Below are 72,089 nucleotides of genomic sequence, written 5' to 3'. Positions count from 1 at the left end.
AGATAAGGTACACCTGGTCTTCCCTTTCAGACCTCATTAAAAAGATGAAGACTTGCAGGTGATTCTATAAATGGCCATAAGGATACTCACATAGAGAAGGTTGGTTCTTTAAAACCTGAAGAATCCAATTTCAAGGATTTCTTCTTCGGTCTTAGGGAAGCAAGTATCAGTAACTTATTCCAGATTATAACTGGAATGCTTTGAGTTTTCTCCACCCACTGTATCATCCTAATACTTGATTGAGTGGGATAGACCTTGGATTTTCTTAGGGTTGATTTCCTACTCCTTGTCTTCTTCATGAAGAAGGTCTAACCCTAAACTCTCCCCTGAACCTGTTGATATTATGCCATCAATCTATAGGTTTACATCAATGCTCTCAGGAAAGGAAACCTCTTTCAGGTCTCTACCCACCATAATGTAGCAGTATGGAGAGTTCAGGTAGTTCTGAAGGATTTCTTTTTAGGTAAAAGCAAACATTTTTATTAGCATCCCTCTATCGATTGCTTTCTTCTACTATATCTCTGATGCCACTTCTGGGATCATGCTGGAAAAAGGACGTCATTGCTATTTGTTCATGTAGCAGGGCCTGAACTCTGAATCCTCCCTCTATATCCAGAATGTTTATTCCTAATGACAGCAATATTGGCTCAAGTGACAAATATCCCAACCTCTTACTCAAATTTCAACAATTAATGAGCTCATACCTGTATGTGGAAGGAGAGACCCAAAGCTAAAGTCTGAAGTCATTTTTTTTTGGGGGGGAACCACCAAGAAGTTATGGCCTAATTACCCCTGAGATAGACTGGACATAGAGCATGGCAGACCTTGGGGACTGCCACATAAGTCCCATTTCCTTTGGGAACTTCACTTTCCTTGCAGATTCTCATCACTACCTGCAAGGAGTAGTGGGAGGAGGTGAGGATTCATCTTTAAAGATGTATTAAAATTTTAACTTTTAATATCCCCTGCTGATCAATATAATAAGTTCATAAGTAGGCAGTATAAAGGAGCAATTGCAGGAAATAAGAATGTAAAGAGAATATTGGAAGTCTCATACAAATCATTCCCCAAATCAAAGGAGCATAGTTTACAACTTGTATCATATAGTAACCAAAATTCACATACTGAATTCATATTCATCACCACATAGTACTAATCAGTGGTAGTCATCCAGGTGCTGCTGTCAGAGTCCTTTAGTTGATGATATGTAAACCTAGACAAACTCTGCAGTAAAGACCAGCAGATGACCAAATGACCCTGATAATTTTGAGATGATATGGAGAAGTTAACTTTAAAGTTTTACTGATATGTGCAAAAATGTTTGTGGCAGCCCTTTTCGTAATGTCAAGAAACTGGACACTGAGTGGATGCCCATCAGAGAATGGCTGAATAAATCATGGTATATGAATGTTATGGAATATTATTGTTCTATAAGAAACGACCAACAGGATGAATACAGAGAGGCTTGGAGAGACTGACATGATCTGATGCTAAGTGAAATGAGCAGAACCAAGAGATCATTGTACACAGCAACAACAAGATGATATGATGATCAATTCTGATGGACATGGTGCTCTTAAACAATGAGATGATTCAAACCAGTTCCAATGATCTAGTGATGAAGAGAGCCATCTACACCCAGAGAAAACTGTGGGAACAGAGTGCAGATCACAACATAGTATTTCACTCTTTTTGTTTTTGTTTGCTTGAATTTTATTTTTTTTCTTATTTTTCTTCCTTTTTGATTAAATTTTTCTTGTGACACAATAATTATATAAATATATATGCCTATGTTTACATATATATTTTACCATGTTTAACATATACTGGATTACTTGCCGTCTAGAGGAGAGAGTGGGGAAAGGGGGGGGAATGGAACACACAATTTTGCAAAGGTCAGTGTTGAAAAATTATCCTTGCATGTGTTTTGAAAATAAAAAGCTTCAATTAAAAAAATGTTTTACTGATAGAAATGATCTGGATATATTCATGAACTAATCCCAAGGTAGAACAGATAAGAATTAGTCTGTTTCCACACACACCCCACCGTACAAAAAATGAGGCCTCAAACTCCTATCCTACTCCTCTACCTCGAGTACTCTTCTATCCAATCTGTGTTGCTTAGTTCTCCCAACTTCAATCCATGGTTACACAGTGATGCTCTCTGCCTTTTCCCCTCTCCATCTTCTTCCCTATAATGCTTACCTTCTTTGAGAGAAGAGAGAAGAGAGAAGAGAGAAAAGAGAAGAGAGAGAGAGAGAGAGAGACAGACAGAGAGACAGAGACAGAGAGACAGATAGACAGAGAGAGAGAGAGACAGAGACAGAGAGAGACAGAGACAGAGAGAGAGAGAGAGAGACAGAGACAGAGAGAGAGAGAGAGACAGAGACAGAGACAGAGACAGAGAGAGAGAGAGACAGATCTTTGGACACTCCTATATCCGCTGGCCAGGGATATTGAGCAGAAGCAGCAGCCATAACAGGCAAAAAAAAGGTTGTAAATTTTGTCAGGGAGCAGTCTGGTGCCCATTAAGATAATTTTTTTCCCAATGAAAGAAATCTCAGATGTAGTAGTAACAGGTGTAGTAACAGGTACCGTCTATTCTGTTGCCCTTTCCTTGGATTCTTTTGCTTTGGAAGCACAAAAAATTTACAAGCCTCCGAATTAAGCTGTAAAAGCAACACAAGGATTAAAAATCAGAAGCTCAAGACAGACACTCCTCTTCCCCCACAGGTCAGCATAACATAAAACTGACAAAGTCAATAAGTAGGCTGGGGGAAAAAAAGCAAACAAAAAAAGAAGCTGACCATAATAGACTACTGTGGTGACAAGGAAGTCTAAGACACAGAATTAGAAGATAATGACTTTTACTTTTTTTTTTTTTTCCCCTGAAGCTGGGGTTAAGTGACTTGCCCAGGGTCACACAGCCAGGAAGTCTTAAGTGTCTGAGACCAAATTTGAACTCGGGTCCTCCTGAATTCAAGACTGGTGATCTATCCTCTGTGCCACCTAGCTGCCCAGATAATGACATTTAAAAAAAAAAAATGCAGATTAGATACATGCCAAACAAGATTCCCTAGAATTATTAAAGAGAGAGAAAGAACCCTTCACAAATGCTTGAGGCCCTAATTAACTGCTCCCTAATCTTCATATGGAAATGTGTCTGATTTTCAATATATAGAAAATTCATACTAATTTTATATTCATCAGAAATCCACCAAATTCAAGGAATTTGGATGTTCATGGGACTTTTCATACCTTTTGTGACCAGGAAGTTGCATAATAGAAGCTACCCAATCTGGTCCCTGAGACATTTGTGTTTACTTTTGGGGAAAATTAATTCCTAAGAATTAGGGAAGAAAGAAGGGCATGGACATTCCCATTTGGCATAATGAAAGGAGTTGTCAGGATAAAAGAAATACTGTAATTAGTCTATCATACCTTGTTAAAGAGAGCCTCAAAATTAGAAGGCTTCATCCCTGTAAACTTCATTAGCAAAGTATCAACCTTGTCAAAGGATTAACATTTCATTAAAGAGACTCAAAAGGTCCCTGTATTTGAGGGGTTAAAATATTTAATAATATCAGTTCAGAATGTTATGTGGGCCATGAGTTTTGCAGGAAAGTGATTTTCTTTCTGCCTGAAGATAATCAGGAGAAGGTTTCTGGAAGGAAGTAGTACCTTAGTTGGATTTTAAAGGATACCTAGTGTTTCAATATGTGGAAGTTTAAGAAAATGAAAGAAACCACGTTAAATATTTTCAAGTCTTTAAAGGATTGCCATATGAAAGAATCATTAGACATAATTCTGCTCACTTTAAAAAAGCAGAATTAGGAGCAATGGATGGAAATTGAAGAGGCAGATCTTAAGTTCTTTAGTGAGGAAAAACCTCCAAGCCTTGGTTTCTTCCAGGAGTGGAATGGTTTGCTTAGAGGCTGGATAGTCATTTGTCAGACAGGTTGTAGAGGGTATCATTATTCACATATTTTTTAAGGGGAAATGCTTATATTTCTGACTAGGAGTTTTGTTTTCACCATTTAGTACTATTTGAAAGAGAAACTATACTGAAAGGCACAGGGCATCAATCAAATATATGAACCTCCCAATTTTTTTTTAAGCTCGGAGGTTCATATATTTGCTTAACATCATATTCCTGAAGCATTTAACCTGCCTGAAATTCAGTTTCTTCATCTGTAAAATGAGAATTATAGTAACAGAGCAATACTTTATAAAAATGCTAGTTTTGTTTTTTGTTTTTTTTTTATAATTGTTTTCATTTTCTTCCCTTGAAGGTTAATAGTGGAAATCATATCAGAATCCTTGAGAGGATAGTCCCTGTGTTTGAAAAGACATTGTAAAATCACCTAGATACATTTTGTTCCAGGTATTGTAGCACTGGCACGCCTTTTGCTCAATAACTATTTGTTGAATCACTGGTGTGGAATGCATATTGACCGGATGCCAATGACATAACCGAGGAAGCAATCTGGTTTGGGTACAACATGGGGCATGTGAGTAGGAGGGGTGTGAGATAGGACATCGGAAGACAGCTGGATCCATATTTCTGGGCTTGAAATTCCAGGGTAAGCAGGCTGTAATTTATCCTAGAGGCAATGGAAACAAAGACTGGGAGGATATTGAGCCAACAAATATAGAGATATAGAGCACTTTAGGGGAGAGGATGTGCTACTCAACAGAATATCCAGGTGGAAATCAGTAGGTAGTTGAAAAATGTTGGTTCCTAGGAGAGTAGAGTCATAGATTTGGACCTTAGAAGCCACTGAGTCCAACTTCATTTTACAAATGAGCAAATTGAGGCACGGAGAGGTTAAATGGCTTGCCCAGTTATAGAATAATTACAGTGCCAGAGCTCAATTTTTTTCTAATTTGCTTTTTTTTTTATTATGAACTTAACAAGCATCAATACAAATATTTTCTATTAAAAAAGAAGAGGATTGCATATGACACCATGAATGTCTATTATAGCAATTTGTCTTTTTTTTAAAAGCATATTTTCATTTTACAAGGTTGTTGTGAACACAGTCTTGCCTGTCGATATTCTCTTCTAAAACTTCCTTCTGGCTCTTTTGTGTGTTTTAAAATATTTCATCTAAATGTGGCCCTTTTCAACAATGAGATGGTTCGGGCCAGTTCCAATGACCTTGTGATGATGAGAGCCATCTACACCCAGAGAGAGGATTATGGGAATCAAGGGTGGATCATAGCGTAGCATTCTTAATTTTTGTTGTTTGCTTGCATTTTATTTTTTCTCATTTTTTTTTCCTTTTTGATCCGATTTTTTTCTTGTGCAGCATGATAATAGTATAAATACTTATGCATATATTGGATTTAACATGCTTAACATATATTGGATTACTTGCTCTATAGGGGAGGGGAATAGGGAAAGGGGGGAACACAAGGTTTTACAAGAGTTAGCGTTGAAAAATTATGTTTTGAAACAAAAAGCTTAATGAAAAACAACAAAAATTAAATATTTAATCGAAAAGGCTTTTCTTTTTGATGTCACAGTCACCATTTCACTTCCTACTTCCAGTCATAAGTTTATCTAGTCCCCCACGGGAAAAAGAAAAAAAAAAAGGTAAAGACCCCTTTCATAACAATGAAATGGAGGGGAGAAAAAGGTCCCATGAGGTGGCCACTAAAAAGATTGTTTAAGAGCACAAAGATTGGATCGCTAGCATGGAGAGGGAATAGGAGGGAGTCAGAGTCGGGGTTTGGAGCTTTCACTGGGGAGAGAGAGGAGCTAAACCGAATAGGGAGAGGGGAAGAAAGAGGGTTTCTCTTCCTCTCGGGCAGCTGGCAGGACCTCTCTTCTCTAGGAAGGAGGGAGGGGCGGAGCACCTGGAAGGGATAAAAAGGTGGTGGGGGGGGGGGGGAGTCCTGGGCTGAAGCTCTGCCACCTGGGCTGAGAGAGCTCCGACTGGCGCACCTGGGCTTGGTCACGTGGGGAACCTGCAGGTCTTTTATGCCTGAGATGTATCCCCTTTCTGGATTGTACAATCTTTAGCTTCCCGGAAGGCTTCTTAGGAGAAGCTTTCTGGTCTCCCCGTCTTGGCAATTTGAGGCGTTCTGAGTCACTCCATAAAATATTTTATGCTTGTTTATCTCTGTAAATATTGCAATTCTCGTAAGCTCGTAAACTCCGTGGAAGCAGATCCTGTTACTCAGCTTTGTCTTTGTATCGTCAGTGCCCAGAACAAGATCTGGCACATCTTGTGCACCTAATAAATCTTTATTAAACTTGAAATGAAGAAATCACTCGGGAAGGAAATAGGGAAGATTCGAGGGAGGATGGAGTGAGACTGAAGAGTGGAGGTCAGAGATGCGGAGGAATTAACTTTGACAAAAATGTTCATAACCGGGATCTCCAGGATCTTGAATTCTCAGATTCCTCCCGCTAGTCATCAGCTCTCAAATTTCGGTGTTTGTTTTGTTTTGTTTTGTTTTGGCTCTCTTGCACTCTCACTCTTCAAACTATTCTTCATTTTAGCTCCTTCACTTCCCGGCAGTCAGTACCCATGTCATCTGTTTTAAACCTTTCCCAGTCTAGCCACAATCTCAAACTCACTCAGGCCTCTCTGCCCCTAGTCACATTACCTCACTTCCATTTTTTTCTGAAAGTCACCTGTAGCAGTTTAATTTTAGGTTGTAATTTCCCCAAAGACCTGGTCTGATCTCATTTCAGCTTTGTAACCCCAATGCAAAGCAGAAGGTTTTTTTTTTTTTTTTTTAATATATAATAAGGGTTTAAGAAAGATTTTTTTATTGTTGGAGCACTGGACTTGAATTTAGAAGATTTGGCTCCAAAACACAAATCAGGTGCTACCTCTTGCTAAAAGCTTTTGTAATCTAACCTCTTTTTAAAGTGCATTTCCCATACTTTGAAATATGAAATAGTACATATCCTATATATACTTATCTTTATATTTGTCCTCCCCCATCCCACCATAAAAAAAAAAAAAAAAAAAAAAGTTGTGAAATATTTGAGGTCTGGGGTTATTTAGTTTTTCTCTTTCAATTCCCAACAGCTAGTATACTGCCAGACAGAAATACTGAGATATCTGTAAATGTCCAGAAGTCCCCTCTGAAAGAATTCAGGTTCAGTCTCACAATTCCAAAAATGAGATTTCTGCACTCAGTGGGCAGGCCAAGCTCCAGGAAGGAGTCAGCAGTCCAGCAAAGCAAAACAAGGGCTTTTGTAGAATAAATGGTGCTGATTATATCACCAAGATATGTACATTTTGAGGTTAAATGAGGAGTTGCTAATTTGGAGAAGTCCTAGAGCTTCAGTGGAACTGTGCATATGGTTACCCAGAATGCTCACAGAAAAACCCACTTAAAGGGACATTAATGTTTGGTAATGATATTATAACTAGCATAGGTTCACATAAGAATGAAAAAAAAAGGGGAATTGTGCAGACTCCATGCTGCAGGGAAAATTTATTGAGGTTTGCAGTCCAATGTCCTGTTCTGCGTCCTGTTGGTGCTACTTTCTTATCGGCTGATGTGTTGTGTTTTGTGGTAACCTGGTGATGTGGCTACAGAATATGCTTGGCCTGCTCATTCATTGCTCTAGTGAGACTCATGATTAATGATTTCTGTGGGGTTCTGAGCTGGGGGCAGGTTGGGGCTGAGTTGGGCTGGGCTGGGGGCAACAAACAGAAACCCATCAGAATGTAATCAAATAAGGAACCAAGGATAGAATTTATATAGAGTTTTAAGGTTTGCAAAGCATTTTACATGTTTTGTCTTTCGATTTTCACAACAACCTTATGAAATAGGTAATATTATTTTTTTACATTTTGCAGATGAAGAGATGTCACATATTTAGATACATGCTAAGTGTCTAAGGAAGGACTTTTCCCAATTAAAAGTGAATGAGTGAGAGGTTAATTTTCTAGCCCATGGCAATACAATGTGATGCTATATATAAGTTTGTCCTATTGATTGCAAAGAATGACCACACAAGTCCTGGATGTCTCCTCCCATGCCTACTAGCAACATTCTTTCCCCCAAGGACGAAAGGGCATGTACACATCCAGTGGAGTTATCCCTTCCACATCATGGGGGCTAAGCAAGTGCCCACTCATCCATGATTTGGAGAATTTACATAAAAGTTTTTGGCTGTCCCTTTGTACCACAGAAGAAGTCTGAATTGTTATGGTATTAAGAGACACATACAGAATAGGAAACAGATCCATAATACACAGAGAACTAATAAAACAAGCAAAATTATAATAGGCTGAATAAATAAATCCAATATAGTTGTAGCTTTAGGGATATCAAATCTTTCAGCAGAATCCATGATCTTCAGTAATCTGGCAAGCACCTTTTTCCTATGCATCTTTCAAAAGTCTGTGCATGAATTAGAGCAGGTTTGAGGAGGTATTTCCGTGAACTTCTCCAGGTTCGTTACTTGTGGAGATTTTCTAGATAATGTTGCTAAAGTAATAAGCAGTATAATTTAGAACAATGAGACAAAATTTAATCAGATTGGCTTTACAGTAATTAGTTCAGTGGTAAATTTCCTTTCAGAACTTATAGATCCAATCCTATTAACAACAGAATTATATGAAGAACATTGAGTTATGAACCCACAATTCATCTGAAAGTTCTCTTTTGAGGATATATTCTATCCTCATATGAGCCTGAGAGAATGATGTATTTCACTGACCTAATCTTACACAATCTATCCTCCAAAATTTATTTTAAAAAATAAGAGAGGGAAAAATAGGAGAAAGTGGTTATAGAAAGATATGTAGGGGCAGCTAGGTGGTGCAGTGGATGGAGCACCAGCCCTGAAGTCAGGAGGACCTGAGTTCAAATCTGGTCTCAGATATTTAATACTTCCTAGCTGTGTGACCCTGGGCAAGTCACTGAACCCCAATTGCTTCAGGGGGGAAAAGATATGTAGATTTATGGTCAATGGGATAAGATGTGTAGATTAATGGGAATGGAATAAAAAGGGAAGGGAAGGATAGGGGAGAAGATAACAAAGGGATAAAATGGGGGGAGGTTAAATAATAGCTAAACAAATTAGGGAGTAAAATTAGAGAAGAATTTTCAGGGATAGGAAATAAGAGATATACACAAATACTACAATTCATTAGAAAAAAAAGTAGGATAGAATTCCCAATCCCTCTAATTTTGTCCGCCTACATTTTGGATTTCCTTCACAGGCTATTTCAAAGTCCGATTCTTTTTGTCCAACAAAACAACTGTTTGGTCATGTATACATATATTGTATTTAATTTATACTCTAACATATTTAACATGTATTGGTCGACCTGCCATCTGGGGGAGGGGAAAGAGGGGGGAAATTGGAACAAATGGTTTGGCAATTGTCAATATTGTAAAATTACCCATGCATATATCTGGTAAATAAAAACTATTATTAAAAAAATTAAAAAAAAAAAAAGAAAAGAAGTAGGGCTAGTAATTATTGATCTCAAAGTCAAACTTTAAGATTCAATCAAGAGAGAAATCTTTATTACATGTCAATCATATTAAGTGTTTTAGATGTAAGTTTACATATGTGCAAATGCATATTTATTTACTTGTGTATATATGGGTATGTATGCTTGTAGGTGTATGTATGTGTATATATAGATATATGTAGGTGGGTGGATAAGATTAAAAAAAGTAATGAATATGTAACTATTAGCAAGCAGATGGCAAGTCTAAGGACTTATCTACTTAATTGCTTAGGATATGGAGTTAAGCACAAATCCAGATTTAAAATAGTAAGATTTTTCATACTTGCATCCCATTAGAGTAACTCCGATGTTTTAGTATTAATCTATTAGTGAATAGATTTAGTATGTAACAACAAATTTCCACTGTTTATTCACACAAGCTAGGATATTATTATTATACTTCATATGTTGCAATAACAATTAACAATGAGCACATATAAGGACAACCTACTTATCCTTAATTTATAAATTAAGAATAAATATGTGCTGAAGTTTGTGAATACATGATTGTCTCTTCAGTTGCGTCCAACTCTTTATGACCCCGTTTGAGGTTTTCTTGGCAGAGAAACTGTAATGATTTGCCATTTTCTTCTCCAGCTCATTTTACAGATGCGGAAACTGAGGCAAACAAGGTAAAGTGATTTGCCTAGGGTCACATAGATAGGGGAGATCTAAATTCAGGAAAATGAATCTCCTTGACTCCAGGCCCTGAATTCTATTCAGGGCACCTCCTAGCTGCTATATGTGTGATCATTCACTCAAAATCCAAGAAAAATATTGACCATAGGAAGCCTACAATCTGTATTGCTCGCTAACCCCTCGAAGCAAAAATGAAATATTCATTCTAAGGTCTATTGTAACTAAATTGGCTCAAAGATGTAACTTCAATACGTACTATTTATTAATAGGTACAATTTCATAATTTTCATAAGAGCTGATCAAATAATCTTTACTAGAAGCAAACTTTAAATTCTCCCATTTCCATTCAGAGTGGTCCTAGCTTCTCAAACTTCATTACTTTAGCATTTTACAAATCACAGCACAGGGCTAATAGGATGTTATGGCCCTGCCCAAACAGAAAGTCTTAAAAACTTCCCAGATAATGACAATTTAAAGGTTTTTATTACATTCCCTCCAAAATAGTATATTGTTATTATCAACCACTTAAGGCAAAATATAACTAATTAAATATTTAACAGTTTTCATGCATTTTTGACCATATTTTTAAAGCATGAATCAATTCATAATCTAACAACATCCAGATTAAAAGAGAAGTTACTTTTTAGATTATATAATTGTAATGCTCTTGGAGTATCATTTTTCAAGTGTTAACAGAATTTTTTTGTATTGGTCTCTAATTTGTGAATAGCTAAAGCTGCACAAAGTAGACCTTAGAAGACAGGTTTTTAGAGATCAAGTAGCAGTTTAATTAATCACTTTCAGAGTGAGGGATGCAGTTTGCAAAATGGAAGCTCTACTGGGTGGGAAGACCTTGCCCTTGCAAGAAAGATAGAAATTTTATACATAAATCATAAGTGGAAAGGGATGGGGAGGACGATTACAATACAATCATTCCCAGGTTTTGAGCAGTTTCTCAGGACAAGCCCATGATGGAAGATAATAAAAACAATTCTTGGATTGTTTCAAATCTTGAGGGGCATGACCAATCCTTCCTCAGGTCACAGAACCAGAGTTCTGTGACAGGAACACTTTTCTGTAGCACTTGATTTGCTTCACCTATTGTACCTAAGTACAGATCATCCAGCACAAGAATGTAGCCATTGAATGAGGGATGATTTTAAGCTGCATTTGCGTTTCTGACTCCCTAGCCAAAAAAGGCAGCTCTGAGAAATCTAAATTATTAATATATTCATTCTACATATAGTGATTAATATGAAAATCATAATTTCCTTTTTACATAAGTTAATGACATTTCAGAAACAAAGGTATCTTCAAAATCCCAATACAAAAAAAAAATTTAGAAACACAATAATAATTTATATTGGATTTAAAACATGAAACACAACTTATTGCCACTTTTCATCAATTGAAATGAATGCATTTCCAAATTACCTTACATAGAAAACCATTCATTTGATAACTTTTGGTATTATATACTGATTATGTTCTAGATCATTTTAGAATAGTTTTGATCCAGCTAAGCCTTTAACAAAACTTACTTTTGAGGTTTCTAAATATGTTGCCATAATGCCAAATACAAGCTCTCTTTTCCAGTAAGCCCTGATTTTCTCAAATAATTTCATAATGCAAATGTATTTAGACAGGCCAGTGATGGCTCTGATTTTCTGGGTGCATATAAAGGTCTACAGAGTGGGATAAACTGGAGATAAAGGTGGAGGTTTTTCATGGGAGGGGAGGGGCCTGTTGGTAATCTGGAAGAAGTTGACCTCTGCTCAAGGCCTCCTCCTGCTCCTGTTTCCTACAAACTCTCTTAAAATGTCCTTCCTTTACAGGAAGACACACCAGCCCCCCCACCTTCCGCTTTTGTTTTCTGATTCTTCATTTCTAGTCTTTAACCTTTCTCCTCAGTATTTTTCCATCACTTTTTCCATGGAGGCAGCCAAAATCTTTACTTCCTTATCCTCATCCTCTCTCTTCTTTTTCTTCCTAGATTGGAGTGGGGGACAGGGTGAAGAGTGTGGAGAGAAAGATGGGGGAGAGAGAGACAGAAACAGAGAGAGAGAGAGAGAGAGAGAGAGAGAGAGAGAGAGAGATGCACACACAAAGAGACAGAGACAGACGAAAGACAGAGAGAGACACACAGAGAGACAGAGAAAGAGAGAGACACAGAAAGAGAGAGAGATAGAGAGGAAAAGACAGAGAGGGAAAGAGAGAGAGGACATTAGAAAGTTCTTTCCTCCATCCCCATCCCACTAATCAAGAAGAGGGCTAAAATAGTTACCCTAACCTAGATATATATATTATATGTAGATAGATATATATTTTTTCAGTAATAATATTTTTATAAATAATTATTTTCAATAATAACAATTTTCAGAAGTGGGAATGGTATTAAAGCACTGGGGTGCTTAGTTTCCTCCACTGAGAAAAATGAGCTGCAAATTTACAGTACAGACTATATATCTATGTTCTATAATCTCAACGGGGACCTCAATGTGGCAATGCAACCTTTTGACTCCTTTGTAACTGATTCACAGCATTTCACCATTTTTACAAATCTTTTCATCCTTCCACAAAACTATTATGGGTCCCCCTCTCCCACCCTCTGAGCTGCAAACTTTGCCTAGTATTTCATTGAAAAAATTGAGGTCATTTTCCAAGAACTCCCTCTTTTGTCCTCACTTCACATCACTGAGATGACACCTGTCATCTCCACCACAGTGTCTCATAAAAAGGTGATCCCTTTCTTTGCCCTGTATAAATGGACAAATGATCTCATTCCATCCTGTTTTCTGTGTTAGGTGGTTTAAAAAAAATCATTCCTGCTCTCTTGAATTTCTCCCTGTCTACTATATCCCTGCTGCCTACAAACACACCTATGTATTCCTCCAAACTAAAAACAAAGCCAAAGAAAAACCCTCATTTGATCCATTTACCTCTATGCCTGTTAATGTCAAGAGTACTACCAACCTTCATACATCACAGTATCAGAGGTTAGGTATCATCAAATCCTCACTTTCGCTACCACCTCCTCATATCTAATCTGTTGACAAGTCCTATCGTTTCTACCTTAGCAACTCCTCTCAAATATGGCCCTTTTCTTCAGCTGACACAGAGCAGATCCCCATAAAGTGGACTGTTAAAATAGCCTGCTAGTTTGTCTTTTCCCTAAATTTTTTTTTCTGGTCCATCCTCCACTTAGCTATCAAAGCAATCTCTCTAAAATCAAAAGTCCAACCATGTAACCTCTTATTCAAAAAACTCTAGTTTTTACTATTACCTCCATGATCAAAACATTAAATCTGGTTTTTAAGGCCTTTCATTATATATAGCCTTTCAGAAATCCCTTGACCCCTTCTGAATCAATGCATTTTTACTGCCTACTCCAGAACTAGAATTCTTTTCTTCCTTCTCTTCTTCTCCTATATTCCCTCAACATATATCAAAATTCACATATCCCCCAATCTGCAAGAAGCCTCTACAGTCCTCCTAATGCCTGTGCCTTCCCTCTTTAATTAGCTCCAAGCTGGCCCATAGATACCTTGTTTGCATGTAGTTGTTCTCATCTTCTCTCCCTCATAAAGTTGTGTGGGTTCCTTGAAAGCAGAGACTATTTGATGCCTTTCTTTACATCTCCAGCAAGTATAGTGTTTTTCACTTAATAGGTGTTTAATAAATACTTATTGATTTGATTGGCAGGGAATCCTAGAGCAATGAACCCAAGGTAAACCACGAGGGCAGGCAAAGGTTAGGGATTGGCAAAGGTTGCTAGCTCCTAGGGCTTCAATCAAAAGGTCCTTGGCCAGCCACTGTATTGGATAAACCAGTGGTGCCCTATATCTTCCCTATCTGGTTTCCCTGATTGTACTAGTGCCCGGAAAGATTTGTTTCTGTATATGAGTTGAGACTGGGAAAATATTTTCCCCATGGAAAGAATGTTACAAATTGTAAAACTGAAATAGTAATTATAGTAACCTATGAGGAGCCCTTGCAAAATCAGTTAATCCCCCAATAGCGAAGTTTAGGATTATAGCATCTTAGAAGTGAAGCAGATCAAATAGCTCTGAAAGAGATTTTCTAGTATAGAATATCAGAACCAGAAGGGACCTTAAAAGAGAGAGTGGAAGTGACCTTATGATAGAGGATGTTATAAGTGGAAGAAAAGCATTTAAAACAAAAAATATGAGAGAATCTTAGAAGGGAGTGACCAGTATTGACATTCCTTCTTCCCACAACTGGTCTTCTAGTCTATTATCTGGAGACTTCCAACGTGAGGGGATCTGTTACCTTAGAATATATACTGTCAGAATGGGAAAGGAACTTTAAACTTAATTTTTTTTTCTCCCAAATAAAAGCTGTAATTTCATTGGTAGAGGAAACTTTCACTGAGGAAACATCTTTAGGCAAGGAGTTCCTGGCCAGGACATTTATGCCACAGGAAACAATCATTGGGGCTAAAGAGGTATGACAGCTTTAGAAGTATGTCAGGTCAGATAAAGAAATTGAAACTATATCCACTCATATGAAAGAGTGTTCCAAATCACTACTGATCAGAGAAATGTAAATTAAGACAACTCTGAGATACCACTACACACCTGTCAGATTGGCTAAGATGACAGGAACAAATAATGATGAATGTTGGAGGGGATGTGGGAAAACTGGGATACTAATACATTATTGGTGGAGTTGTGAAAGAATCCGGCCATTTTGGAGAGCAATTTGGAACTAGGCCCAAAAAGTTACTACTGGGCTTATATCCCAAAGAAATACTAAAGAGCGGAAAGAGACATATATGTGCCAAAATGTTTGTGGCAGCTCTTTTTGTTGTAGCTAGAAACTGGAAGATGAATGGATGTCCATCAGTTGGAGAATGGTTGGGTAAATTGTGGTATATGAAGGTTATGGAATATTACTGCTCTGTAAGAAATGACCAGCAGGAGGAATACAGAGAGGCCTGGAGAGACTTACATCAACTGATGCTGAGTGAAATGAGCAGAACCAGAAGATCTCTGTACACTGCAACAACAATACTGTATGAGGATGTATTCTGATGGAAGTGGAAATCTTCAACATAAAGAAGAGCCAACTCACTCCCAATTGATCAATGATGGACAGAGGTAGCTACACCCAGAGAAGAAACACTGGGAAGTGAATGTAAATTGTTAGCACTAATGTCTGTCTGCCCAGGTTGCATGTACCTTCGGAATCTAATGCTTATTGTGCAACAAGAAAATGGTATTTACACACATGTATTGTATCTTGGTTATATTGTAACACATGTAAAATGTATGGGATTGCCTGTCATCGGGGGGAGGGAGTGGAGGGAGGGAGGGATAATTTGGAAAAATGAATAAAAAAAAAAAAAAAAGTATGTCAGGTAACAGTGAAAGATTCAATTCAACTGAGTAATGCTTGTGTAGAAGAATGATGGTTTCAGTTGTTGGCCCATATTTTCCAGAAGACATGAAGTAGGATGGTAAATGGTCTAGAGATCAGACTACAGGATGGGTTACAAGAAAACAGAAAACAATAATTAAATATCTACTATATATGGGAGTCCCAAGATTTAAAAAATATATATTGTACAAAGATGCTACCTTTGTGGAGCTTATAAGTAGAACAAGAAACATAGCTAAAATACATCCATCCATATATGTGTGTGTGGATATATATATATATATATATTTTATATATATTTATGTGTGTATGTGTGTGTATTTATGTATGTATATTTATATAATGACAAGGAGGAAGTTGAGATATTTAATGTGGAAGAGAGAATGAATGAATGAAAAAGCAAGCATTTATTAAACTTACTTTATGTCAGGCTCCATACTAAGGGTTGGGATTTTAAAAAACTGTCTCTTTTCAAGGACCTTACATTTAATGGGAAAGACAATGCATAGAAGGGAGAGATGACCAGGGAAGAGAATTTTGTTCTGGAATGATGGGAAGAGAGGTGAGTAGGTCGAAAGAGCAGGCAGATGGAGGGATGGTCTGGACCAGTGGCCGCTGTATGGGATATGAGGCTGAAACGTGATCTGATGCTTACAGTCAAACAGTAGATTTTTAGCAGGTTAAGTGGGATAATTTGCACAAACTCAGCCACCAACAGACTAAAACTGGATTCAGGAAGATACAATTTTGGAGGACCAGTTTTTAGGTCAAGTGTGGAAAGTCCTAATTCAAGTCCAAAGGATCTTGTCAGTGGAAGTAGGGTGGTGAAGTATCTGGATAAACTGTAAAGATAAAGACTTGGAGGAAATATGACTGACATTTTCAGGTTTCTAATTAATCCCATGAAGGGTAGATCAGAGAGCTAGTCTCTTAAGAAAGGTGGGGGATGAACGTCACCTACTGGAGGATAATTGAACTGCCCAGAGCAGGTTAGTGAGGAGATAGGTAGTTATGATACTGACATCTGTATTGTCTTCCCTACTGAATGTAAGGTTCTTGAAGATGGACCCTATCTTTTTGTTAAGTCTTTATGTCCTCATCTCTTAGCACACTGCCTTGTCCAGAATAAATGCTTAATAAATGATTTTTCCATTCATTCATTTTCCATTCATCTGGATCTCCACATCCCCAGTTCCTCATGACTATCTATGGGTAAACACATTACTTTATCTAGAGGGGATCTGGATTGTGAAGAGCATCCAAACACAGTAAAGGTAGATCTGCTTTGTCTGTTTGGGGTCTACTAGCTCAGCTGTAACCAAACATGACAGGCTCTCTCTCAGACACTAAGCTTAGTCAAGGACAAGGTGAGTCTGCTATTGAATGGGCCAAGGATGCACATGGCAACATGAATCCATTTCTGCATGTGTGGTTCCCAGCCACACCCAGGGTCTCAGGATGCTCAGCCTCTAGGAAATGCAGCCTCACAGAGGCCATATTTATGCTCAGACATCCTTAAAAGACTGAGGCTGGGGCAACCCAGCAATAAGCATAGATAGAATTTTTTTTACATATTTAGCCCACAATGAGTCATTATCAATACACTGATTTATTAGCTCAGGTGAGTTCAAGCAATACAACGGAGGTAAAATATCAAGGTCTGATAAACCTAGTGATTACATGGTTCCTTAAAGTAGGTTGGGGGAGGAGCTGCCACAAATTTCTATGAGCCTGATGCAAGCTTTACCTGTTTTCACCACCAACTTGTTTTGATCCACCTTCCCTTATGATCTCATGGAGAAAGTAGTGCTTATCCACTGGGGAAGGTCAGATACTTAAATTTCCATAAAATCCATTAAAAAAAAAGCCAGAATGAAAAGTCATTAAAGTCTATGTGGCCTTGTAGCTCATGAAGGAGCCTTTGACACAAGCCAGAAGAAATATCCAGTGGCACAGAGCCTTATCTGAAAAATAGTTAAATTCAATTCAGTAAACCTAGGGTATTCTGGTAAATATTCAACAATCAACTTCCCTGGGGGAAAATGATGCATACACAGAACAATTTTACTTTAATCTGCATTATAAAGTTTGTTTTTGATTTCTAAGGTGTAACAATTGACTTTCTAGCACTAGTTCAAGCTGGCTCCAATTCTCCCCTGAACAAACCAGATATTTAAGTAAATACTGGGGATTCAAAGATATTGTCCTCACATGCAAGTCACTGGGTGCTGTGGGAATCAGATAATTGTGGAAGTTTTTCTTAGAAACAAAATTAGGAGATGGAGCATGGCCTTGGGCCCAACTCTCTTTACTTTCAGCAATTTCATACTCTCATAGCCTCATAGTAATTTTATTTGTTTTTTTTACATTATATACGTACATTCATTTTTTACATATCTCCATGAGTCTCCTTGGAGAGAAAAATTAGAATAAAGGGGGAAAATCACAAGAAAGAAAAAACAGAAGAGGTGAAAGCAATGTTTTAATTTGCACTGTCTCCAAAGTTCTCTCTGTACATGCAAAATTTATTGAAATTGCCTTGAATCATTGAATTTCTAAAAACTAAACCTATCATAGCTGATCATCACATAATCTTGTCATTGCTGTACATAATGTTCTCTCACTTCTGTTCTCACATAATGTTCTGCTCACTTCACTCAGAATCAGTTCATGTGAGTCTTTTCAGGCTTTTCTGAAATCAGCCTGTTCATCATTTCTTATAGAATAATATTTCATTTATTTCATATACTCTAACTTAATCAGTCATTCCCTCATGGATGGGCATCCACTCATTTTTCAATTTTTTGCCACCACAAAAAGGACTACTACAAACATTTTGTACATGTGGGTTCTTTTCCTTTTTTTATGATCTCTTTGGGACACAGACCCAGCAAAAACATTGCTGGATCAAAGGGTATGCACAGTTTTATAGTCCCTTAGTTCCAAACGGTTCTTCAGAAAAGTGGAATCAGTTCACAACTCCACCAATAATGCATTAGGGTCCCAGTTTTCCCACATCCCTTCCAACATTTATCATTATCTTTTCCTGTCACCTTAGCCAATCTGATGAGGTGGTACTTCAGAGTTGTTTTAATTTGAATTTTTCTAATCAGGTTTAGAGCATTTTTTCATATGACTATAGATGGCTTTAATTTCATCATCTGAAAATTGTTCTAGCTAGAGCTAGAAGGAGTCATAGAGGACACTGAATCCATCCCCTTTATTTCACAAGGAGGAAACAGGACAGATAGTCAAGACAATTGCTCAGAATCTCATAACTATTAAGTTATGTCTTGATTTCAAACTCATTGTTCTATTCAGTATTCCATATTGCCTCTCAAAGAAACCAACTAAAAATATCTTGGGAACTTTTGATTTACTTTGCTGAGTAATAATTAGGCCAAGCAATTGGGTCTTTGTCTCACCACAGCAAAATTCTTAAGGAGTGAATATATAGAGTACATCATGTGAAATGCCCTTCTGAATAAATCAATAGCCAGAATTATCAACAGTCTCAGATATGCAGATGATATCACTCTGATGGCTGAAAGTGACTAAGAATTAAGAAGCTTCTTGATGCAGATGAAAGAAGAGACTGTAAAAGCTGTCTTGAAGTTTAATATCAAAAAAACTAAGATCTTGGCAACTGATCCCATTACTTCCTGGCAAACAGAGCAAGAAGAAATGGAAGCTGTGTCAGCTTTTATATTCTTGGGTCCAAAGATTGTTGTGATACCGGAGTCACTTACTAGTGGCTGCTGGAGGTCTAACTCAGACCTGTAGAATGGATCTCTTCATGTTAAAGGATGATGATGATGATGATGACACAAGAAGACAGAGGCAGTTGCTGTTCTCTGACCCCTTCCCTTTTGCCTCCAATTTTATTGCACTCCCAATCCACAAGGAACATGTAAAGGCTGCTTTGCAACTCCTTCAAGTGTTATGATTCACAGCTGTAGAGGCTCTTGGAGAATTGACCTGTCCCTTCACTTAGACATGGTCCTTAACAAAATATCACTGTAGACAGTGACTACAATCACTGGATTTGTTTCCTGGAAGGAAAGCTATGGTAAATCTGAATAACATATTAAAAAGCAGAGATATCACCTTGCCCACAAAGATCCAAATGGTCAAAGTGATGGGTTTTCCGGCAACAATGTATGGCTGTGAGAGTTGAACTATAAGGAAAGCTGAGTGCTGTAGAATCAGTGCTTTTGAATTGTGGTGCTGGAGAAGACTTCTGAGATTCCCTTTGGGCAGCAGAAATCAAAGATTGAAACTGAAGCTAAAATACTTTGGCCACATAACGAAAAGACAGGACTCACTGGAAAAGACCCTGATGTTGAGAAAGATTGAAGGCAACAGGAAAAGATGAGATGGAAGTGTCACAGAAGAAATGGATATGAACTTAGACTTTGAGACACAGTGGATGATAGAAGGGGCTTGTGTTCTGTGGTTGATGGCAACACAAAGAGCAGGACATGACTAAGCAACAATAAAAACAACTTTTCAGCCTCTAGATGCTTAGGAATAGAGCAGCCAATGGTAGGTTCAGAAGAGAGAAGGTCCTATGGTTCAGAACTCACCTTTTATCATTCAATGCTAGAGCTTCAGAATTAGTGAAGCAACTATCCATTCTGTAGTAATGAAATTATAAATGTGGTCCAGGTATCTGATTTGTAGTTATAATAATTAAATTTTTTTCTTCCCATTCCCATTCAATTGAAGATTTTTAAAACAAAATGTTTAATGACATTTTTTGCCTTTACATTGTTTGAATTTTTCACTGAATGCTTCTCTCTCCCCCTACCTCAGAGAGCCATCCCAAATAACAAAAGATTCCTTTAAAAAGAAAGAGAACGATGAGGGGGAAAAAAGAGAAAAAACAATACTCAAAAATTTATTCGATATTCCATATTTATGCGGCCTCCCTCTCCTCTTTCTGCAAAGGTCTTGGAGAAGGAATTTCTCATATCTCTTTGGGGTTGTTTATTTTTTGTAATTCTATCAGCTTTCAGTTTTGATTGGTTTGTAGTTGTTCTTTCCATTCTCATTGTTGTAGTCACTGTGAATATTGTTTTCTAGGGTCTGCTTACTTCACTCTATCAGTTCATGTAGATCTTTTCATACTTCTCTGTATTCATCACACATATAATTTCTTGTAGCACAGTAACTTGCTATTACATTTGTGGAACACAGTTTGTTTAGCCATTCCCTAGTAAATGGGCAGCTATTTTGTTTTTAGTTCCTTGCTGCCAAAAAAGTGCTGATAGCAATATTCTGGTGTATCTGGTGCCTTTCTTTTTATCAATGCCCTCTTTGGGGTACATGATCAACAATAGAATCTCTAGAATAAAGGGTATCAACATTTTAGTCCCTTTCTTTGAATGATTTCAAATTGCTTTCCAAAAACAGTTGTATTGATTTGTAGTTTCCCCAACATTCCCCAATTTTCAGAACCCCTAAACTGAAGATTTCTTAATTACTTTAGATATTTTTTCACATCATGAATTATGGAGCAGCTAAGTAGATAAATGTTGTCTTTGGAGTCAAAACTTTAATTTAGATTCTGTTTCTGACACCTAAAAATTGTGTCATCATAGAAAAGTCACTTTCCATCTCTGGGGTTCCATTTCTTCATCTATAAAATAAGGGGGCTGGATTCTATATTCTCTAAATCTATGATCCTCTAAGTATGAAAAAGATGGGTATGAAATGTTTCTTTTGTTTGCTTTGGCACCACAGTTGATGTCATGCAAGGACAGGACAGAGGGAGAGCATGGCAGGTGGTGGGCTCATCGGAACTCCAGATGCTGCTCTGGGGGGATGTTGTATTTGGTCTTGTGGGCTTCAAAGAGATTACATAGTTCTGTCATGTAATGCTGGTGCAAATGGTCCACTTCCTCTTGGGATGGGTTGGTATTTTGCTTCACCTTGATGGGTTTCCCCACTGGGAGAAACAAAACAAAAGGAGAGAGTGAGAAGACTTATGTACTTCCCTCACCCAAGAAACAGAGCTCTGGCAAATGGGCAAATTCTTGGGTCTAAACTGACACTCACACCAACAATCATATGTGACATCTTAGGGTAATAATACATTTGGTCTTCATTTACCTGCCTGCCAAATGGAATTCATCTAGTGATATTAAGTCTGAAGCATTTCTAAGCACCATGGATGCTCAGACTCTCTAGGTTAGGGCTACTGAATGCCTAGGTATTGAACGGGCATTGGTAATTGGAAAAGGGGCAGCTAAGGGGCTCAGTGAATAGAGCACTGGGCTTGGAATCAGCGAGACTCTTCTTCTTGAGTTCAAATATGGCCTCACATATTTACTAATCTATGACCTTAGGCAAGTCACTTACCCCTGTTAACCTCAGTTTCCTCATCTGCAAATGAGCTGAAGAAGAAAATGGAAAACCACTCCAGTTATCTTTGCCAAGAAAATTCCAAATGAGATCACTAAGAGTTGCATATGATTGAAATGACTCAATGCTTCAATAAGCAACTCAACATTTAACCCAGTAGCTTCAGGGGCAATGAAACAATTTTCCTGCTGAAATGAAGGCTACATATCATAACAACATAGAGAGGTCATTGAATCCATTGATCCTGTTTTATAGATGAGAAAATTGAGGTCTAGAGAGGTTAAGTAAGTTGCCTAGGCTCACAAGTATTTGAGGCAGGGTTGGAATCCAAATTTTCTGACTCCAAGTCCAGCACTATCTACTGCTCAGGCCATTGACTCTTATAGGTGAGCTGCACTACCTCATCTCTCCAGGACACAGGGCAGCTTTTCATGTCCTCTTCCCCCAGGTGGATCTTTCCATCCCCCTCTTTTTTAGTTTAGATATAGTCTTCCTCCATTGGAATATAAGCTCCTTGAGGGGAAGGGTTGTCTTCTCTGCTTGTAGTTGTATTCTCAATGCTTAGCATAGTGCCTAGCAAGCTATTAAGAAAGATTATGTCTCTGTCTTTGTTTCTAGTTCACGTCTCTCCATCTCCCTATCCCTACCTAAAGTTTGCAAAGTACTTTATTTAGAACACACAACAACTTTGGAAGGTAGATTCTACTGTTATATCTTCCATTTATTTTTAAGGCCAAATTTGAACTCAGGTCTTTCTGACTTCAGGTCCAATACTCTGTCATCCCCCATGAGCCACCTAATCTGTCTGTCTCTTCTCTCTCTCCTCCTCCTCCTTCTGTCTCTGTCTTCCTCTCTCTTCTTCTCCCTCTGTTTGTCTCTCTTTCTGTCTCTATCTCTTTTCCTCCCCCTTTTCTCTTTCTCCCCCCTCCTCCCTCTGTCTTTCTCTTTCCTTCTCCTCCTCCTCCTTCTCTATTTCTCTTTCTGTCTATCTCTGTCTTTCTATCTCTCTCCATAATAATAATAGCTAGAATTTATATATAACTTTAAAATTTGAAAAGTGTTTTATAAATGTTTATCTTCACAGCAGTCCTGGAAAGTGGATGCTATTGTTACAGCCATTTTGCATATGAGGATAATTGAGATAAACAAAAATTATCACTTGCCAAGAGCCACCCAGGTATTAAGTGTCTGAAGCCAAATTTGAAGTCATTCTGATTCTAGGTCCAGCATTCTATCTGCTTTATTCCCTGAGTGCCTTTTAATTCCACACCCTCTCTTTGTATGAGGTTGGTAGTGAAAAAATTCATATGCTCACTTTACAAATAAGGAAATTGAAGCTCAATGATGTTGACTGACTCTCTCCCAAGGTTTATCTAGTAAATGCTGAAGCCAAAAGTATTAATAATGGTAATAGCAATAAGGGCAGCAAGAGTTTGATAGATTCTACTAAGCTAGAAAAATTTTGAATATAGATCTTCCTCTAAGAACTAGCCTAGGGAAATGGGAAGAGCCTCTCTCTAGGCTTCTAGATTTTCAGCCACATTAACTCATTAAATAGTCTACCAAAGTATAGAAGAGCCATAATCTATGAGTACGGAAAAGATCTACATGAATAATTTTTGAGGTATAAAATTATAATGATAAAAATACTCATTGTAATGATAATAAATTACTTCGTAATACAGTAATATTTCCCTTTCCAAAAATAATTTCATTCATCAGAAAACAACTAAGAACTAAGCATGAAATGATTAAAAGCTATGAACAGCCAAAACAACTGTCATTAATCCCAGACATTAAAATGTGTGTCATTCTTTCATTAAAGAGTACTTTAAGATTATCTTTCAGTACCAATTTCCTTAATTTTCTTAATTTCCACATTTTGATGGCAAAGCTTGATGAGCTTCAATGTGCTGGAGTAGCACTGGCTTATGTCTGGCACATAGCAGGTGGTATTTATATGCTAGTAATTATTATTGTTAAAAATAATACTAGCAATAATAAAAACTCACATTTGAATATATCACATTATGATCCTATAATAATAACTGGCATTATCTTTAAGATTTACAAAGTACTTTCTTGTGGAAGAAGAAGGTACATTCTGTGCTGGAGCAGAACCTCAGGGATACTCAGGAAAGTACATAGGCTAAAATACACAGCACAATGGAAAGCCTAGTTGGAAGCCTGGTTCTGTCACTTACTTCCTAAGTCACCTGGGCCCTAGAAAGGTAAAGTGACTTAGGAAGTAAGCAACAAAACCAAAAAACAAACAAAACAATAAAATAAAATAAGATGAAGGTATTGGACTAGGTGAACTAAGATCTCTAAACTGTAAATCTATGATGCTTTAAGTCTAAGCAGCAGATATCTATTTGTCCATATAAGGAAGAGAGGAATAACAACCTAGTTATCCAAAGTAAAATAGGCTGCCTGAGGGGTAGTGAGCTGCCCATACCTGGTAGTGTTAGTGGAAATTGTTGGACATGCTGCTTTGGGCTGGCTGATCCTGAAGGCTGTTCCTTCTAATTTAGAAATTCCATAAGTCATTGCTTGTTGGTGCCTGACTCCAACTCAAGCAGACGAGAAGAGCCTTGTGGTTTTTCTGTTTACTGCCTAGGTGCATTTGGGAAGAATTACTTTTGCTCTTTGAGTTCAGTTTTTTCATCTATAAGATGAAAAGGTTGGATTACATTTCCTGTCAGATTTAAGTCCTATGGTCTTAGGACAAAACATCTTTGTCTTTTGGCTTCCATGGAAGAGGGTCTTGGAGACTACAGGGGAAAGTGGCTGTACTTGGGGGCTATGCTGGAACCTAGGTAAGGATGGAGCTTGAAAAGTGGGATGCTTGAGGTCCATCCCAGGCCAGTCCCACATCCCTCAGCATCCCTGTAACTTACCAACAGTAGTGATTTGCCTCCGGTAAGGTAGCAGGCCAAAATTGTACTGGAAAATCCCTCGGCCATGGAAGAGCGGGAGGGAGATGCCCATGACCTTCTGCAGTTTTTCCTGGCACCAACGTAGCCAGGACCCCTGGGGATTGTCAACTTGGTCAAAGAGTTCATTCTCCCCAAAGGAGAATATTGGCAATAGACTTGCCCTAGAGAGACAGGAGATGAAGCAGAGGGGAGACAAATGTTAGTGCTTAGGGAGGAATCCCACAGTCAGCACCAAGGCCACTTCTCCAGGAGTTCTTGTCAATGGCCATTAGAGGGTGCTGTGAGGAAATCTGAACCCACAATCCCTGATCCCATCCTTAGAAGGCAGAACACAGCCCTTAATCCTCCACATTCCCTTCAGGTACCCATAGCACCCTGGGATCCCCGAGTTAGAAGATGCTTTAAACGCCACTTTGTTCTGAACAGGAAACAGTCAATAATAACAGGCAATTTTTAAAGCACTGTGCTGGAGACTGGGGACAGATGATGAGGAGAAGAAGGAGGAGCAGAAGGAGGAGGAGGAGGAGGAGAAGGAAATAGCCCTTGACTTCAAGAAGTTTATATTCTCATAGAGAGTTACAGAGGAGGGAAGGAAAAACAACATATTTATAGATAAGTAAATACAAATGTCGTGAGGTTGGAGCAGATTGAGTCTCTCTGGAGCTCAGATGAGTTCTTTTGGCTACTGTTGGGGATATGTGCACAGTGCTGAAAGACTTCTGAGGATGTATCAATCATTTTGTTTTCACAAGGGTGACAAACTTTTAGATAACACTGCTAAAGACACATATGGCCTCAGATGCCTCCTTCCACCCCAAGAGAGGAAACTACAAAGAGATTGAGCATAGAGCTAAAAAGAGCTGCTGTCTATTTTTCGCATAAAGTAAAAAAGATACAGGTATTCCTTCCACACTGTGATTTTTCTCATAGTAAATTAGCATAAAAATTAAATAGGAAGTTTTTGGGAGTCTTGCAGCAGCAGCAGATGACATGACAAATCAGCCGGCAACATGGATTTTCCAGGTCATGGGGGGCGGTTAGACCCTAATCCCTACAATGTGGAAGGGATCCATGTAGTAGAGGACTGGGAGTCTCCTTGTTAAAATATGATTTATTGATGAGTAGGATGTTCTCAGAAAAATCTGGTAAGTCCTCCATGAACTCAAGCAATGTGAAATGAACTATATATACAAACTATTAAGTAATAGCAATGTCGTGGGATGATCAGCTGTGAATTACTTTGCTCCTTTCAGACATACAATGATCCAAGACAATTCTGAAGCGCTTATGATGAAAAATGCTATCCATGTCTAGAAAAAGAATTAATTGTATCTGAATACAAATTGAAACATACTCTTTTTTTTTTTTTAATTACTTAATTTTATTTGAAGGGATTTTTTTGCCGGGGGAGGGAAGGGTAGGGATCTTTGTTCTCATTGGCAACATGACTTTTATGGAAATGTTAAAAAATATTATTTATTTTGGCATTTCAACATATAAGATATAAGAGGATAAGACATGTTGGTCTTAGAGTGATGAAAAAAACTAAGATTGGACCTTACCCATGAAGCAAAGCAAGTCTAATAAATCCTTTTCGGTTCCTCAGTAGCAGTGTGTGACTTCCAGGTCGAGCATCCAGGGCCTCCTGGGCACCTCCCACAATGATCACTAGCAAGTTTCCACCTTGCTTCTTGCTCACCAAGTATGAGACACACTCCTTCTCTGACGTGACTAGACCTAACGGAGGCAGGGATTAGGGAGCAGAAAAGGAGACAAAGGCACTATCTTGCATGATGGTGACACCCACCCTCTTTGTCTGCTTGATGGAGATACAAATCAGGAAGGGCCATAGCATCCTCTAGGTCGTTACATGGGAAAGCAACTGAAAGATTATGGTGTGTCCCAGAACAAGGCATTCTTTCAGGATCACATAGCTATTAAAGAAACTAGAAAGCACCATGTCTCTCTTCCATGAAGGTGGAAGTTCCTCAAAGGCAAAAAAGCATTGTATTCTCTTTCCTCCACATAAACCTTTTAGATAGCTTTGTGTAGTGGAAATACCACTAACTTTGGAGTTAGAACTGGGTTTGGGTCTCTGCTCTGCTACTCAATATCTGTGTAACCACTACTGAATCAAAACCCTTCTATCAGCTTTAGTTTTCTCATCTGCAAACTGGGAAGGTAAAATAGCTCTTTCTTAGGTCTTTTTTCTCCCATATTATTTCACTTGGCAATTTCATTAACTCTTGTGGATTCAATTATCCTTTCTATATAGATAATTTTCAGATCTACTTATTTATCCCTAGCCTCTTTCTTCATGTCCAAACTTGAATCTCCAACTCCCTCTTGGACATCTCAAAGTGATGCAAACCCTTTTGCAAATAACATTTTAAATTCAGTTTGTCCAAAACTGAACTCATTATCTTTCACCCCAAACCCTCCTCTCTTCCTAACTTCCCTATAATTGTCAAGGGTCCTACCATCCTCCTAGTCATCCAGGCTAGGTGTCCTCCTTGACCCCCCCCACTCTCCTCCCACCCTCTTAATTTCTGTTGCATGTCCTGCCACCCTCACTTTTTGTATTTTCTGGAGTATTTGCCCCCTTCCCTTCCCCTGAAAGTACTACCATCTTGGTACAGGCCCTCATCACCTCATTCCTGGATTATTGCAAGTAATCTCCCTGCTTTAGCCCCTCTTCCCTTCCAATATCAGTGATCTTCCTAAATTGCAGGGCTGGTCATACCATTCTTCCTATTTAATAGCTCCCTATTATCTCCAGAATGAAATGGTAAATCCTGTTTGGTTTTTAAAATTCTTGTTTACCATTACTCGCCTACCACATACACTTCTCCATATAGGTCCCTAGCTGTTCTTTGTATAAGACACTCCATATTCTGACTCCAGGTATTTTCATTGGCTATTCCACATGCCTAGAATGCTAGGTTCAGCTTCCTGGCTTTCCCAACTTCTTCCCAGGTTCACCTAAAATCTCATTATCTGCTTAATCTAAGTGCCTTCTAGAGGTGTGCCAGAGCCAAAACAAACAGGTTTCTGAATGATTGGCAAATATTTATGAACACACATCTGGGCTCACCTTCCCTCAGAAATTACTTCCAAACTGAGTGTGGATCACAACATAGCATTTTCACTTCTTTTGTTGCTGCTTAAATTTTATTTTCTTTCTCATTTTTTCCCTTTTTGATCTGATTCTTCTTTTGTAGAAAGATAATTGTATAAATATGTATACCTATATTAGATTTACATACGTTTTCACCATGTTTAACATATATTAGATTACTTGCCATTTTGGAGAGAAAATAGGGAAAGGGGGAAAACTGGAACACAAGGTTTTGCAAGGGTGGATGGTGAAAATTTATCGTTGTATATGTTTTGAAATTAAAAAGCTTCAATAAAAAATTAAAAAGAAATTCCTTCCAAGTTATTCTGTATTTATTTGCTTTATTCAAAATTGTTTTCATCTTGGCTCCCCCATTAGATTTTAAGCTCCTTGAATGAAGGGACTATTTTTGCCTTTCTTTGTATCCCAAGCACTTAGCATAATTACTAGAACACAGTAACAAATGAAGCTTTTCATAGTACCATAAATTTAGAGCTAGAAATTACTTTAGAGATCAACTAGTCCAAACCCTCGACTTTACAGAGAAAACTGAGGCAGAATCTGAGCCTGGGTTCCCTAATTCCATCCTATCATCCATGGGTCAGTATCCCTGGCTCTGGCAATCTAATTCAATGTCTTCCAACACTTAGTATTGAAATGCTTTTCCCATCTAACCATAATTTCTGAATATCAGAAGTTATTACCTTGGTAGAAGGATAAGTACTCTTGGCTGGTCTCTTTTAATGAGTCTATCTTTGTGAACCAAGTGCAGAAATATCCTCCTTCTTAAATCAGGTATGGGTAGATACTGGCAATGGGGAAATGGGAAGGGGAAGAAACTTACCTCCAGTCAGGATATAGTCCCTGAAGATGGGAATTCGAAACCACAAAGTCAGCATCATCAGGTAGGATCGGATCCCAGGAAACAAAGCTGAAAAATTGGTGGCTTCAGTACAGAAGTTGGTGAAGGCTCCAGCAGCCAGAACACCATGTGGGTGGAAGCCAGCAATATAGTTCTGGGTTGGGTCCAGGTCCACTGTCTTGATGAGCTAGGGAAATACCAACCGTTACAGCAGTAAGCACCCTCCTCATCTTAATGGCTTTAGACATCTCATATGGAATCTCCTAGGAGTCCCATCTTAAGAAAACTGACATACTGTAGCAGTTTTTTTTTTGTAGTGGCAAGGAGTTGGAAATTCAGTGGATGTCCATTAGTTGGGGAATGGCTGAATAAGTTATAGTATATGAATATGGAATATATTGTTCTAGAAAAAATGATGAGCAGCTTATTTCAGAGAAGTCTGGAAAGGCGTAAATGAACTGATGCTGAGTGAAGTGAGCAGACCCGGAGAACATTGTGCATGGCAACAACAAACTTATATGATAATCAGCTGTGATGGACTTGGCTCTTTTCAACAATGAAATGATTTAGGACAATTCCAATAGACTTGGAATGAAAAATACCATAAACATCCAGAGAGAGAACTATGGAGACTGAATGTGGATCGAAACTTAGAGTTTTCATGTTTTTGTTGGTGGTGGTTGTTTGCTTGTTTTTTCCTTTTTTTCTTTTTCATGGTTTTTTTCCCTTTTGATCTTATTTTTCTTGAACAACACAACAAATAAGGAAATATGTTTTTAAAAATTGCACATATTTAACCTATATCAGATTGCTTATTTTCTTGGGGAAGGAAGTAGTTAAGGGAGGAAGGGAGAAAAATAAACATTGAAATCTATCTTTACATGTATTTGGAAGAAATAAAATAGTATTAAAAAAAAAAGAAAGGTGGAACACTAATAAAGATGCTTTATGGCCTATTTAAAAAAGAGAAAACTGACATATGTAAAAATTTAAACTTGGAAAACATCTGTAAAGAAATTACTTTCTATAAAATGTATATCATGCCAAGTTGGGTATACTTTTGTACATTTGTATTTTCATGACAGCCCTACTCAGGTGCTAATGAGATCAGAACTTCCTAAATTTTTTCTATTTGTGACCCCTTTTTCACCCAAGAAATGTTTATGTGACCCCAAGTATATAGGTTTATAAAATAAGTATACAAATTAAATTTTACTGATTAACATTTTAAAAATTAAAATTTACTGATAATAAATCATAATTTCATGATCTCTATATTTAGTTCTAAGACTCCATATGGAGTCATAAACTAGTTGTAAAAAGATTAAAAAAGAAAAAAATAGTTCAGCAAAATTTAGCAATAAGTTCCCTATGTCTAACAGTACATACAATATCCCATTCCAAAAAGAACTGCAGATAGCGCTAAACCCTCTTATCTTCTTTACTCCTATTCCTGGAAGAGAAAACTAGGAAAAAATTGATGGAAATTGAAGAGAAATTGATTTTTGATCTGTATAAGGAAAAAGTATCCCAACTATCAATAAGTTGTCCTGAAAGGCAGCAAATTCCCTAGCACTGGAGACCAATCAATCATCAAACATTTGTTAAGTGCTTACTCTGTGTCAGAGACTGTGCTAAGACCTGGGACACAAAGATAACAGTGAACAGTTCCTGGTCTCAAGAAACTTATCTTCTATCAGGAGAGGCCATGTATGCAAAAAGATATAGACACTTGAGATACAAAGTAAATTTGAGGGGAATGTTTTTGAGGATAGGCTGGATGGTCATTTGTTGGGGAAGGAATTGGAGGGGAATTCTGGTCCAGTAAGAGGTCGGCTAGATGCCTTTTAAGCTGAAGCCCTTTCTAAGTTATATGCTAAGATTCTAAGAATAATGCCATGTCATACAGCTTTTCATATTACAACATATTGTATTAGTCAGATAACAAGTGTTTTTAAAGTTTTCCATGTGCCCAACATTGTACCAAGCATCGGGGATTCAAAGAAAAGCAGAAAACAGTCCCTGCCCTCAAGAAATTGATAGCCTAATGGAGAAGATAATGTGTACATATCAAGGTACAGACAAGATATATATATATATATATATATATATATATATATATATATATGTGTGTGTGTGTGTGTGTGTGTGTGTGTGTGTGTATTTGTGTGTATAATACATATACTTATATATGTATTCATATGTGTGTATATGTATATGTACACACACATACACAGAGAGAGTAGGATGGAAAGTAATCTGTGAGAAGAAGCAGCATGAGCTAGGGACTCCCTGAAGAAGGGAGTATTTCAGCTGAGTCTTGAAGGAAGCCAGAGAAGTTGAGGTGAATCAGGAGAGCATTCTAGGTGTAAAGAACTCAGAGGGAAGGCAAAGAGATCATATCACTTCTCTAGAGCTGGAAGGAACCTCAGGGAATGCCCTTACTTCACAAATGAGGAAACTGAAGTCCAAGTGCGTTGTCACATTGTCACACAAGTACTTATATCAAATGAGGTGCCAACCTTTAAACACTTTACACATTATAGTTCAGCTATCTGTGATTTCAGGAGGATGGATCTTCCTTCCACAAGTGCAGACTGTAGCTGCCCATGCCTTAGTGTGGGACCTAGAATCCCACAAAATTGTGTCCCATCTCTGCCCTTGACCAGATTGGTCCTTGGATGATCCAAATACAGCCTATCAAATGACCTTTAAGTTTACCAGCTAGTAGATACAAAGTCACAGAATTTCAGTCACAATGGATATAAAACAGTCAACAAGCATTTATTAAATAGCTACTATGTACCCAGCATTGTGCTGCCTTCCCTAAAGGAGCTTACATTCTATCTTCACTCTAGCATGTGCTAGACATGATTGGTCATCTAAATCTCTGCTTGAAAATCTTCAATGGCTGGAAAATCACTTTCTTCTGAGACAGCCCATTTTCATATGTCTCATTCTCAGCTACTGGACTTTGATGGAGACCAGTTACAAAAATGGGGTTGGTTTGGTGTGAGAAGCAAGAGAACCATCAGATTTGTTTCATGAACACCAACTCTATCTTGTGCTGCCACATGTATTATTCTCCTCCTTGTATTTCTGCAAATTATCCAAGGGAAACTAGATGGTATAAGTCATCTGTTGTTTCATAAATGTAGGTAAATACAATTAATCAACATCTCTCAATACTAGGAAAAGAAAGATCTCGACACTTACTTGTTTGCCACCTTTCCAAACTGACCAAGATTCACTGTTCTCTCTCCTCCCAACTGGTAAAGCCCCCATCCTTCCAATTAGAAATTAGGTTATCTAATTTTGTATCCTATTGTTTTCTTTTAATTAATTGACATTACTTGATTTTTTAAAAAATAAAAATCCATCTTCCTCTGTATTCAGGTTTTTGGACTGATTGGGAAGTCCATTAACCCATTTATTATGCTTGTTTTGCTAATAAATTGTATAGCACAGATTGTGTTTTTTCAGTTATTATTACTTATTCATGACAGTAGGAAATGAGCTTTATTAAGGATCATGGGATTATTGATCTAAAGCAGGAAGGAACTCCACCTTCATTTTACAAATGAAGAAATTGTGTCATAGAAAGGCAGTTAATTTGTCCAAAGAAATCTGACATCAGAGACAGGATTTGAATTAGGATCTTCTGACTCAGTGGAGTATCAGGGGAAGGTCTGCTTTGGTTTCAAGATTTAATTGTATTGTATTTAATTTGATTGTATTGAGGTCAGCACCTCCAATAAAAGAGGAGAATCTCAGCAAGAATGAATTGCTGAGACTGGGCAAAGGGCAGCTGTGGGCCATGGGACATGGAGGAAGATATGATGATGGGCAGCTCCCTAAACCTTACAAGGACCTTCTTTGTTGGGGGAAGAAATTCATGGATATCACATTAATCTAGTTTAAAGTATTAACACATTACTTTTTCTCCTTTTTTGTACTATAATATTTAATTTTAATTTTTTGGTTGCCATGTATATTTATAATGTTTAATAAAAGAATTTTCCATTGTGTCTATTTTCTGGACATTATTAGTAGTAGTAGTTTCATTTCCTGATTATTAATTAAAATAATTTTGTTACATAGACATGGAGGGATGTTCAAAATGCCCTGCTGATTTCAGAGTCTATATTCTTTCTTCCAGGTATATTTATTCCCTACATTTCTTAGATATTAGACCTTTATCAGAGAAACTTGCTGTAAAGGTTCTCCTCCCTCCCCCAATTAGCTTTCTGAGATAACAGCTAAAAAGCACTTCGAAAACCTGAAAGCATGATATGGACACTAGCTATTAGGACGGCTGATGTGGATGTCCCACCTAGTTTGCTGAAAGAGAAACTAAAACAAAGACTGGGGAGATTTGTCCTAAATCACAGACTTAGTAACCATTAGAGCTAGGTTTGAACCCAAGTCTCCTGTTTGCAAGTCCCATTTTCTTTTCATTAATCCAGGATTCCTTTAACTATCTTAAAGTACTCATTCCCTGAGATGCAGACTATACATTGACACATGCTCAAGCCAGAATCCCTAAAGGACCTGGGAGAAGTTCAGGGCCCCAACCTCTGCCCTTTCCTGGACTGTTGTTATGCCCCCATAGAAATAGGAACACAGAGATAGAAGAAACCTTAGGGATCACTTAGTTCAACTCCATTTTACAGATGGGGAAGTTGAAGCTTAGAATGATGATATGACTTTCTTATTGTCATGAAGGTAGTGCAGGACAGTCACAATTATAGCCCAGGTCTTCTAACTTCTTACAGAGTGCTTTTCCCCCATTACATCAAAGTGCCTTATCCTTGGGAACCCTAAGAGAGGTGGCAGGTCTGGGAAGCTTCAAGGGCAAGACACAAAGGACAAGAATAAGACCCGGAACCTCATTGATCTTTCCTGAGGCCAAAGATCCTTTCTTCCATCTAATCTATATTCCCTGAGCCAGAAACTTTGGACTTTGATTTACCCAGAAAGATGTAAAATCCTTCAGAGTTTGCAAAACAAGGGGAAAGGGAAGTTTCTTGGCTGCGTTGTAGATGAGTTAGGCTGCAGTGAAATCAATGGTAATCCATAAGATGTGACTTTAACAGGCACCTGTCCTCAACAACTCTCACTGGTCTATCATAGTTTGTGAACATTTAATTTTAGCAAGTCCTAAATCTATAAATCTATAATCTATAAATCTAGAACTGAAAGGGGCCCCAGAAGCCATCTGGTTACTCCATCATTAAAAAAGAAAATATTGCTATCTCTTATTTTAAAAACACATACATTTTCTTGCACAGCATGATGAATATGGAAATATGTTTAGAAGAACTGTAAGTGTTAAATTTATATTGGATTTCTTGGTGTCTAGATGAGAGGAGAAGGCTCAGAAGGGAGGGAGGGAGAAAATTTGGAATACAAGGTTTTGCAGAGGTGAATGTTGAAAATTACCTTTTCATGTATTGGGAAAAATAAAAAACTATATACAAGTTAAATAAAATACCTACATTTTGCAATGCATCCCTTTCTCTCTATTAGAGAGCAATTTTTTAAAAGAAGAGAATAAATTAAATATATCAAACCCTATATTGAGAAAATCTGACATTATTATATGCTTTGTTCCATACTCATAGTTACCCCACACACATTCTACAAAAAAACAGGACCAACACCCTCATTTCACAGGGGAAACTGAAGCCTAGAAAGGTAGGATGAAATTGGAAGAAGCCTCAAAAGCCAGCCAGGAGACCTGAGTAGGAGACTTTCCTACAACACCCCTACAATTGGTTAGCCAGATTCTGAAGCTCTCCAGTGACAGGGATCTCACTACACAGAAAGAACCAAACTCAGAGCTTTCTCTGTGAAGGACTCCCTGAAGAAACCCAGATTTTGTGCATCTAATTGCACCCCAATATCAGCTTCTGAAGCTCTCCCAGGCTGATGGCTCAGGAAAAGCTAAATTCAATGTACCCTGCCCTCTGCTGGTCATCCGGTAATACTGCCCTCACTGCTCCCTGAACAGGGCTCAAGGTCGTGATTTTGTGAGGGACCCTCTCTGAGGATGTCTTGGAACCTTGCATGCAAACTTAATTTGTCCAAGGAGGATCCCAAAGCCTTACAGGATCAATTCAGAGTCATCTGAACTTTATTTTTGACCCAACAGTGTCTTCACTGGGCTTATATCCTAAAGAGATTTTAAAGAAGGGAAAGAGACCTATATGTGCAAGAATGTTTGTGGCAGCCCTCTTTGTGGTGGCCAGAAACTGGAAACTGAGTGGATGCCCATCAATTGCAGAATGGCTGAATAAATTGTGGTATATTAATATTATGGAATATTCTTATTTTGTAAGAAATGATCACAGGATAATTTCAGAAAGGCCTGCAGAGACTTACATGAACTGATGCTGAGTGAAATGGGCTGAACCAGGAGATCATTATACATGGCAAGATTATATGAAGATCAATTCTGAATGACGTGGCTCTCTTCAACAATGAGTTGACTCAGTCCAGTTCCATAGATTTTATGAGAGCCATCATACCCAGAGAGAGGACTGTGGGAACTGAGCCTGGTGTACAAGATAACATTTTCATTCTTTTTGTTGTTGTTAGCTTCTATTTTGTTTTCTTTCTCATTTTTTTCCCTTTTTGATTAAATTTTCCTTGTGCAGCAAGGTAATTGTATAAATATGTTTGCATATAGTTGGATTTAACATATATTTTTACCATGTTTTGAACATTGGATTACTTGCCATCTAGGAGGAGGAAAGGAGGGAAACCATGCATATGTTTTGAAAATAAAAAGATTTAATTGAAAAAAAAAAAAAAAAAAAGAATGAGCCCTACTGAATTTAGAATCAGGGGCCTGGATTCAAATCCCAGCTCTGTCACATTCATATTTGCATCTTCTATTTTATGCCATAGGGTGAGGAAAGCCTATTGTGGATCTTAAATTACTAGAGAATTGTGAGTTTTTATCATACTTTTCATCTTTTCCTGTCACAGAGCTCTGAATGCAATAAGTTTTTGATGTTTGTTGACTGACTCACTGGATGGATGGCTGATTCAGTGAGCAGCTTGAGCCTTCAAAGGTCTGCCTTATATTCCTTTCTTGACTCTAGATATTAGAACCAAAAACCTCATAGGAATTAGACAGACGGACCTGGGAGCAAAGTTAAGGAATCTGAGACAGAGATGGAGACAGACATAACAAGTGAGAGAAAGACACAAAAGAGACAGAGAGAGAGAGAGAAAGATAGAAATACACAAAGAGAAACAAGATGGGGGAGAGAAAGAGATAGAGTCAGAAAGGGAGAGAGAGGGAAAGGGAGAGAGGGAGGAAGAGAGAGAGAAATCATATAAAGATAGTGCCAGAATGGAATGAAGGTCTCTAAGAGCTTGAGGTGGGTAATACTTGCCCTGTCAAGAAAAGTCCAAACACCTGTCCCAGAGGCTCTTCAGAGGCAGTAATAGGAGATGCATGATTTAACTGACCTGGGAGGGAGGCTTGAAGGACTAATAAATTCATCAGCAATTTTCCTTATTGGATTAGGGGCTGAGTCCAAGTGAATGACTTTGAGAGGAAAAACCTTTTCTTCTACTCCCAAATACTGTTTACTCTCAGTCCACTGGTTCCCCCAGCTTTGCTTAGTCCTAATTCCTTCTTTCCACCCCAGCCATATTCACTCCTGACCTCTTTCCTTTTCCCCACCTTAAATACTCCCATCCTTTTTATCCCCCTGCCCTACCTCTTACTCCCTGTCCATATTCTCCATCAGGCCTCCTCCCTTCTAGGGATCCCTCCCTATCTCTGCTCACTCCTATCCCTCTCTGTGCCATCCCAGTCATATTCATTGCTCCTCAGAGCTGGTCCCTACCACCCCTGTTTAGTCCTCACCCTTTCCAACCCTGTTTGCCACCAATGCTCCTTTTCCTTCTCCTTCATACCACCTCCCTCAGATAGCTCTTTGCCCAGCCATGTTTCACTCTCATTGCTCTAGTGGACCCAATAGTGATAAATGCCTATCTCATGGACCTGTGCCAGCCAGTTCTGGCTGAATTCAAGAAATAAGTGGAGTAGAGAAATGATAAGGAATAATCAGATAGGACAATGAAAGAGCACAGTGCAGGAAAAAAAAAAAGTTAAATGAACTCAATGCTTTACTGAATGAATTCAGGACAGAAAACTTAGGTTATACAACATCAATTGGGTCCCTCACTATTGCTTGGCAATCCTACTGTACTTCCCTCATCACCTCACCCTCCACAGCAGCTCTTGAAATCTTTTCAAACCTTTCATGGCTCCTCCTCCCCCATTCTGCAGCTAAGACCCTTGTCTTATATTTTACAGAAAAAATTTACCATGAATTCTCTATCTTCCATTTCCTGTCACTCAGATGCCTTTAGTCACTGTCTCCTTCTTTACTCCTGTTTCACATGAGGAAGTGAGCTTATTCCTTACTAAGTCTAACTCCTCAATTGATCCCATTCCATTCTATCTCCCAACAGATCACTTTCTGTCATTTCTACTGTCACTTCACTGGCTCCCTACTACCTACAAACATCTCTACACTTCCCTTATTGTTAAAAAACAACAAAACAAAAACCCTCACTTGATCCTTCTCTCCTTGAAAACTAACATCCTCTATCTCTTCTGTCCTTTGCAGCTAAACCTAAAAAGGCTGTGTACAATAGGTGCCCCCATTTTCTCTCCTCTCAGTCCTTTCTTAATTCTTTACAAAACAACTTCTGACCTCATCATTCCACTGAGACTGCTTTCTCCAAATTTATCAGTTATCTCATAGTTACCAAATCCAATCCTCATTCTCTATTCTTATTCTCCTAAAGAGGAGAATGCAGCACTTGACACTAATGATCACCCTCTCCTCTTTGACACTCCCTTAGGTTTTCAGGATACCTACACACTCTCATGGCTTGCCTCCTGTCATTACTCCTCTGTTCTCCTTAGCTGAATTCTAGCCTAGAGCATGCCCTCCAACCACAGATGTCTCCCAGCGTTTTGTAATGGGCCCTCTTCTCTTCTCCCTCTGTTACTTAGTGATCTCATTAGTTCATAGCTATTAGCTCATGGATTTAATTACCACCTTAATGCTATGATTCTCAAATATACCCATCATAATCCAATCTCTCTGCTGATCTCCAATTTTGCATCTCCAGTTGCCTTTCAGATATTTCGAATGGGATGGCCAGAAGACATTGAAACTCAATATGTTCAAAATGGAGCTCATTATCTGTCCCCTAAATCTTCCATCTCCACTTTTGCTATTACTGTAGAGGGCAATGCCATCTTTCTAGGTCCTGAGGCTTGAAACCTAGGAGTCATCCTACAAGCATTCAAATCCCTTTATAAACCTCCCTTTAACTTTCTAGTTTTTTTACACCTTATTCTCTATTATAAACAAAATACTCAATCTCTCTCTCTCTCTCTCTGCCCCCCCCCCTTTTTTTTTTTTTTTTTTTGCTGATTTTCCCAGGGTCACACAGCCAGGAAGTGTTAAGTGTCTAAGACCAGATTTGAACTAAAGTCCTCCTGACTTCAGGGCTGGTGCTCTATCCACTGTGCCACCTAGCTGCCCCTCAATCTCCTTCTGGGCATTTTCTCTGGCTGTCCCCAAGACCTGAAATGTTTTGCCTCCTCACTGCCTCTACTGGCTTCCTTTAGTCCCAACTACAATTCTATATATATTCTATATTTCAAAACCCTTCTTAATTCTAGTGTCTTCTCTCACTTATTTACTTCCTTTTTGTCCAGATTCTATTGTTTTTTCTTTCTTGTTTATTTCCTTTTTGTCCAATATATAGCTTGTTTATATACATTTGTTTGCTTGTTGTCTTCCACATTTGAATGTGAGCTCATTGAGGGCAGGGACTAACTAGTCTTTGCCTCTTCTTGTACTCTTAGTGCTTAACACAGTACTTGGCACATAGTAGGTACTTAATAAATGTGGACAGACTAATTGGATATAGCTGCATTTCCTCTCCTCTCTTAGAATGGACTAGAATCTGAAGTTCACTGGTCATTTCCTACTTTTTCCTTGAATTCCAGATTCTTTCCACTGTGCCAAATTAGTAACTCTCCCACTCTCAACTCTCCAATAAGCCCACTTACTGTGACAGGAAAGTAGTCTGCCAGGTACTTCCACAGACGCCATCGCTTCATGAACTGGATCTGTCTCCCACCTTTCCTTGGGGTGTTTCTATCCAGGTACCACCAGGCTGAATATAGCATGCTGAGGAACCAAAAGCGGGTGAAGAAGAGTCCAACGAAGATGCTCGTGCAGATTATGCCTGGGAGAAGAAAACATGCAATGTAATCAGCAGGACAGCTCAGGTCCGAGTGCCCAGCTCAGCATGAGTCAGGCTGCTGTTTTGGGTAATGAGCTCCCTGTCATGGGAGGTCTATAAGCAAAGATTGGATGACTACATCATGGAAGTTAGAAAGGAGACCCCTGCATTAGATGGGAGGGCATGCTGGAATAAATATGAAGTCACAAACCCTGATTGTCAATGTGACTAGAGTCAATGAAATACCAGTTCTGATATTTTGCCTTCTATGTACTAAGGTCTCTTGACATTTCACATTATATCTAAAGGTAATCCTGAGGCAGCATAATGTTGTAGAAAGAGGACCTTGATCCAGTCTCTGGCTCTCTGCCATTTATTAGCTGTGTGGCTTTGAGCAAGTCCTTAACCTTAGGGGCCTTCATTGTCTTACCCCAGTAAAATGAGAGTATCAGACTAGGGCAGTTCTAGGACCCTTTTCCTTTAAAAAATTTTTGTGGATATCTTTTATTTTTGTATCATCTTACTTTCACTACATTCCTCTTCCTTTCTGTACCCCGAACTCATCCCTTGTGGGGGAGAAGAGATGAAGAAAAAGGGAAGGAGAGGGAGAAGAAAGAAGATAAGAAGGAGGAAGGAGGAAGAGAGGGAGAGATAAAGTGAGAAGGGAACAGAGAGAAAAGAGAAAGAGAAAGAGAGGTAGAGAGAAGGGGGAAGGAGGGAGAGAAGGGGGAAAAAGACAGAGAGACAGAGAGAAGAGAGGAGAAAGAAACAGAAAGACAAAAAGAGAGAGACAGAGACAGAGATGAAAGAGAGAAGGGAGAGGGAGAGGAAGGGGTAAAAGAAAGACACAAGCAGAGAGAATAGTAGCTTAGAAAAACTGAGCTACATGTCAATTGTGTCTGACAGTATATTTCACCAACCACCAAGGGTCCTTTCTTAAAAATATTTGCTCAGAATGATTAAGAACTTTGCAGAACTTCAAGAACATGTATGACCACCAAAGGAAGTAGGCCAGTCATGAAGTTAGAGTGAATTTTAAGTGATGGGTGGCCCAAGGATTCCATGGACATCTTCAAGATTTTAAAAAGAACTGAAGGAAAACAGCCTACCCACAGTATTTAATGGAGGATTTTAAAGGCATAGACTAAAATTACCCAGGAATAAATAAGGATAGGATGAGATTTACCCTGGTAGAAAAACTCTCTACCCACTAATGAGATCACTGATTCTCCAGGCAAGAGTCTCTATCTTAACTTTTCCTAATAAATGACATTCTCAAGTGAAGATTTATTTCTTATTTATTTTCTATCACACTTGTATTGTCTACTGATAGCAGGCACCAAAGAAATATTTTTTAAAAATATTTATAGCAGTATGTTTTGTGGTAGCTATGAATTGGAAATCAAAAAGATGCCCATCAATTGGGGAAAGGCTACACAAGCTGATATATATGTGATTGTAATGGTATATTATTGTGCTGACAAGCAGGATGATTTTAGGAAAATCTAGAAAGACTTACATGAACTGATACAAAGTGAAGTGAGCAGAACCAGGAAAATGTAAACAGTAACAGCAATATTGTCCTAATCTCAACAATACAACGATCCAAGATAATCCCAAAGGACTACATACTGTGTCCAGAAAAAGAAGTGTTTTAATATAGACTAAAGCATACTATTTTTTATTTTCTTTCTTTTGTTCTTTTTCTATTATTTGAGCCTTCTTGTACAAAATAACTAATATGGAAATGTTTATATGATGCACATATATAATCTCTATCTGATTGCTTACTATCTTAGGGAGGGGAAAAGGGAAGAAGGGAAAGATACAAGTTGGAACTCAAAAACTTTAAAAGAAATAAATATTGAAAATTGTTTTAATGTGTAATTGAAAGAAAATAAAAATGTATTAAAAATTTTTAAGAAATTTTTTAATGAATAGATACAAAAATCTTTTATTTCCCTAGTGCATAATACAACACAGAGAATCATATTAGGTGCTTAATGTTTGTCAGATAAATTAAATGAATGGATGAAAGAATTATGTGCCTTCTTTCTACAAAGTCTTATATCAAGTACTAAGACAGAATAAAAGAATAAAAAATTTTTCTTTTGGGGGTGAAGAGAGAAGAGGAAACAATCAGAGTTAAGTGATTTGCCCAAGGTCATACAACTAATAAGTGTCTGAGGCTATATGTGAACTCAGTCCCTCCTTATTCTAGGGCTAATGCTCTAATCATTATGCTACCTAGCTTCCTTAGAACAATTGTTTTCTATCAGGAAATTCTTAGTGCTCTGGATTTTCTGTCATCTCTTGACTTATCCATTTCTTAAGCATCATATTGTATAATAGTGTATGAAATACTTATGCATGGCTGTGTAATATTTATATAATATAATTGCCCATCATATTGGGGCAACTAAGTGGTACAATGGATAGAGTCTAGTTCTAAAGTCAGGAAGACACATATTCCTGGGTTCAAATCTGCCTTCAGATCCTTACTAATTGTGTGATCCGGGAAAACTCACTTAACTTTTTTTGCCTCAGTTTTCTCATCTGTAAAATGAGAAGAAATGGTGAACCACTCCAGTATCTCTGCCAAGAAAACCCCAAACGGGTTCATAAGGAGTCAGATAAGAATAAAAACAACTAAACAACAAAAACAGCAATGACTTCCATAAAGGTGGGAATACTTTGTTAACTAGACTTGGGGGAGACATCCCTTGAGTATTCTCTCTCTCTCTTTCTCTCTCTCTTTCTCTCTCTCTCTCTCTCTCTCTCTCTCTCTCTCTCTCTCTCTCTCTCTCTCTCTCTCTCTCTCTCTCTCTCTCTCTCTCTCTCTCTCTCTCTCTCTCTCTCTCTCTCTCTCTCTCTCTCTCTCTCTCTCTCTCTCTCTCTCTCTCTCTCTCTCTCTCTCTCTCTCTCTCTCTCTCTCTCTCTCTGAAAGAGATCCATTCATGATAACTAGACAAATATAAAGTATCTGAGAATCCATCCAGCAAGATGCTCTCAGGACTTACATGAATATAACTGAAAAACACTTTTTGCAGGTTTAAGGAAGACATTTTTAAGATTGATTAAAGTCTAATAAGCTACAGACAAGATATGCAGATAGTGATGGGAGGTAATTTTATATGGGGATGGAAAATGGAGTATTGTCTAAGAGGAGCATTAAGGTCAATCTAGGTGAATCAGAGTGTACAGAGTGGTGTAAAGTATAAGAAGACTGGAAAGGCAGGAAGGGGTAAGGTTGTACAGGACTTTAAATGCAGAAAATTTAATATTTGATCACAAAGGTCAGAGGGAACCAAAGGATTTTACTGAGAGTCAGGGGTAACAGGATTAGATCTATGAATTAAGAAAAATCACTGTAGCAATTCACAAACATCGTGAAATGTGCAAAGTTTTCTTTGTAACTTTGCTTACTCATTTTGGTGGATTTTTTTATGCCTCTGACCATATGTCTATGACCAAAGGAAGTAAGGAGAAACTGTAGGCAGGAAGGTCAATTAAAAGGCTATTGTAATTTGATAATTAATTATGAAAGGCTTGGTTCTTCTCAGAAATTCAGGGATCCAAAGGAATCCCAATAGACTTAGGAAAGAAAACACCATCTATAACCAGAGAAAGAACTAAGAAGAGTGAATGTAATTCAACACATTGGTATGTTTTTTTTTTTTTTTCTCTTCCATGGTTTTCCCCATTTGCTCTGATTTTTCCTTCCCAACATAATTCATAAAATGTGTATTAAAAATAAACTAATAGTTACTTACAAAAAAAAGTATCAGGTGTTAAAAATGGGATGGGGCCTCAGAGAAACCTCTTCAAAATAAACTTTCTGGGGCCACTAGGTGGTGAAGGATAAAGCACCAGCCCTGAATTCAGGAGGACCTGAGTTCAAATCTAATCTCAGACACTTAACACTTCCTAGCTGTGTGACCCTAGGCAAGTCACTTAACCCCAGCCTCAGAAAATTAAAAAAATAAACTTTCTAATCCAATCTAATATTCCTGTTCCCTTCTTTGTAAAAATGATTCTATTAATAGCAGTCCAGAGGTAGCTAAAGTGACACAGAAAATGAAACATTTCACTTGAAGTGAAAAAGTTCAAAAGTTCAAGTTCAAAAGCTGCCTCAGACATTCTCTAGCTGTGTAAGCATAGGAAACTCACTTATTTTCTCTAAGTTTCAGTTTCCTCATCTGTAAATTGGAGAAAATAATGTGCCTTCTGAGTACAGGGTTACTGTAATCAAATATTAAATAATTTTGCAATCCTCAAAAAAAAAAAATGTTATGCCAATACTCCAGACAAAATGACCTACCATTTTGTAGCTCACTGAATAAGTGAAGACCAAATTGTGAAGGTAGAAAGAACATGATTTGGCAAGAGATTGAATAAGTGAGATGAATGAAAATGAAGAAATGGCACCAATGTTGTAAGCCTAGGTAACAGGAACACAAAACAAAACAAAAAACCATATCTACTGAACAAGTTCAAGATGTACAAAAAACATTTAGTGATATGAGACTGGAGCTCAGGAGAGAGATGAGGACTGGATATATAGACCTGGAAATCATCTGCATAGAGATTATTAAAGCTATTAAACCCACTGAAGCTGATGAGATCACAAAGTAGCACAGTGTAGAATAAAAACAAAAACAAAAACATGAGGGTCCAGGACCCAAGAGCCTTGACTTTCATCAACAGTTGGTTACTTCTGGGGGCAGAGCCAAGATGGCAGAGAAGAGGAAGCAGCTGAGCTCTCCCAACATTCCTCTCCAAACAACTTTAAAATAATGTCTCAAATTGACTTCTGGATCAGGAGAGCTAACAAAAGGTAGGAGTGAGATATTTTAACAGTCCAACAAGATTTAGGAGATTGGAAGGAAAGGTCCATGAACTGGAATGACATGGCCTAGAGCCCATATGGCAATAACACCAGCAATAAGACTGGAGGTAGCAGCAGCAGCAGCAGCTTTAGGATCTCTCAAAGCCCAGATGGTAAAGGGATTAGGTTACCAATCAGAAAGGGATTACAGGGGACCCTAGTGCTAATCCTAAACACAGAACTGGATACTATTTGATGATTCCATTGGCTTTACCTATTTCCGGCCAGACTTTCAGGGTGGAGAAGAGTGCTTGCAGTCTCAAGAAAGCAGAAGCTTTGAGGAATGGTAACACTTCTGTGACCACACCTATCCCTAAACTACCACCTTGGGAGCTCTGGAAATTTCCAACCCCCAAAATTAGCTCTGAAAACATTATGAAAAGAGCCTGATGCTTAGGATGGGCCCTATCCCTCTGACCCCCATCCTCACCTCATGGACAAAGCCCAACTTTAACATAAAGCTCAAAGTAAAGAAATAGTCCAGAAAAATAATCAAGCAACAACAATAAAAAGAACCAACCACAAAAAGCTATTATGGTGCTAGGGAAGATTGATTGAAGATAATAATATTAAAACAGCTACAAGCAAAGCCTCAAAGGGAAAAAAAAAATGTGAATTTGATATTAAACCAACAAGAATTCCTGTGAGAGATAATTTAAAATTTTTAAAAATCAAATAAGAGCGTTAAGAGGAAAAAAAAAGGGAAAAGAAATGAGAATGATGCAGAAATATTATTTTAAAAAAGACAACAGCTTGTTAAAAAAAAAAAAGGGGGGGCTACAAAAAACAATTGAAAAGGCAGAAAGAGCCAAGAGAGGACAATCTCCTATAAATCCAGATAGAAGAAAGTATCAAGGAGGTGATCAACAGTGCCAAATGGTACAAAGAGGTTCAAAAGGATGAGAATTAAGAAAAGGTCAATAGATTTGGCAACTAAGAAATCAGTGTGGAGGTGGAGCCAAGATTTCAGAATATCAAGAAAGAGTACAGCTAAGTTTTGCCTCACAACTCCTCCATGCATATTTAAAAAACACACTAACGTAGATCCTGATTGGGAAATATAAAGGGGGGAAAAGTTACAGCAAGTCATTTTTCCAGTCCAGATTGGCACAGGGACAGAAAAACCTACAGACAAAGGAGATAGATTATAAACACACATACCATGCACAGCAGCAAGTGAAAGAGAACTAAGAATGTGCTACAGTAAAATAACATTCTAGATCTACTATAGAGATTCTAGGAATTGTGCATGTTGCAGGAGCAAGTCCTAATTGGCAGCTCTTTTATTTACTATGTAGTTCCAGATCATAGATGCCTCCACTTATGGATGGCATTCCAGGATGAAAAACAAAAGGAAGCCCTAGACTATGTGTTGAACAAGTTGCAGAAGCAAGTAGCAGTTGTATAGCTCTCATCCCAAAAACAGATTAGTCTCTTTCTGCCAAACTCCATTCCAATTTGAAAAATGCCATGGAATAACCAGAACTGGGAAGGGAAGCATTAAGTTCTGACACTATAAACCTAAAGAGTTTTCTAAGGGGCAGCTAGATGGCGCAGTGGATAAAGCACCAGCCCTGAAGTCAGTTAAGATGAGTTCAAATCTGGCCTCAGACACTTAATATTTCCTAGCTGTGTGACTCTGGGAGTCACTTATCCCTAATTGTCTCAGCAAAAAGAAAAGAAAAAAAGGGTTTTTTAGTTGTCTTACAATGTTTGAGTCCAGCACACATCTACTGGTACTTCCAACTAGTGACAAGCCCACAGGTATATTGCTTTCATACCTATCTGGAACTTTCAAAGTTCAGATTAGGAGAGAAGTGATCAGACTTTGCTCTGAAGCAGACCAATTTGAGAACACTGTTCTTTAACCTGTGATTCTATAATAATACAATAATCAGTATTCCTAAGAATGCAATAGCAGGACCTAAGAAACAAGAGCACAATCTAGATATTTTTTTCCAGAAGTGTGCAGAGCTACCCCTAATAAAGTTCAAAGTTAGGAAGTAGGCTAGGAAAATGAGCAAAAGCAAACAGGAAAAAAAAAATCCCACCAAAGAGTTATTATGGTGACAAGACCATCCAAAATATTAATTCAGAAGGGTTTTTGGAGAAAGCTTCAAAATATCTACAAACAAAAATGCAAAGAAAAAGCACAGCTTAGGCCTAAATTCAACTAGAATTACTGATAGAAAATGACACAAGAATTCTGTCTTTTTTAAAAAGAGTCAAAATTATTCAATAAATGAAATAAATGAGTGTAGGAGAAAAGAATTAGGAGTAAATAATCACAAAAAACTAAAACATAAATTAGTTATATTCTGATATTGGCTGATGATATGTATCCAAGGTCACAGAAGTCTAATTAGGCAAAGATCCTAGAAGTGCTTTTAATGTGTTTCAAGGATTTTGAAAGTAGAATGAAATAATGATGATGATGATGACATGATAATAATAATATTAGTTTGATTCTTTCCTCTCCTATTTCTTCCAGTATCTTTCCTCACAGTAATCCTACCTTGCCTATAATTTTTAATTGGTCTCTATTTACTGATTCCTAGCTGTCCACAATAGGTTCTATCAGTACTTCAAGCCAACATCCTATGTCTATCTTTCCCTTCATAGACAAATTTCTAGAAAAAACTATCTACTCTCACTGACTCCACTCTTTCTCCCTTTCCTCAGTTCTCTGTCTTCTGTGCTCTGGCTCCTTAACTTATTACTCAACTAAACAGATTATGCACAAAGCTATCAGCAATTTTTTAATTGACAAATCTATTTATCTTTTCTTTAGCTTCAGCCTTTTTAACCTCTCTGCATTTGACACTTCTGGCCACTTTTTTTTTTTCTTTTTGAATACTCTTTCCATTCTGGACTTTCATAACATTTCTCTTTTAATTTTCCTCCACTTAGCTGACTGCTCCTTCTCAGTCTCCTTTGCTAACTTTTCATCTATATTTCATGCCCTAAGTGATTTCCTCAATGCTCTTTCCTAGGTTCTTGTCCCTTCTCTTTAGTTTGTGATCTCATCAGTTCTCGTGAGTTCAATTATTATCTCTGTCCAGTGATTCCCAAACTTCTATATCCAGCCCTGGTCTCTTGCCTGACCTACAGTTCCATATTACCTATTGGAAAATCTGAACTGAAGTCCCATGGGCATTTCAAACTCAATATATGCAAAATGGAACTAATTATCATTCCCACACATTCCTACCCTTTTTTGAACCAAGTTTATAACTTGATTCTTCCCTTTGGCTTATTGCCCCCTTCATACCTTACTAAGGAAATTGAGGTCATTTGACATGAGTCCCCTCCTTTTCTATTCTCTTCATTTCAAAACTCTTTGACATCCTCCATACCATTTCATGGCCATAGAGCAAGTGGAAAGGATATTCTGGCTATGGACAAGAAGACCTGAGTGGTTGTAGTTTTTAATGGAGTGTGTGGTATTCCCCTCAAACCTCAGGCTAAGTGCCCCCTTGAGTGAGGTCACCCACTGCTGCATCATCCAGGTGTCATCATTTTCTGCTCATCTGTCTGAAATCCACTTAGATCTTGTGATGTTGGCTTGATTTTGATAATAAGCACAAATTCCCTAGAACTTGCTTCGACTGTTACCTCATCAGGTGGCCAGGCCTGGGCACAGATTGTGACTCTACAGAGGTGGTCTCTTGTTTGTTTGTGTGTGTGTGTGTGTATGTGTGTGTGTGTGTGTGTGTGTTTGTGTTTGTGTGTGTGTGTGTGTGTGTTTCCTATATTTACTGCTCTTGAAACTTTTTTTATAACCTTTTGTATTCCAAGTGGCTCAAGGTTGGAAAACAAATTCAGAAAATGTAAATGTTTTGTTAATTAAAGTATGTGGCTCTAAACCTCTCCAATACTCTTTCTTACTCTCATTTCTCCCAATTTTTGACAAGAAGATGCTGCTTCTCCTTGCCAAGGTCAGAAACAAGTGCACTTGATTACATTTTTTCCCATCTTCTCTAATAGAATGAATATTCAATCATCCCACTCCCATCTCATGAATCTTCAACTTCTTATCAACAGGCTTCTTCCCTGTTGTCCACAAATATATCCTAAATTGCACTCATCCTTTAAAAAAAAATTTTTTTTAAAACCCTTTCAATGAACTCTACCACTCCTCAAGCTATCATTTTGTATCTTTCTTCCCTTTTCCAGCTTAACTTCTAGAAAAAGATGTGGACACTCATCTTCACTGACTCTTCTCTCATTCACTCCTCAGCTCTCGACAATCTGTCTTTTGCCTTCATCTCTCAATTAAAACTGGTCTTTCAAAGTTACTCCTCATCTCATAAATGAGAAATCATCTCATTTCCCCCCCCCCAGTCTTAATCTGGCTCCATTTGTCATTATTGCCTACTTACTCCTGCTAGACACTCTTTCTCCCTGAGCTTTTGTGAAAACACTCTCCTAGTTTGATTGTCACCAGCCTAACTACTCTCTTTCTGTATCTTTCCTGGCTCATTATTCAGAACATGTCTTCTAACTGAACATGTCTAACTGTGTTAACTAAGGTTCTCTTCTCTTCTCAATGTTCCTTATCTTGGCATAGTGCTCATAGGTTAAACGGTCATTTCTTTGCAGATATCATATATACACACACATACATACATATATACACAAACACACATAAGTCTCCCATTGTATCCAGGGTCATCTCCAGTTCTCTTGATCTATAGCTGGCCATTGGACTCAGATGGCTCTGGAGAAGAAAGTGAAGCAGGTGACCTTGCGCAGACCTCTCTGCCTTAAATTCAATTCACTTGTATGTCACTGCATCACTCATGATCCTCTTCAAGAATGAAGGATAAACAACAATATTTACACATAAATATCGACATATATATTTATACACGTGTCTCTGTGTGTGTTCAGTTTTAGTTTGCCTAGTGAGCTTCAATTCCACATCATCAATTACCCAATGAACATCAAATTAGATGTCCTGATAATATCTCAAACGCAATCTGTTCAAAACCAAACTCACTTTCTTCCCAAACATTCTGTCCCTTCTTTCAAATCTTCCAGTGTCTCTTGAATTCATCACCATTCTTCCCACTTCCCAGGTTAGTAATCTAAGAATTATTCAGAGCTCCTTATTTTCCCTCGATCCATATACCTAATCAGTTGTAACATCTTACCATTTCTACCTTTACAGCATTTCTTTACTCACACAAATATCATTTCAAGGCCTTTCTTATCTCTCACCTAGACTCTGATTACAACTTCCTCATTACCTTTCCTTCCTCAAGTTACTCATTTCTCCTTTCTATCTTATACTTGGCTGCCAAAGATATTGTTTTTAAGAGCATAAATAAATGTAATTTTCTTACTCAATTAACTACAGTGGCTTCCTACTGCCTCTAAGATAAACAATAAATTCTTTTTGGTTTCTAAAGCCCTACATAATCTGGCCCCAATCTATCTTCACAATCTCAGTGAATACTTCCCATCTTCCTGCCCTTTGAAATCACTTAATTTGACCCTTCCCTTCAGTCTCTAAGCCTCAGCACCCGTCTTCCCAAAAGTCAGGAATTTACGTCCTCCTTATAGCCACCTCATAGTGTCTCTAAAATAAATGTCCATTAATTTAATTTTGTTTTTGTGCTGTAAAAAATGTCGAAAGTGATGAATGATGAGAAACAGAAAAAGACAGCTATTTGAACTAACACAAATTAAATTCAGCAGATCCAAGGAAAAAAATACACACAGTGAACACAAAATAAATAGAAAGATTAGTCAAACACAAAGAAAGCAAATGTTAATGTAGCAAAATTATAAAGATCCAGAATGGCCTAAATGAAAAATATGAGAGAATATTTGGGATGGGTTGGCTAGAGGTGGGTGACCACAAGTGTTACACATTGAATGTTTTTAGATTTTTTCATTGTGTTGATCAATTGTGCTGACTTTTTCCTCTTTTTTTTTTTTTTTTTTTTTTTTTGGTCTTCAAAAATTCTATCTGAGCACCAGCCCTGAAGTCAGGAGGACATGAGTTCAAATCTGGTCTCAGATACTTAACACTTACTAGCTATATGACCGTGGGCAAGTCACTTAACCCCAATTGCCTCAGCAAAAAGCAAAAAAAAAAAAAAATTAATAATAATTCTATCTGTCAGACAGAATGGCTCTTTGAGAAAGGGAGGGAAAATTTTTTTTAAAAAAAGAGAGAAGGGGAGAGGGAGAAATACTGGGGAAAACTGTAATGATGTAAAAAACAAAAGACATCAGTAAAATGTTATTTTTAAAACTTTTTTTAAGTAAATAAAAAAAAGTCTGAAGTATTATCTTCTACTTGAAGTCCTACTTGATTCTATTTGAATCTATTTGATTCCTAATTGCTTGTGCCCTTCTTCCCAAATTACTTTTTATTTAATAAATTTGTATTTATTAATTTTCTATTTGTGCTTTACACATGTTTATACGCATGTTGACTCCCCTACTAGAATGTTAACTGTGAGTTGGAGGAAAGAAAGGGAATAAGCATTTCTATATTTGCCTACTTTGTGTCTGAAAGGCACTATGCTAGATACTTTATAAATATTATCTTATTTAGGTTTCACAACAATCTGGTAGATAGTTTCCTCAACTGTAAAATGGAAATAAACAGGGAGTAATTTAGGCAAATAGAAGGTAAGTCACCTGCCTAGGCTCACACAACTACTGAGTGTCTGAAGTTGGATTTTTATTCAGGTCTTCCAGTTTCTGGGCCTCCATTGAGCTGCCTTAGAGAGTAGGAACCATTTTATTCTTTATACTTTATATTGATAGATATTGATTGATTTCTTTCCTTCACAATCTTTTTTGAGTCTATAATTAGCCAGTTCAACAAGGTACTTTCCTTTACCCTCAAATTCCTCATCCTTCACCCCTGACTTTCACCATTCACTGTTAAATCCTACTAATCCAAAACCTGGGTCTCTGTCATCACCTACTTGGTTACATGCTTGCTCCTAAGCCTTTGAATGATATTTGATGAAATCATGGGGTCATGAAAATGGGATCCACTGCACATTCACGTTTTCTGACCCCAACTAAGCCCTTATTTCTATAGTTTCATCCATCTATGATAGCCTCCCTATTCATCCCCCCACAATATCTGTTCAAAATTTTCTCTTGTCTTTTTAAACCTCCTTCCCTTCCTTCTTCTCATCCCATTCAGCATTTGACTACTCCTATTTTACCTGGAACAAAACTCTCCCTCAGTTTCCTCATCTCCAAAAGGCCATCTTGGTCTGATGTCTTTACCTGACATCCTGATGTCAGCATCTAACAAGGTATTTGTAAAGTACTTGGCACATCGAATGGCATATACTAGTTGCTTAATATTTCCTCCCTCCTTCCTTCTTTCTTTCTCTCCCTCCAATCATCTCTCTTTTCTTCCCTCCCTCCCTCTCTTCTTCTCCTTCCCTTCATCCTTCACTTTTCTTCCTTCCTTCCCTTCCTTCTGCTTTCCTCTCTTCCCATTATGAGAACCCTCATTTTATCTTTTCAATACCTCTTGACATCTTTAACTCTCCCCACTTTTATTCCAGGCTCAGAGAATGAAGTAGCCCTTCTTTTTGCTATGGTTAACCTCTCTACTTGCTCCCACAATCCCTTCTTTCTAATCTTCAGTCTCTCCCTATCTACCAGCTTCTTCATTGCCAATAAATCTTTCAGGTTTCGCTATCATTAAGACTTCCTTTGATCTTGCCTTCCTGGTAAACTCTCTTCTCTTATCCCACTTCTCCCTGTTAAGCTCCAAGAGGAGCCCACTTCTCAGCCTCCAAATCGCTCCTCACTTTACAGATCCACAAACTCACACTGTTAGAATTGGAAGGCTTCCTATTTTACTGATGAGGAAATATTTACCGTATTGTTCCAGAGATTAACATATTGTCCAAGATCACACAGGTAAATCTCAGAAGAGTCAAGATCTAAGTTTTCAGACTATAAATTCAGGGCTCTGTCAACCTATTGTCTAGACCCAGGCAATCCTGGAACATTTCTATAGAGAAATATTTCTGCTTCATTTGACTTCTAGAGTAGAGGTATCAAAAATGAAATTTATTAAGTAGCTCTCATTTCTATTTGAAATTAATTACCACTATTTTAGAACTTTGGTTGGAATCTCACCTCAGACATTTAATAATGGTGTCTCTTGGAAAGTCTAAGCTCTATGCCTCAATTTCCACATACAATACAGGGATTGGACTCAATGACTTTTCAGGTTGATTCTATATATTCATAGCTTAAATCTATAATCCTACTCATCAAGAAAAGCCAGAGAGAAAAGAATAATAGGCTTGGAGTCAGGTGAGGAACATTTGATTGTCGGGTCTGAAATCAACATTCCAACTTCTCTGGGCTCAGGTGGTCCTGGCCCTCTCCCCCATCATTCAAAGGTCTTTCCTATTCACTTCCATTTATTTGGTTCTCATTTCCTTCAGAACATAGATTATGTGCCACACTTACTAGGAAGCCATTCCCGATTCCTGGAGAAGCCAGAGCTCTCTCCCCCTGGAAATTATTGTGTATTTATTTATTTGTTTACATATGTGTCTCCCTCAGTAGAATATAAACACTAAGAACCAAGAGAACATTGTATACAGTATATGTGATGATCAACAGTGTTGCACTTGGCTCCTTTTAGCAATGTGGTGATTCAAGGCAATTCTGATAGACTTGGGGTGGAAAATGCCCTTCAACCCACAGAGAGAAGTATGGAGCTTGAACATAGATCAAAGCATAGTATTTTCATTTTTTTTTCTTTCTCCCTTTTGATCTGATTTTTCTTGCACAACATGATAAATATGGAAATATGTTTAAAAGAATTGTACATATTTAACCTAATATATATGTACATGTACACACACACACACACATACATTTTCTCTCTCTCTCTCTCTCTCTCTCTCTCTCTCTGGGAACACTGCCTGTTTTTCACTTGTCTTTGTATCCCAGAATCTAGCATAGTGTTCTGCTCATATTAATTAGGCCCATAATAAATATTAGTGGTTTAATTAAATTTACTAGTTGCTTGAACACCTCAAATCATGCAACCCTTTCCTTTCTGAGGCAGGCTCCCTTGAAGCCCAGCCATCCCTAGAACCCGAAAGGCACTCCTCACTCCCTCAGGACCCTTCCTTTCCTCCCAGGCAGTGGATAGGTACCTTGGCTTATTATATACAAAGCCTCAGATTTCTTTAATAGAGAGTGCTTCCTCCCTTCTCAGCTTTCCCTTGAATACTTTTTTTGGATATCCCCTTTGCCCCCAACATTTCTTCTACTTCACATAATGCTCACCGGAGTGGACGCTATACTCCTCTCAGGAAGTCAGCTCTTCCAGGTTACATTGCACAGAGCCAACAGAGGTTGCTTTGTACTAAAATTGTAACATAGAAAGTATGATGTAATGACAGTTCGGTTCATTGTAGGTGGTAAATCTTATCATTCAGCAGAGTGCTCCGTACACAGTCAGCGCCTAATAAATGTTTGTTGAATATTGTTCACTTTGAGAGTATGGATTGAGCCTACAAAATTATATATATATATATATATATATATATATATATATACTTTCTCTTTTAGCCTCACAGAACATGCTTGTGAGGAACACTGGGGAAATACAGGATGTCCCCAAGGCTTACAAATCTTAAAACGGCATTGTGACTTTTTAGGCAACCCTGTATCCGTTCTATTTTACAGAAGGAAACTGAAGCTTGCAAAACTTGACTAAGGTTTCGTGGCAAATAAATAGTAGAGTTGGAAGGAACCTTTAAAAGCTTCAATGCACTCGTTTACTTGCTGACGGCAGCCAACACGTTATCTTCTAGCTTTCTGCTCTCAAGACATTGGACAAGCACGCCACTTATGCCCTCAACCAAGGCATAGATAAAAAATGGTGAACTCCACAGGGGTCAAGAACACATCCTCTGGGCACGGTACTAGAAGGACTTTTCTTTTATCCTCCACGGCCCTTTCCATTCCCCGCCTCTTCATCACCACCACACCCTCGTGGAAGAGCAGATGGGGCTGAGGATCACCTTCCTAGACTGTCTTTTCCTCCTCTCTTCCATGATGAGGCTACAAATCCCTTTCCCCTCCGACTCCCTAAACCCTTTGGGCTTCCGTTTTTTCATCGATAAAATCTAGCAGTTCAACTAAGAAAGGCGATCTGAGAGGGGTTAGGGGCTTTGCCCAAGATCTCCTAGGTAGTATATAAATGACAGCGCAGGGATTAGAACTCAAATCCTAGCATCCAGAATGGAGCCTCTCACCCCTCCGGCTTTTTCCCTCTCCCTCCTCTCCCATCCGTCATCAGGACCTTGGGGTAGTAGAGGGAGAGGGGAACTAGGCTGAAGGACCCTCAGATTGCTCGTCAGTATTGGCCCCTTCTTTGCTCCTCCTCCTTCCTCTCCACTCCCTTTCTTCTCCCGAGGGGCCCTGAAAAAGGAAAGGACAGGAGGATCTTGGAAGATTCCCACAGAAGGACATTCCCATCCAGGACTACCTTCTTTTCCTTACCCAAAATCAGGAAACTGAAAATCCATTGAGCCACAGCGAAAGTCTGCAGCCGCCGCTCCAGCGGCACCGAGAGAGGCGCGAAGGAAATCATCTTGGTCCCCGCAACCTGGCGGTCTCGGCTAGCAGTCCCGGAGGGAGGGGGGGAGGGGAAGCTCCCTTAGGTAGTCCGGCGGGGACTCCGCACTCGCCGAGCAACCTCGGAGACTGGAAGACTCGAACAATTTGACCTCGCCCAGCCCGGAGCTCATTCCTGGGGGCGGGACTTTGGCTTTCCCAGGGGCCAAGCTGGTCAACCTTTGCTTTGGGCTGCGCTCCTGCCCCTCCCCCCATGCTGCTTTCAGTTGTCACTCAAATCACAGAAGGGAGGTGAAAAGATCTCTCTGAACCTTCCAAGGTTGTTTGTCCATCTCAGGAGGGAAATGATTTATCTAAGGTGACCCAGCAATTAAGTCCCAGAACGAGGTGTTTGACAGCCGGTTTGTTGGAAAACGAAAAGTGAAAGGGGGAATCATGCTTGACTGTGGAGGTCTCTGAGGGCCGACAATAAGAATTTATACTTTTTTCAGACAGCAATCTGGAATCACAGAATTTTTTTTTTTTTTGGTGGACAATAGGATTATTATAGTAGTATATTAGAAAAATTGCTCTGATTCCCAATTGATAAATGGTCAAAGGATATGAACAAGCAAATTTTTCAACAAAGAAATCAAAGCTATTTAGTCATATAAAAATGTTCTGTCACTACTGATTAGAGATATGCAAATTTTAAAAACTCTGAGGTTCTATCTCACCCCTATCAGATTGACTAAGATCTAAAGAAAATAATGAATATTGAACGGGATTGGAGAGAACTGGGACACTAATGAATTGTTAGTGGAGTTGTAAACTGACATTCTGGAGAGCAACTTAGAACTATGCCAAGGGTTATTAAATTGTGTGTTTCCTTTGACCCAGCAATGCCACTACTAGATCTATATCCCAAAGATATTTAAAAAAAAAAAAAAAAAAAAAAAAAAAAAAAAAGGCTAGAAGGACCTATTTGTACAAAAATATTTATAGCAGCTCTTTTTGTGGTGGCAAAGAATTGGAAAATTAGAGGATATCTATCATTTCAGGAATGGAACAAATTGTATATAATTGTAATGGAATACTACAAATGATAAGCAGGATCATTTCAGAAAACCTGGAAAGACTTACCTAAACTGATCCAAAGTGAAGTAAGCAGCATCAGGAGAACATTGTACATAATAACAGCAGTATTGTACAATGACCAACTGTGAATGTCTTAGCTGCTTTCAGCAATACAATGATCCATGATAATTCCAAAGGACTGATGATGAAAACTGCTATATCCACCTTCAGAAAAAAAAAAAAAAAAAAAAAAAAAAAAACTGATGGAGTCTGAATGCAGAGCAAAGCTTACTAACTTTTTTCTTTTTTAATGTTTTCTTTTTGTCTGTTTTCTTTCATAACATGACTAATATGGAAATATGTTTATATATGATTGCATGTGTATAACCTGTATAATATTAAGTTGCTTTACTGGCTCAGAGAGGGAGAAGGAAAGGGAGGAAGGGAGAGAATCTGGAATGCAAAAAAAAAAAAAAAAAATTGTTTAAGTTGTTTTTACATGCAATTAAGAAATTAAATATTAAAAATCTGCTCTGGCAACAGCTTATAGAATGGACTGAAGAGGAAAAACATAGGAGGTGGGAAGATTAGTTAAGTCTTTTAGTTATGCATCTTTTTTTTTTCCCCCTGAGGCTGGGGTTAAGTGACTTGCCCAGGGTCACACAGCTAGGAAGTATTAAGTGTCTGAGAAAAGATTTGAACTCAGGTCCTCCTGAATTCAAGGCTCGTTCTCTATCCACTGCACTACCTAGCTGCCCCAGTTATGCATCTTAACAAATAGGTGAAAGCTGAAGCCATTTTCTTCTGTATTTGGCACTCTTCCAAATCTTCCAAAGTTTTTCAAGGCTTCTGATTTTTTTTTTTGTTTTGTTTTGCTTGAAGAAGCTGCTTTAAAGGTCAGTTATCAAAGAGACAAAATCTGTGGTGCAGATGAACAACATTGGACCAAATGAGCTAGGTTTTGGTTATATCTCACAATCAGTGGGCATCAAGAACAATTCCCATTACTTAGACATATACCTGACCAAGAAAATAGAGATAAAGATGATAATAAAGATGTCAATTCATGGCACATAGCAGGAATTTAACAATTCCCGATTGAAAGTGAAAAAAAATCACCAGAATACCTCCTCAAGTTTTTTTTCCAATTGTTGCTTCCCAAATATATTTTTAATTTTCTAGTGATCAGAAGTCTTCTTGATGAATTTGTCATTTTCACAGTCAATTTCCATATGGGAAGGTCAGTTCAATTTCAGAAATAGGAGATGTCTTATTCCATGAGAAATGAGACATTGTTATATTACTCATCCAAGCTACTTCAACAGCCCAGTTGGGCTAGCTTTCAGAGTATAGGGGGAAATGATGTTTAATGAGACTGGTAAGGTAGATTAAAGTAGTCAGTCATATAACATTTCAAGAGGTAAACAGGAGTTTCTCCTAGGGTATAAACTGTAGCAATTGGTGTTACAGTGGCTAGAAAGTGGGCCTGGAGCCAGGAAGAGTTGTATTCTACTCTAGTTCAGATACTTAGTAGCTTTATGGCCCTGGACAAGTCATTTAATCTCAGTTTTCCTCTCTGTAAAATGGAGCGGCTAATAGCACTTACCTTGCAGGGTTGGTATGAAAATCAAATGAGATAATACTTGTAAGGTGCTAGCACAGATTAAGCATTGTAAATTCAGTGTCTTTCTCCCTAAATTACGAGTATGCTGGAACCAGTTAGGAAATAGCAAATACTTCATTTTTCATGGTGAATATTTATACCTTAAACATTAGCAAATACTACAAACCAATGCTAAATTTATGACATGTAAGTCATGTAAGACTTTAAAAATAGAAAGTGAAAACATTAACCACACAGATTCAGTTTAAAAGTGTATCATTCAACCAAATCAGCTTCAATAGAGCAGTAATGAATTAAACCAGCTACACCCAGTGAAAGAACTCTGGGAGATGACTATGAACCACTACACAGAATTCCCAATCCCTCTACCTTTGTCCACCAGCATCTTTGATTTCCTTCACAGGTTAATTGTACACTATTTCAAAGTCCGGTTCTGTTTGGACATGTATACATATATTGTAATTATCTTATACTTTTTTATATCTTTATACTTATACTTATATTACTTCTAATAATATGTATTGGTCAACCTGCAGTCTGGGGGAAGGGGTGAGGAGAAGGAGGGGAAAAATTGGAACAAAAGGTTTGGCGATTGTCAATGCTGTAAAATTACCCATACACCTATCTGGTAAATACAAAGCTATAATAAATTTTTTAAAAAGTTTAAAAAAAAGTATATCATGCATACATGGCCAACCTCAGTGTTGTTAAACATTTACCAGCACGGCCATTCCGTAAACCCTGTCTCCTTCCAAACTTAACTATTTCTGTTGAAGGCATGCCCATCACTTCAGTCTCCCAGGTTGGTAAATTTAGCATTATCCCAGATTCTCCCCCCTTTTCCCTCCACATATCTAATCAATTGCCAGATATTGCGGTTTCTATTGCCCAAAATCTCTCACAACTGCTGCCTCCCCTTCACTTATCATTACCACCTTAGTTGGAGTCCTCAACACCTTTTATTTGGATCATTTCAGTAGCCTCTTTATTGTAGTCCTTGCCTCAAATCTCCCCCGGTTTCCTGTCTGTCCTACAAATGTTGCCAAAGTAATTTTCCTTAAGGGCAGATTTCACTACAGATCTGACTCCCTTGCTTAAACAAACCTGGTGGCTTCTTATTGCCTTTAGTAATAATAATAGCAATTGTTATTTTATACTGCCTCTCAGTCTCCTTGTAACATTATCATTTCTCACATGAAGGGATCTATTCTGCTGGTCAGAATTAGATCTCCAGCACCCACTAACAGGTAGCTCCCATAATGCTTCCCCACTGGAATAATCTCTGAAATTCAGGATTGTTTCATTTTTTGTACTTATTATATCCCTATTATATCCCTACTGGTATGTAGTAAGTGTTCCTGTTCATCAATCATACCTGTTCATCAATTGTCTTTAGCAGTATATTTTTGTACAAGCTATGTTGAGTCTTATCTCTATAGAATGACTGAGAAAGCTATGTAAATTTGTTTTATGCCTTGGGATAGGGCACTATAATAAGCACTTATATAGTGCCTACTAATGTGTTAAACATTAGACTAAGAGCTTTACAAATGTTATTTCTATTTGGTCCTCATAACCTGAGAGATGAGTGCCATATTATCCTGATTTCATAGTTGAAGAAACTGAGGCAAACAAGATAAAAGATTTGCCTAGCATAAAGAGTGAGATAATAAATAGATTAGAGGAACAGAGGATAGTCTACCTCTCAGACCTGTGGAGGAGGAAGGAATTTATGACCAGAGGAGAACTAGAGATCATTATTGATCACAAAATAGAAGATTTTGATTACATCAAACTAAAAAGTTTCTGTACAAACAATACTAATGCAAACAAGATTAGAAGGGAAGTAAATTGGGAAAATATTTTTAAAAGTAAAGGTTCTGACAAAGGTCTCATTTCCAAAATATAGAGAGAACTGACCCTGATTTATAGGAAACCAAACCATTCTCCAATTGATAAATGGTCAAGGGATATAAACAGACAATTCTCAGATGATGAAATTGAAACTATTTCCACTCATATGAAAGAGTGTTCCAAATCACTACTGATCAGAGAAATGCAAATTAAGACAACTCTGAGATACCACTACACACCTGTCAGATTGGCTAAGATGACAGGAACAAATAATGATGAATGTTGGAGGGGATGTGGGAAAACTGGGACACTGATACATTGTTGGTGGAGTTGTGAAAGAATCCAGCCATTCTGGAGAACAATTTGGAACTATGCCCAAAAAGTTATCAAACTGTGCATACCCTTTGACCCAGCATTGCTGTTATTGGGATTATATCCCAAAGAAATACTAAAGAGCGGAAAGAGACCTGTATGTGCCAAAATGTTTGTGGCAGCTCTTTTTGTTGTAGCTAGAAACTGGAAGTTGAATGGATGTCCATCAATTGGAGAATGGTTGGGTAAATTGTGGTATATGAAGGTTATGGAATATTATTGCTCTGTAAGAAATGACCAGCAGGAGGAATACAGAGAGGCTTGGAGAGACTTAAATCAACTGTTGCTGAGTGAAATGAGCAGAACCAGAAGATCACTATACACTTCAACAACAACACTGTATGAGGATGTATTCTGATGGAAGTGGAAATCTTCAATATAAAGAAGATCCAACTCACTTTCAGTTGATCAATGATGGACAGAAATAACTACACCCAGAGAAGGAACACTGGGAAGTGAATGTAAACTGTTAGCACTACTGTCTATCTACCCAGGTTACTTATACCTTCGGAAGCTAATAATTAATGTGCAACAAGAAAATGGTATTTACACACATATATTGTATCTAGGTTATATTGTAACACATGTAAAATGTATGGGATTACCTGCCATGGGGGGGGGGGGAGTGGAGGGAGGGAGGGGATAATTTGGAAAAATGAATAAAAAAAAAAAAACATAAACAAAAGAACATGAAAAAATAAAGTGAAAAATCATGTGCTTCAAAAAAAAAAAAAAAAAAAAAAGATTTGCCTAGGACCACACAACTACTAAATGTCTAAAGACTGATTTGAACTCACTCCTTAACTCCAGGCCTAGCACTCTATCCTCTGGACCATGAAGCTAGCTGCCATAGTATCCATTAGGGAATTCACAGATGTGGTGAGAACATGGTGACCAAGCTTGTGATATGTTTAGTCCTGGCAAAATCTCTGGATATTTACATCGATGGGAATCACATCCAGCCTACTCAAAGTAATAATATCTTATATTGACATAGTGCTTTAAAATTTTCTTTCTTTTTTTTTTTTTTTTTCCCCTCTTAGGCTGGGGTTAAGTGACTTGCCCAGGGTCACACAGCTAGGAAATATTAAGTGTCTGAAACCAGATTTGAACTCGGGTTCTCCTGAATTCAAGGCTGGTGCTCTATTCACTTCGCCACCTAGATGCCCCATGCTTTAAAATTTTCAAAGCGCTTTACAAATATTTTCTCACATTATCCTCTCAACAATCTTAGAAGATAAGTGCCATTATTATCCCCATTTTATAAAAGAGATAAATGACTTGTTGAGGGTCACATAGATAGTGTCTTAGGTCTCCCTGACTCTAGATCTAGTATTCTATCCACTGTGCCATCTAGCTAAAAAATAATTCATTTTTTAAAAATGGCAATAATTAGCACTTACAGAACACTTTAAGGTTTTCAAAACTCTTTAAAAATAATTTCTCATTTTATCTTTACAACAACCCTTTGAGGTAAATGCTATTATTATTCCCATTTCATAATTGAGCAACTTGAGGAAGGCAAAGGTGAAGTGACTTGAATTTGAATTTAGGCCTTTCAGATTGCAGGGTTAGCCCTCTATCCACTATGCCACCTAGATGCTATAGTAGAAATTATCATACAACAATAATAACTAACATTTATGAAGCACTTTAAAGTTTCCAAAGTTCTTTATATGTTAGAGTTTAATACTCATAAATAACCAAGTCTTTTCTGGGGAGATTAGCAAGTGGAAGAAGGGGAGGCTTCATGTGGGAAGTTGTACTCCAGCTTTGAAGAAAATTAGTAGGTGGGGAAATGTATACCAAACATTGGGGAAACCCAGTCAAAACTTGATAACTCAAGAGTGGATCCAGAGAAATTTATTTTTGAGATGTTCTAGTGTCTGGTGAATGGAAGTATCATCTCAAGGAGAAACTTGGCATGAGAACTGGTGCATTCTAACTGCTTCAGTAAGAAGTTCCCATGAAACAACATATAAACCCCAGTGACTTATGGATTTTCTGAAAACAGTCATGGAAAATTGCCTTCTCTAAGATTCAGGATCTCAGAAGTTACCTAGAAGAACTGTTAGTTAATATCATTCATAGGGTTCTATAATCCACATATAAAGCATTACCTATATTGTATGTGGACACTATAACTGAAGTGGTCAGAAAAGAATATGCATAGAAGAGAAACTGATAAAATCACCTTGAGAATAAACATAGCTTCTCAGATAAAAATGGGAGAAACATAAACTTTTCTTAGGACCACACAGAGAGCTATCCTCCAGTGAATTAATTGAAAGCTCCTGTTTAAGTGTCCCCTCAGATACTTAGTAGCTGGGTGATTCTGGGCAAGTCACTTAATCCTGTTTGCCTCAGTTTTCTCCTCTGTAAAATGAATTATAGAAGGAAATGACAAACCACTCCAGAATCTCTGCCAACAAAAGCCCAAATGGGGTCACAGAGATTTAGGCACAACTGAAATGATTGAACAACAAACTCATTCAGAGGCAGAGGGATATCTGCAGTAATGTAATCAATGTTGCAGGGCATTGTGTTTTATTAGCTCATTTGCATGTGACCATTTTTAGAATTTTAAAAGTTTGAAACAAGAAATAGGACCTTGAGTAATTATGTGGGAGTTATAACTGATAGAAAGGTGGCATTTTTGGCTTTCACATCCTGTTAATAATGGGTGACTAGAGGTCATTCTCAAGAACTGAGGGGAGACTAATTTGAAGCATTAAAAACCAGAGGAGATGCTCTAGGAAGAAGCCAACAGGAGTTGAAGAGAAGCTGAGTGCAGTAGAAGTCACAATCAGGGCTCAGAAAGTGGAAGATAAGCTGTACTGAAATCTAATGGAGTCTGTAGTGACTGGAAGATCACTGGAAGAGAACTCAATCTGAAATTGTGTGGGTAACTTGTTGCTTCCCAGTCATAAATGACAGTTTTTGGTTCATAGCATGTCCTGTGTGGCCTGCAAACTTTTTGAATTTAAATAATGTGTTATTGGAGCACAGCCATGATAATTCCTTTATGTATTATTTTAGGATTATATTATCAACAGCAGAGTTGAAGAGTTAGAACAAAACAGAGACTGTGTGAGGTTAGGGTTAGGGTTAGGGTTCAGCACATACTGAATGATGATTTTGACAACATTTTTTAAAAGTACAAGCACATATTCATCATGTCAAAATACAAAAAGAAGAGTATAAATTAAAAAGAAAAAAATTGAGTTTTTTAAAGCTCAGGACAGGGATGGAAAACTTTATAAATAAGAATTGCCTTTAACCTCTATTATCAATCACTAAATGGCTTTGGAAATTAGCTTTTGCTGCAGACTTGATAAAGTCTCTTAATAAAATAATTTTACAATTACAAGGCAAAATTACACTTATATGTGAAACATATTGAAGTAAAGTCAATTTGATGAAAAATAATACTGTTTGAATCACAAGTAATTTCTAGTTGCTTTAGACAATTTCCATGCTTTCAAGAATTAAAAAAAGAAATAAGAGCTCCATTTTTACAGTTTTATAGAAATATACAAACTATATAAACTATGTAGTTTATATAGTGCAAACTACAGTTCTACAGTGTTTTTTAGACCTCAACACAAGTATAAAATAAATTTCCATATTTCAAAATTTGTTTTAACTGTGCAATTGAGGAAGCTCTACTTAACCTTCAGTTGGAAGTGATTAATGTATAATGCAATGACTTGCTAAAAAGCAGATATCAAGGTAAGAATCTAATAGGATTCTATAAATGCTTCACAAGTGATTAATATGTTCAAATGAAATCATATGCTTGTGGAGCAATATCAGCATTTGGTAGTATTTATCTCTGTGAAAAGCCATTTTCAAAGAAGAAATGAATAAAATGTTATCAGATGTCAATAATAATTGATAAACATTTGCAATTGCTTTTGGGATAGAACTTTGAACCCTCTTTTTTTTCTTTTTTCTTCTTCTTTTTTTTCCCCCCTGAGGCTGGGGTTAAGTGACTTGCCCAGGGTCACACAGCTAGGAAGTGTTAAGTGTCTGAGACCAGATTTGAACTCAGGTCCTCCTGAATTCAAGGCTGGTGCTCTATCCACTTTGCCACCTAGCTGCCCCTAGAACTTTGAACCCTAATTCATTGAAATATATTCCCCTAGAAAGAATTCCATTCTTTTCATTAGTTGACCTATATTATTAAAAATATATTCAATTAACATTAGCATATTTTGAACTTCATCAATGAAAATTTGTGGCAATTTTTTTTTATTATATACCCACCTACTTTTATATGATAGCTTTGATTTTTTTTCTCTCCTCAAAGTTTACAATATTTACTGACTGACTGACTCTTTATAGAAAAAGTTCAACAATCTCTGCTCCATGCCATCTATAGAATGAAAAAGAAGAATTCTCTAAAGAGAGTCTGTGTTGCCTTCTATTGCTTTCTTTTGTTTAAGAATGAGAAACAGAGTCAGGTAAAGATATACTTTATATTGACTTTTCTCTGAGAAAGGACTTGATTTTGCTGAAAACTGAGTATTCAAAAAATAAAATTGCTATTAGAAGAGTTATTTGAAGGAAATTGATATTTATAGCTAGAGAGAGAGAGAGAAAAAAAAAAACCTCTTCTGAGTCTCAGAGAAAATCTGAGGAGTTTGGCAATTCTCTGGTTGAATGGGAACATTATTATTAAAAGAGCATAACACTTTCTCAGCAACCTATAAAGGATGTCTATGTGCTCAAAGACTCTGTTACCAGTTCAACTGTCACTGTCACCTGTGAGTAAGTAGCGAAAAAGTGGCTTTGTCTCAGGTGAGTTGTAGAGACCAGATATGAAGAAAAGAGCAATGAAGTGGTTTTGCCTATCGGGGGGATATGATATAAATAAGTCTCTAAAAAAACCAAAGACATCTATATAATGAATTCACATATATATTGACTATTATATTGCTTGTCTTCTCAGTGAGTGGGGGAGGGGCTTGAGGGAGATAGAGAAATTGGAACTGACAATAAAAAAAATTTTTAAAAGAAAATAATTAATATTCTCTGTCTACTCATTTTATTTAAAAATGCTTTCTGGATAATGATATCTAGAAATAAATGTTGGAGGGGAAGTGGGAAAACTGGGACACTAATACATAGCTGGTGGGGTTGTGAACTGATCTGACCATTCTGGAGAGCAGTTTGGAACTATGCCCAAAGGGCTATCAAACTGTGCAAACCCTTTAAACCAGCAATGTCTCTATACTGGGTCTGTATCCCAAAGAGATCATAAAAAAGGGAAAAGTAACTAGATGTGCAAAAATGTTTGTAGTAGCCCTTTTTGTAGTGGCAAGAAACTGGAAACCAAGTGGATGTCCTTCAGTTGGGGAATGAATAACTTATGGTATACGAATGTTATGGAATATTATTTTTCTACAAGAAATGATCAGCAGGATGATTTCAGAAAAGCTTGGAGAGACTTACATGAACTGATACTGAGTGAAATGAGTAGAACCAAGAGAACATTGTACACAATAAGATTATGTGATGATCAACTTTGATGGGCATGGCTCTTTTTAACAATGAGGTGATTCAGGCCAAATCCTGTAATGTTCAGGCTAACTTTCTGCAGGGCCTTTGGGACAGCAAAATCATCACCACGAGAATAGTCAGGAATAAAGTCCAAAATCTTTATTGTTCCCTTCATAGTCTGTGTCTATCATAATCTGACCCAATCTCCCTCAGTAGTCTGCCAGTCTGACTTCCATCTAACTTCCTGTCCCCAGTTCTTATATACCCTATTAGAATTACATCATTACAGTGTACTGAATATGTGTGAACTAGAGAACTATTACATCACTATGCTAAGTACTAAGTATATATAAACTAGATAACCATTATTTCATCAATTCCTCTGAGTTAAAACCTTGTTTCAAGTATACTTCTCCAGAGTTCTGGCTTTCTACAAATTCCAATAGACTTGTGATGGAGAGAGCCATCTGCATCCAGAAAGAGGACTGTGAGGACTGAGTGTAGATCACAGCATGGCATTTTGACCTTTTTTGTTGTTGTTTACTTACTTTTTTTTTCTCTCTCTTTTCCTTTTTGATCTGATTTTTCTTGTACAGCATGATAACTGTGGAAATATGTATAGAATAATTGTACTGTTTAACATATATTAGATTGCTTAATGTCTAAGGGACAGAGTGGGAGAAAGGAAGGGGAAATTTTCAAACACAAGGAGGTTTTGCAGGGGTGAATGTTGAAAACTATCTTTGCATATATTTTGAAAATAAAAGTTATTTAAAAATTAGTTTTTTGTTTTATATGCTCTTATTATTTGCCTCATTGGTTCCTTATTGGAAATATTTGATATAAAATATTTCCCTAGTTAATCACTTCTACTCTTATCCTAAATATATTTATTTCATTCATGTAAAAGCTTTCCAATTTTATGAATCTGAATTATCAATTTTATTATTTTTAACTCTTAATTCTCCTAATTCTTAGTTGGTAAGGATTCAACTCCTAACCATAGGTGTGAAATGTATCTGATTTGGTTTGCTCTCTCTCTTTCTCTTTAAATTTTATGATATTTAATGCTTAGTTCACATATATAGTTTGAATTTATTTTAATAGGATGTAAGATGTTGACCTAGAGTTTAGATTCTAAAATAAAGACCCATTTCTAACAATTTAATTTCTAGTTTTTCAATAAATTCTTATCAAACTGAGTTTTTCCTTAAGTAATTTATATTTTTAAGTTTGTCAAACACTAGATTGAATTAAATCATTTATTATTTCTGTCCAGTCAATTTCTCTGAATCTTTTTTTATTTTTTTCTTCAGTCAGCATCAAATAATTTTTATGATTATTGGTTTACGATATACTTTGTAGTATAAAAATGCTCTTCCTTCCTTAATTCCTTAATGTATTCATTATTTATTTTGATATTCTGTATTTTTTATTCCTTCATATGAATTTTGTTATTTTTTTTTTTTGTAGCTCGAAGAAGTAGGTAGCTTGATTGCTATAGCACTATAATAAATTATGCACTACCAGCCAGAAAAGGATAAAACGGATTCTATTGCCTTATTCTTTAGACTTTAAATATCTATATTCATTAAGAGATCTACAGAAGGATAATAGTGAAGGCAATTAATACATAAAAGGGAAATAGGTCACTAAGATAAAAACCATAATTGAGACTCTGGAATTTCCTCTGAACAAATGTCATGAGTAGAATTAAGTGTTGTAGTATTTGGCCCATCCTGATTGCTTTGGCTGCTGTCTTCTTCCACCTGCTCCTGACTCTACTATGCTTCAACCACCCTCTCCCCTAAAGATTTCTCAGTTCCTGTAGTTCCCTCCTCAACTGGTGAGTTCCCCTTAGAACTTACATATTAAGGAAGGCCAGTCATGCTCACTCCTTCAATCCTTTCCTTGTTCTATTCCTGACAATTCAGATTTCTCTGCTATATTGTTTATCCTCCATTCTCAAAGAGCACCATGACATCAGGGAAGTGATGTTATGACATGTAAGTGAATTGGATTTAAGTGAGAGTGAACTGTGCAAAGCCTCACTTTCTCCTCCAGTGCTATCTGGTCCACTAGCAAGATATAGATCAAGAAATGGCCCTGTATTCAGTGGGAGACCTTGGCCTTTTTAAATTAAGGTCTTTGGCAGGTCTCAATTTGACTGAGGAAACACTCATTCAGTGATTAAAGCTAAGTAAGAAAGAAATGAGGCACCTAGTCCAAAAATAAAATAAAATAAATTGAAATCAATCAGAGTGGAAAACCCTTAGGGTTTCTGGTCAAAATAGCAAAAAAATGCTATTTTTATTCACTCTGAGACAATCAGGAGTAAATTGAAGACCAAATAAGCTTAGCCTAGAATCTTTTGCTAGCTGAGTTAGTGAGTTGGATAAATGAATGGATGGTGGATGGATAGATGATAGATAAATGGATAAATAGTTCTAATACATGTCTCAAACTTAATCTGCTCAAAACAGAACTCAGTACTTTCCCTTCAAAATCCGTCTTGTAATATTCTCTCTAAAATGTAATATTCTCAGTTGAGGTTTCCTTGGGGTCTCTGGGAGCAGCCTTCATTTCAGTTCAGTAATCATCACAACTGCAGCCAGGTATTAAAGTCCAAATCCTTTATTGTCTCTTTCCAAGTCTTGTCTCCTTTCCTGGGGCCCAGTTAGCTTTGTTTTAGTCCAGTTCCTTTATCATCTCCTTCCTGGGGCTGGGCAGCTTTCTGGAGAGCCTTTCAGTCTGGCCTTGGTTCTGAGAGCTTGAGTTCCTGCCTGCTTTCTTTGGCTTCTGAATCTCCCCTACTGACTCCTGGCTGAGGCTCCTAGCTTATATATGCTCTTTTTAAAGGTATGAATCTTGTAGAACTATAGTAAGTACTAGATACATGTGCTGAACTAGAGAACTGTTAAGCATCATGCTAAATTAGATAACTATTATCTCTATCAATTCCACTGACTTAGTACCTTGTTTCAAGTTCTGGCCCAAAACATCTCCCGCTTTCTTTTGTTTTTAGAACATAGGTAGTCATGATCTCCCTGACTTCTCAAGGAGGTGAGAACCCACAAAAAAGAGGTGATCATGCTTTCCCTGACTGCTAAAAAAAAAGAGGGTGAAAACACCATAAAAAGGAGGTGATCATGCCTTCCCTGACTGCTCTGAAAGGGAGATAAAAACACCAAAGGAAATGGGAAATCAAATCAGATTAAGGGGTTTCTGAAGGGACTCACTTAAAACAATTATACATAAATCCATCAACATAGGAGGTATTACACATAATTACATAAATTACATAAGCACATAGTAACACAGGCTAGTAGCAATGTAACAAATAACATGAATTAACATAAGGAATTATACATGTCCATAGGTCCTAGAAATAGTCCAAAAGGGATCTATTGTGTTCATTACTTCGTGTGCCAGGAATCCAATAATTCCTGAAAGTTTTGGAGTCCTGCAATTGTCTCATCTTGTGTTAGGGAATCCAATGATTCCTGCAGATTTTGTTCTTAGGTCTTCTCCTTTGTTTCCAGATTTTTCTCTTTTTCTGTCTCTCTCTTCAGGTGCTCGTTGCCACCCATCTGATTCCTTCTCCATCTGTAGAGATACAAGCAAACCCTTTCTCCCAAGCAGTTAACCTATCTAGTCCCTTCTATGTACCACTTTCTGGATTTTTCCACATCATCTAGCAATTACATTGAAGCTGCTTGCACTGGACACTGCCCTTCTGTTGGGTTAAAAAAACCAAAAAAACCTGTATTCTCCCCAATTATAATCCCTTTCTGGCATCTGATTGCTTTTCTGTGGACTGATCACATCAGAGTCCTGAACTTCTCTGGATGTAAACTCAGCTGCCATCATGCCCTACCTGTCTTTTGTATGATATCTTCGAGCTGAGCCCCGCCTCTCATTTCCCTGGGTTAATCTACATTCTGAGACCCAGTGGAAGCCCTTGTGGCATTCTGGACATAGGGTTTTAGGTCTTCTCTCCCCCTGTCCTCTCACTCTATCTCTATGCCTACACTGGGCTCTAAGATGTCTATTTTTCCACACTGAAAACATCAATGAGTCTCTCTAGAAGTCCCTTGCCAAGAGGGACCCTATCTTTCCATGTTCAACATAATCTGGATATAATAAGCACTTGTGCTCACTGTCACAGCATCTTATGATCTCCTCTAAAGGAGCATCTTTGTGTAGTCCCCATATAATTCTTTTGCAAATCTCATTAGCATTTTCCTTAGCCAGATGTTTGGTCATTATTTCTGTAGCAGCATTTTCTTCAATGGTTCTTGTGACAGCTGTTTGCAGATGTCCCACAAAATCTGCAAAAGGGTTCATTGGGACCTTATTCTATTTTTGTGAAGGCTTTACTTTCATCTTTTTCTGGGAGAGAACCACAAACTTTTATTGCAGCCTTAGAAATTTGCTCATACACTGTTATGGGATAATTAATTTGTGCTGAATTCTCTCCATACTGACCTTCACCTGCTAGTTGGTCAAAAGTGATTTGTATGATGACTTCAGTTTGCCTATTTCATTGGGCTTCAATCCTACATAATTCATGATACTCTGAAAGCCACAACAAGTTTTGTCCAGGTTCTAAACATGTCCTTGCTATGAATTTCCAACCAATGGGGGTTAAAATTTCATAAGCCAAACTATCTAGTAACATCTTAACATAAGATGATGTAGCCCCATAAAGAGTGCAAGCCTTTTTCAAATCCTTAATTTTTTCCAGATCAAAAGGAGTGTATCTTCTCCTTTGTTGAACTGAAGAATCAAGCTCTTCAAGCACAGGGTATCCATTTGTTAAATCAGATATATCCTGTTCTTCATTTTTTGCCTTAACCAGTGCCTTTTGTAATCTTGTCATAGGCTGCTTTATAGGTGGTGCTGATTGTGTTACTGCCTCTCCCCCTCCTCCTTCTCCCTCCATCCATAAAGGGTTAATTGAGGGAGGTAGGTCAGGGAATGGGGAATGCTCCAGCTGTGAAGTACTACACTCAGAATTGTACTTAACTCCATTCTTATCTGATTCTTTTTCCTTCTCACTTAGTTTATTTGGTTCCTCCCCCTTCTGCTCTTTCTTCTTTTTTCTTATTCTAATACTTATATAATTTCTCAAAGCTATTTGTATTAAATTATATGTATAAAGTGCATCTTTGGAAATTGAGGCAGGTCGATTTTTTTTTTATATCCAGAATGCAAGTTTTACTCAATATTAGCATAGCTATAAGTAGAATAAATCACAGTAATAACAAAAATAATTAAAATGACATAATTGGATGTAGAAAAAACTTTTGAAAAATATAACACCCATTTATGTTCACATTAAAATTTTTAGTAATATATGAGTCAGGTCCATTTTCATTGTAGAATTGACATAGTTGCTCTTCTATTAATTTCTACTACTCTGGATCCAATTCTTTTTTCTTAGAGAAGAACCAAGGAGATGTTACTGTACAGTTTCTAAAAGTTCAGTGATCTGTTCCCAAATTACAATCAAACCTTGACTTTTTATAAGTCTGACAATGCTCTCTACACATTTTCATTGAATTGGAAAAGAAGGCTATTTAGCTGAAATACTACTTTAGCCCTTTAACAAAGTTTCCTTGTCTATTTTTGTACTCACCCTAATTTCTGGGTAGAGGAGACTTTTCCACTGAAATCAGGAACATGTCTGCCCCACTTTGGGTGCCAAAATGTAATATTCTCAGTTGAGGTTTCCTTGGGATCTCTGGGAGCAGCCTTCATTTCAGTTCAGTAATCATCACAACTGCAGCCAGGTGTTAAAGTCCAAATCCTTTATTGTCTCTTTCCAAGTCTTGTCTCCTTTCCTGGGGCCCAGTTAGCTTTGTTTTAGTCCAGTTCCTTTATCATCTCCTTCCTGGGGCTGGGCAGCTTTCTGGAGAGCCTTTCAGTCTGGCCATGGTTCTGAGAGCTTGAGTTCCTGCCTGCTTTCTTTGGCTTCTGAATCTCCCCTACTGACTCCTGGCTGAGGCTCCTAGCTTATATATGCTCCCTTAAAGGTGTGAATTTTGTAGAACTATAGTAAGTACTAAGTACATGTACTGAACTAGAAAACTGTTAAGCACGATGCTAAATTAGATAATTATTGTCTTTATCTACTGTCTTTATGCTATTGACTTAGCACCCTGTTTCAATCTTCTTATCCCTGGTTGTCTCTACAAATTTTTCAGTCCCTTTTTAATTGTTGTTTTCTTCCATTAGAATATAAGTTCCTAGATGGTGGTGTGGAAGCAGACAGCTGCTTGAGCTCCGAGTTTTCTCTCAGGACTTACTTCATGACAAGCCTCGGAATTAAAGCTTGACATATACTAGGACATAAAAACCTCAAAATCAAATGCAGTAAGGCAGAAATAGTAAATGCATCCTTTTCAGACCACAATTCAATTAAATGGACTATTCCTTAAAATAGGAGCATATATTTAAGACTGTCAGTAAGCATAATATGTAATGGAGATAAACTGGAACTTTCCCAGTAAGATCAGGAGTGAAACAAGGTTGCCCACTATCACCATTATCATTCAATATTGTATTATAATTGCTAGCCTCAGCAATGAGAGTCAAGAAAGAGATTAAAGGAATAAGATGATATGATGGTATACTTAGAGAACCCCAGAGATTCTAATAAAAAGTTATTAGAAATAATTCACAACTTTAGCAAAGTTGCTGGATACAAAATAAATCCACATAAATCCTCAGCATTTTTATACATCACCCAACAAAATGCAACAGCAAGAGATACAAAGAGAAATTCCATTCATAACAACTGTCAAGAGTATAAAATATTTGGGAATCCAACTCCCAAAGAAAAGTCAGGAATTATATGAGCAAAATTACAAAACACTTGCCACAAAAACAAAGTCAGATTTAAATAATTGGAAAGACATTAAGTGCTCTTGGATTGGCTGAGCGAATATAATTAAGATGACAATACTCCCTAAAATAATCTATTTATTTAGTGCTATACCAATCAGACTCCCAAAAAACTATTTTAATGACCTAGAAAAAATAACAACAAAATTCATATAGAAGAACAAAAGG

General features: G+C 37.6%; 1 protein-coding gene across 1 annotated transcript; it reads right to left on the bottom strand.

Annotated features, from left to right (window-relative positions):
* Nucleotides 1-17,871: 17,871 nt before the first annotated feature.
* On the bottom strand, nt 17,872-54,743 carry MOGAT2 (monoacylglycerol O-acyltransferase 2). The gene is made up of 6 exons (XM_074304102.1): nt 54,527-54,743; nt 38,939-39,117; nt 28,804-29,008; nt 26,404-26,578; nt 24,803-25,002; nt 17,872-21,486 (listed from the first exon to the last, which is right to left on the bottom strand). Exons 1-6 carry the CDS (start codon nt 54,615-54,617, stop codon nt 21,332-21,334), a joined length of 1,005 nt encoding a protein of 334 aa, XP_074160203.1. The 5' UTR covers nt 54,618-54,743; the 3' UTR covers nt 17,872-21,331.
* Nucleotides 54,744-72,089: the final 17,346 nt, after the last annotated feature.

The sequence above is a fragment of the Sminthopsis crassicaudata genome, chromosome 3, assembly GCF_048593235.1.
Source record: "Sminthopsis crassicaudata isolate SCR6 chromosome 3, ASM4859323v1, whole genome shotgun sequence".
Lineage (NCBI taxonomy): Eukaryota > Metazoa > Chordata > Mammalia > Dasyuromorphia > Dasyuridae > Sminthopsis > Sminthopsis crassicaudata.
Note: the sequence above shows the minus strand (reverse complement) of the source record. Positions and strands in the feature narration are given on the sequence as shown.

What these genes read in the sequence shown, in the direction of transcription:
- MOGAT2 (XM_074304102.1), bottom strand. Translation starts at nt 54,617, where the DNA reads ATGATTTCCTTCGCGCCTCTCTCGGTGCCGCTGGAGCGGCGGCTGCAG. An exon ending in GGACTATATCCTGACTGGAG is followed by an intron (nt 26,579 to 28,803) that starts GTAAGTTTCTTC and finishes TGCCTCCGTTAG; the next exon opens with GTCTAGTCACGTCAGAGAAG. An exon ending in GAGGCAAATCACTACTGTTG is followed by an intron (nt 21,487 to 24,802) that starts GTAAGTTACAGG and finishes TGTTTCTCCCAG; the next exon opens with TGGGGAAACCCATCAAGGTG.